We start from the raw sequence: 67,263 nt of genomic DNA, 5'->3' as shown, positions 1-67,263 counted from the left end.
ACCTGCTCCTCATCGTTATCAACCCCAGAACCACCAGGACGCTCCACATAGGTGGAACAGGAGCACTCGGAGGAGGCAACGTCCTCCCTCTGGGCAAAACTCGGGGAAGCCTAGGGCCCCACAGGGCTCTAGACCACCCTTTTGAGGGTATGGTCGAGGATGGATTGCCAGTTCGACCTTTGGATCCTTCCCATCTTACTTTCTCGTCCCGTCTATCCCCTTTCTACTGTGCCTGGTCTCAAATTACTTCGGACTGCTGGGTGCTCCACACGGTAGAGAGGAGATATTCCACCCAATTCTGTACCCTCCCGCCCCACCCCCTTCCCCATCCCTCTTCAGGGACCCCTCTCATGAGCAACTTCTGTGTCAAGAGGTGCAGTCCCTCCTCTCGGTAGGGGCAATGGAGGAGCTAAGGGGCAAGGGTTTTTACACCCGGTACTTCCTAATACCGAAGGCCAAGGGGGGCCTCAGACCCATACTGGACCTGCGACAACTCAACAAGTACGTAAAGAATCTCAAGTATCTTATGATCTCGCTAACCTCCATTAGCACCTCACTGGATCCAGGAGACTGGTACGCTGCCCTCGACTTGAAGGATGCGTATTTTCATATCGCAATAGTCCCACATCACAGACGCTACCTCAGATACGTGGTGAACACAGGCCACTACCAGTTTGCAGTCCTCTCATTCTGACTGTTGACTGCCCCATGATTATTCACAAAATGCATGGCAGACATTGTGGCGTTCCTGCGCAAACGCCAAATACAGGTTTTCCCATACCTCGACGACTGGCTGATCAAGGGTTGCTCGAGGGCCCAGGTGGAAGCTCAGGTCGAGTTTATAAGGAGGACCTTCCTTGACTTAGGTCTCCTCCTGAACAAGGAGACATCCACTCTGTCTCCAGTGCAGAGGATAGAGGTCATAGGCACGGTCCTGGACTCTATTCAAGCCAGAGCATACCTCCCGGAGGCCAGGTGTCGCTCACTTCAGGACATCATACAGAGCCTCAGACAGTTCCCCATGTGGTCGGCAAGAAACTGTCTAAAGCTGCTGGGACACATGGCCTCATGCACTTACATGGTGCAGCATGCCAGGCTCAGGCTGTGCCCACTCCAGTCTTGACTGGCGTTGATGTACTGACCAGCCTGAGATGCGTTGGACAGGGTCGTAACCCTGCCCCGCCTGGTACTGGACTCCCTCCTATGGTGGCTCAACCCTCGAATGGTTTCCGCAAGGGTGCCTTTTGCCAGCCCTCAGCCCTCGCTCACCTTGGTGTCAGACACCTCGGATCTGGGTTGGGTGGCTCACCTAGGGGACCTCAAGACCCAAGGCCTCTGGTCTCCGGTGGACCTCGCTGTTCACATCAATGTCAAAGAGCTGAGGGCAGTGCGTCTGGCCTGCTATGCTTTCAAAACGCACATAACGGGCAGATGTGTTTCAATCCTCATTGACAACACCTCGGCGATGTTTTATATCAACAAACGGGGGTGCACGCTCCTCTCCCCTGTGCCGAGAAGCCCTTGCACTGTGGGATTTCTGCATAGAGCACTCGATCTACCCACAGGCCTCATACCTTCCAGGGGTGGGAAACACACTGGCGGACAGCCTCAGCCGGACCTTCAACGGCCACGAGTGGTCCCTTCAGCCAGATGTGGTGAGCTCAATCTTCCGGTTCTGGGGCTCTCCCCAGATAGACCTGTTCGCCACTCCAGGCAACAGGAAATGCCAGACAGTCTGTTCTCTCAGGAACCACGGTGCAGGGTCCATCGGGGACGCCTTCCTCCTCTCGTGGGAGGGCTGCCTGCTGTACGCTTTCCCACCCATCCCCCTAGTCCACAGGGTGCTCCTCAAGATCCGCAGGGACCAGGCTCGAGTCATACTAATAGCGCTGCCATGGCCGCGTCAGCAGTGGTTCACCTCACTCCTGAAAATGTCCATAGCAGCCCCTCTCACCTCACCGCTGGTTCCCAACCTGATCGCGCAGGACTAGGGCCGTCTCCGGCACCCGAATCTGGAGTCGCTCTACCTTACAGCCTGGATGCTCCATGGCTAAGTGCCACAGAGCTCTCTTGTTCGGACCAGGTCAGACAAGTCCTCCTGGGTAGTAGAAAGCCCTCCACCAGGGCTACTTACCTGGCTAAGTGGAAAAGGTTCTCCATCTGGGCGGAGCAACGTAGTCAGCCACCGCTCCTCGCCCCTATGCCATTTATACTCGACTACCTCCTTCACCTAAAGCACCAGAACTTGTCCCGGTCATCAATAAGGGTCCACTTGGCCACTATCTCCGCCTTCCACCCAGGTTCAGACAGTCTCTCGGTCTTTGCAAACCCTATGGTCAGTCGTTTTCTCAAGGGTTTGGACAGGCTCTTCCCACATACACATCAGCCAGTCCTTGCCTGGGACTTCAATTTAGTCCTCTCCAGGCTTACAGGCCCACCATTTGAACCTCGTTCCTCGTGTTCCTCGTGGCAACTACCTCGGCCCGATGGGTCTCGGAGCTCAGGGCCCTCACGTCTGAGCCCCCTTACACAGTTTTTCATAAGGATAAGGTCCAGCTCAGGCCTCATCCAGCTTTTCTCCCAAAGGTTGTCTCCCATTTTCACATGACCCAGGACATCTTCCTCCCAGTGTTTTATCCCAAGCCACGATCCTCCAATAGGGAGCGCAGGCTGTACTCACTGGACGTGCGTAAGGCCTTAGCCTTCTACATAGAGAGAACTAAGTCGTTCCAGAAATCCGTCCAGTTCTTCGTAGCCGTGGCGGACAGAATGAAGGGCCTTCCGGTATCATCTCAATACATATCGTCATGGATAACGTCCTTCATTAGGGAGTGCTATACCCTGGCAAAGGAGCCCGCTCCGCAGATACCAGGGCCCAGGCCTCCTCTGAGGTGTTCCTGGCACAAGTCCCTATTCAGGAAATCTGCAGGGCAGCCACCTGGTCCTCAATACATACATTTACGTTGCACTGTGCAATTACACAACAGTCCAGGGACGATGCGGCTTTTGGGAGAACCGTGCCCTTTTCTGTGGATAACTCCGACCCCTCCTCCTGAGCTCTAGCTTGTGAATCACCTGCTTGGAATAGACATGAACAATCATTCGAAGGAGAAAAAACGGTGACTCACTTTCTCGTAACTGACAGGTTTCAGAGGAACAGCCGTGTTAGTCTGTATTCGCAAAAAGAAAAGGAGGACTTGTGGCACCTTAGAGACTAACCAATTTATTTGAGCATGAGCTTTCGTGAGCTACAGCTCACTTCATCAGATGTTTACCGTGGAAACTGCAGCAGACTTTATATACACACAGAAATCATGAAACAATACCTCCTCCCACCCCACTGTCCTGCTGGTAATAGCTTATCTAAAGTGATCAACAGGTGGGCCATTTCCAGCACAAATCCAGGTTTTCTCACCCTCCACCCCCCCACACAAATTCACTCTCCTGCTGGTGCTAGCCCATCCAAAGTGACAACTCTTTACATAATCAAGTCGGGCTATTTCCTGCATAGATCAAGGTTTTCTCACATCCCCCCCACCCCCATACACACACAAACTCACTCTCCTGCTGGTAATAGCTCATCTAAACTGACCATTCTCCAGGTTTAAATCCAAGTTAAACCAGAACATCTGGGGGGGGGGGTAGGAAAAAACAAGAGGAAACAGGCTACCTTGCATAATGACTTAGCCACTCCCAGTCTCTATTTAAGCCTAAATTAATAGTATCCAATTTGCAAATGAATTCCAATTCAGCAGTTTCTCGCTGGAGTCTGGATTTGACACCAACATTCCACACAAAGATGGACTACAAGCCGTCAAGAACACTATCCCCGATAATGTCACGGCTAACCTGGTGGCTGAACTTTGTGACTTTGTCCTTACCCATAACTATTTCACATTTGGGGACAATGTATACCTTCAGATCAGCGGCACTGCTATGGGTACCCGCATGGCCCCACAGTATGCCAACATTTTTATGGCTGATTTAGAACAACGCTTCCTCAGCTCTCGTCCCCTAAAGCCCCTACTCTACTTGCGCTATATTGATGACATCTTCATCATCTGGACCCATGGAAAAGAAGCCCTTGAGGAATTCCACCATGATTTCAACAATTTCCATCCCACCACCAACCTCAGCCTGGTCCAGTCCACACAAGAGATCCACTTCCTGGACACTACAGTGCTAATAAACAATGGCCACATAAACACCACCCTATACCGTAAACCTACTGACCGCTATTCCTACCTGCATGCCTCCAGCTTTCACCCTGACCACACCACACGATCCATCGTCTACAGCCAAGCTCTGCGATACAACCGCATTTGCTCCAACCCCTCAGACAGAGACAAACACCTACAAGATCTCTGTCAAGCTTTCTTACAACTACAATACCCACCTACAGAAGTAAAGAAACAGATTGATAGAGCCAGAAGAGTTCCCAGAAGTTACCTACTACAGGACAGGCCTAACAAAGAAAATAACAGAACGCCACTAGCCGTCACCTTCAGCCCCCAACTAAAACCCCTCCAACGCATTATTAAGGATCTACAACCTATCCTAAAGGATGACCCAACACTCTCACAAGTCTTGGGAGACAGGCCAGTCCTTGCCTACAGACAGCCCCGCAACCTGAAGCAAATACTCACCAACAACCACATACCACACAACAGAACCACTAACCCAGGAACTTATCCTTGCAACAAAGCCCGTTGCCAATTGTGCCCACATATCTATTCAGGGGACACCATCACAGGGCCTAATAACATCAGCCACACTATCAGAGGCTCGTTCACCTGCACATCCACCAATGTGATCTATGCCATCATGTGCCAGCAATGCCCCTCTGCCATGTACATTGGTCAAACTGGACAGTCTCTACGTAAAAGAATAAATGGACACAAATCAGATGTCAAGAATTATAACATTCATAAACCAGTCGGAGAACACTTCAATCTCTCTGGTCACGCAATCACAGACATGAAGGTCGCTATCTTAAAACAAAAAAACTTCAAATCCAGACTCCAGCGAGAAACTGCTGAATTGGAATTCATTTGCAAATTGGATACTATTAATTTAGGCTTAAATAGAGACTGGGAGTGGCTAAGTCATTATGCAAGGTAGCCTGTTTCCTCTTGTTTTTTCCTACCCCCCCCCCCCAGATGTTCTGGTTTAACTTGGATTTAAACCTGGAGAATGGTCAGTTTAGATGAGCTATTACCAGCAGGAGAGTGAGTTTGTGTGTGTATGGGGGTGGGGGGGATGTGAGAAAACCTTGATCTATGCAGGAAATAGCCCGACTTGATTATGTAAAGAGTTGTCACTTTGGATGGGCTAGCACCAGCAGGAGAGTGAATTTGTGTGGGGGGGTGGAGGGTGAGAAAACCTGGATTTGTGCTGGAAATGGCCCACCTGTTGATCACTTTAGATAAGCTATTACCAGCAGGACAGTGGGGTGGGAGGAGGTATTGTTTCATGATTTCTGTGTGTATATAAAGTCTGCTGCAGTTTCCACGGTAAACATCTGATGAAGTGAGCTGTAGCTCACGAAAGCTCATGCTCAAATAAATTGGTTAGTCTCTAAGGTGCCACAAGTCCTCCTTTTCTTTTCTCGTAACTGTTGTTCTTCGAGATGCGTTGTTCACGTCCATTCCAATACCCACCCTCCTGCCCCTCTGTCGGAAGGGTCGGCAAGAAGGAACTGAGGGGGTGGGGGGTCAGCAGGGCTCGATATTAGGCGCCATGAAGACACATCCCAGGGGCACCCAGGCCGACCCGACAGATGTTGCTGGGGGAAAAATCTCCCGGCTGGCATGCACGCGGCGCACACACACCTGCTTGGAATGGACGTGAACGACACATCTCGAAGAACAACAGTTACGAGAAAGTGAGTCACCGGTTTTTCATTATATAAAGTGCCCCCCTCGGCGTGGAGGAGAAGCTCCAGACCTCACGCCTCCCAAACACAGCCACGCCAGAATGCAAATGAATATTAAAATCTTGTGATTTTTTAAGCAAATCTCATGGTTTTGAGGCCTGACCAGTGACTTCTGAATGTTGGGGGACAAGAGGGGCACCAAAGCTGATGGGCCTGCTCGGCCTTCGTGCCATCTGGACAGAGGCACCTGTGTGGGAGCTGGGGTGGCTCGTGCCTCCCCACACTTGGGACAGACAATACTAAACATCTCATGGCTCCCCCTGGCAGTGCGTGGAGGGAAAGCCGCTCCCGAGCTATGACCACAGAGTCAAGGGAGGCAGTGTGGCCTAGTGGGTAAAGCACTGAACTGGGATGCAGCAGACTGGAGGTCTATGTCTGGCTCTGCCACTGGGTGACCTTGAGCAAATCCCTTCCCTGCCCTCTGCCTCAGTTTCCCCATGTGTACAGTGGGGATGATGACACTGACCTCCTTTGGGAAGTGTTTTGCTGGACAGTGCTGTGTAAGATGAATAATAATATTCTGGGCTGGTGGGGTAGGGGGCGTCTCTCCTCTCTGGGGCACGGGTTTGAATCTGTCCCCGGGGAGCAGTGTCTGACAGTGGGGGTGGCTGTGGAGAGGGGCTCAGTCCAGTTCCTGTTGGGACAGCACCCATGTTGCCTGCCGGCTGTGGGACCGGCACGCTGGGGCTACAGAGCCTGAGCTCCGCTCTGCCCCTAGATGGGTCCCTTCAGGGCAGGGCCGTTGGCGTGGGGGATGGGGGTGTGACGCAAGCCTTGGGCTCTGGGGCAGTCGAGCTGGCCCTTTCCCCAGTGCTGGAGTCCCCTCCACAAGGCCCAAAGCTCCCCAGGCCTGAATTCCGGCCCCACGGAGCCCGGCTTGGTGGGAGGGAGGCGGTTCCTGCAGCCGCACGGCCTCTCCGGTACAGCCAGTGGCCTTGGCACTCTGGGGCAAGGCAAGTCACTTTCCAGCCCCCACCCCTGGTGCCAGGGGGCACAGGCCAGCCCAGGGCTCTGAGGAAGATGGGGCGCGCCCTCCGCCCCTCTGGTTTAAACGTCTCTCTGTCCCTTCCCCCCACTCCATGGCCCCGTGCACAGCTCTCCTCTTTCTGCATCTTCCCCTCCTGTTCTTTAGGATCTGGCCCCCTGGGGTACCCAGGTGTCAAGGAAACCCGCTCCCGGCTGGGGAGCCATGGTTGGCTTTTGGGCCCCAGGCTTCTGCATGGCCCTGGCTAACGAGCCCCCTGGGAGGGCAGCGCTGCCCGGCCTGGGCCCTGGGGCCTCGGCAGGAGCTGCCACAGAGTGCCAGCGGGCAAAGCTGACAGTGGAGACTTCTCCAGTGCCCTGCAGAGTGGGGGAACTGGGCTGAACTGGGGCCAGCGTCAAAGCCGTGGGAGGGACCAGCCAGGTAAGGGGCTGGGTTCCCCACTGTTGGGCCTCATGGCGTTAGAGGGATCGCAGGGACAAGGCCCAGGGGGCTGCTGGGAGTTTGGAGAGGGGTCCGTGTTCAGCTCCTGTCTCCCCACACACGGTTCTGATCCAGAATGGCCTGGGTGCGAGACCTTCCCCTGGCTGGTGCCGAATGGCCAGTGTTTGCTGGGAGGCTTTGGACCCGGCAGCTGCTCCCTGCTTCTCAGGGAGGTTCATCACTGGGGCAGTGCTGCTAGCCCCAGAAATTTAGGGCCTGGGCCCCACAGCAGATCACTCTGCACCCCATCCCTTGCCCTGCCTGAGAAGTGGGGGGCACTCTTGGCCAGTCCTTGGCTGCTAGCTAATGCCCGTCAGAGCATGGACCCATCCCCCTAGGGACGGGGTTGAGACCCCCAACCTCATGTCACACATAGGCCTGCTGGGTGCTGGCAGTAGGGCAATCCCTTCCCTGCCAGGGACTGCGGGGGAGGCTCTTGGGGCAGAGATGGGACCAGCGGGGCATCCCTGGCACAGCAGGGGAGCAGGTCCGTAGTCCTGGCCTAGAGAATCCGTTATCCACCCCTTATTACCAGCTGCCCAGTCGAGGCACCAAAAAGAAACTGTGTGATTATAGGTGACCTATCAAGTGGCACATAGTGAGATTCAGAGCAACATGGCTGGCACAAAGGGCTTGGTGAATGGGGAGGGCTGGCTGGGAGCGGGGCACTGACTGAGTCACTGGGCTCCCACAGCCAGAGGAATCTCAGCCCTGGCCTTGCACCACCCCAGGGCCCCAATCTCTGATGAGGCCTTGCCCACCTCCCCGGCAAGAGGCCCAGCAGTCCTGGTCACTCCCAGGACTAGAGTCACTTGTATTCCAGTCACTCAGTTCATCCCTGGGGTTGCGATGTAGCCACCTCTGGGGTGGGATGCAGGGGCTATTTATACAGGGATCCTTTGCCCAGCACTGAGATGCAGCCACCTCTGGGGTGGGACGGAGCAGCTCTTTAACAGCCACACAGCACAGTAGATGAGAACAAGTGAAGAATCCCACACCTAGTTGCACTGCGCTGCACAGAGCGTGGGGAGCTGGGCCTGGCCCAGACACCAGGCTGCGCTGCACATGGGCTCCTTCGTGACAAGCGCTCAGGAGCTTAGATTTACAACCCCCAAAATAGCACAAATTGAGCACTATGCTGGGGCCAGCACAGACTATAAGGGGCGAGCGCCCCCTACTGGGTCCTCCCACCCCACTCACTGCAGCCCCGAGCACCACACTGGGGCCAGCAATGGCTGTGCAGGGAGAGCACCTCCTGCTGAGCCCCCAGCACAGCCTGTGGAACTGGGCTTCCTCTGAACATCCCCCATCCAAATCCTGAGCCGGTCTGGCCCCCATAAGCTCCATCCATGCAGAGTAAGGGGACTGGCACCTGGAATTGCAAGCTCAATAGCAAGGATTTCTGATGACTCTGTAAACTCGGGGGGGAGGGGGAGTGGAGAATTGCTAATATAGTTCCTATGTTTGAGAAACGGAAAAAAACGTGCTCCAGGTATCTACAGGCCTTTTAATTTGACCTCAACTGTCTGCCAGGTCTTGGGACAAATTTTGAGAGAGAAAGTAATAAAGGACATAGAGGTGAACGGTAATTGAGATAAAATACAACCTGGTTTTACAATCGGTCGGTCCCGCCAGGCCAACCTGATCTGTTTCTCTGCGAAGATAACTGAGGTTTTAGACAAAGGAAATGCAGTAGATCTAATCCAGCGATTTTTGATATTTAACACTATGCTAAATACTAAATTTAAACCCTATTGCCTAAAATGAATTTACCTTTTCTCACTGCTTTTAAATTAAGACTAAAACACAGCGGGTGGCAGGGCTCGGGGCTGACAACCCTGTGTGTGCTCCCGGCTGATAACCCTCAACATGGCTGAGCTCTGCCTGACAACCCCAGTACAGGGGTCGGGGCTCCCAGCGTCCTGGATGCCCCAGCTCAGGGCTCACAGCCCCACTCCTGGTTCGGGTCAGGACTCGCAACCACACATGGCAGTCAGACTCGGGGATCACAGGCATGATTCCCTGTCAGGGTTGGGGCTCACAGCCGCGCACCGGGGTCGGGGCTCACAGCTGCGTGCCAGGGTCGGGGCTCACAGCCACGCACAGGGGTCGGGTCGGGACTCACAGCCACGCGCCAGGGTCGGGGCTCGCATATGCGCACCGGGATCAGGGCTTGCAGCCTCGCGTCCCTGTCAGGGTCGGGGCTCACAGCCCGGCGCAGGGGTTGGGACTCACAGCTGCACGCCCGGGTTGGGGCTCGTAGCGCCGCAGCTCCACACAGGGGTTGGGTCTCACAGCCATGCGTCGTGGTCGGGGCTCACAGCCTGGCGCAGGGGTCAGGGCTCGCGACCCCCCCACATAACCGGGTTGTGACCCCCAGTTTGAGAACTAATGATCTAATCTATCTGGATGTCAGTGAGGCATTTGATACAATTGGGAAATTATTAGCTCAATAGGAGAAGATGGGGTTTAATATGGGAATTGAAAGGTGGATAAGGAACTGGTGAAAAGGACCTGGGGTTACAGCGGATGAGAAGCTGGATATGAGTCAGCAGTGTGCCCGTGTTGCCAAAAAGGCTAACAGCATATTGGGCTGCATTAGTAGGAGCATTACCCGCAGATTGAGGGAAGTGATTATTCCCCTCTATTCAGCACTGGTGAGGGCCTCATCTGGAGTATTGCGTCCAGTTTTGGGCCCCCCACTACAAGAAGGATGTGGTCAAATTGGAGAGAGTCCAGCGGAGGGCAACGAAAATGATTAGGGGGCTGTGGCACATGACTTACGAGGAGCGGCTGAGGGAACTCAGTTTATTTAGTCTGCAGAAGAGAAGAATGAGGGGGGATTTGGTAGCAGCCTTCAACTACCTGAAGGGGAGTCCAAAGAGGATGGAGCTCAGCTGTTCTCAGTGGTGGCAGATGACAGAACAAGAAGCAATGGTCTCAAGTTGCAGTGGGGGAGGTCTAGATTGGATATTAGGAAACGCTATTTCATTAGGAGGGTGATGAAGCACTGGAATGGGTTACCTAGGGTGGTGGTGGAAGGAAAAGTTCCACAGAACTGAAGAGAAAGCCAAAGCCTCCCCAGAGAGGACTTCCCTACTCAGTACACATGAGGGCAGACTCCAGGGCCCTCACTCCCCTTCCCCACAGCCCTTGGAGGGCTGGCAGCAACAGGACAATGGCAGCACGACCAGACATGCTAGGGCCGGAGGGACCATAGGTGGCGCCACTTTGGATTTGAATTGGTGGAGCCCCTGGGTCGTACTGGGAACGGGCTGGCTCAGGCACACAAGTGCTTATGGTCTCAAGCAAAGCTGTCTCCAAAGCACGTCCCCAGGCGATCACTGCCAGCTGCAGCTAGGCCCAGGGGAGGGGACGTGTCCTAGCCCACACTCCTGTCATTGGGTAACTAAGCCCACCGTTGGCACCACTCTAAGAGGGCAGCCCATGGAGTTCACAATACTCCCTGCTGGAAGGGCTTCATGTCCCAACATGCTGTGCTTCACCCCAAGACGGAGGTGGCTGAGGGAACCTGAGACAAGGTCCATTTCATGCAGGTTGGACATGGCTCTCGGCTCGGACAAGCCTGCAGCCCAGGGAAGGCAGCACTCCCCAGACTGACCTTGATGGTCTCATTGGAGCCGGTGATGAGTGCAATGAAGAGGCTGAGCACCATGTAGGTGAAGAGACTGATGAAGGTGTAGAGGTAGAGCTGGCTGAAGAGCCACACCAGGTAGCTGTTCTGTTGCATCTCAGCGAAGGTCACGAACATATCATCCCCATTGATGAGGGAGAAGAGGCATTCGGACACCATGGAGAGGGAGCGGAACTGCACATGGGACAGAGAGAGCCAAGCCCCTGAGTACAGTATGGCCAGGCAGACCCTGGAGCTAAGCCACATGGGGAGCTGGAGCAGCGCTGCGTGACCATCTAGGCTCAATGTATAAGTAGGGGCATAGCGAGCAGATCGAGGGACGTGATCGTTCCCCTCTATTCGACATTGGTGAGGCCTCATCTGGAGTACTGTGTCCAGTTTTGGGCCCCACACTTCAAGAAGGATGTGGATAAATTGGAGAGAGTCCAGCGAAGGGCAACAAAAATAATTAGGGGTCTGGAACACATGAGTTATGAGGAGAGGCTGAGGGAACTGGGATTGTTTAGCCTGCAGAAGAGAAGAATGAGGGGGGATTTGATAGCTGCTTTCAACTACCTGAAAGGGGGTTCCAAAGAGGATGGCTCTAGACTGTTCTCAATGGTAGCAGATGACAGAACGAGGAGTAATGGTCTCAAGTTGCAGTGGGGGAGGTTTAGATTGGATATTAGGAAAAACTTTTTCACTAAGAGGGTGGTGAAACACTGGAATGCGTTACCTAGGGAGGTGGTAGAATCTCCTTCCTTAGAGGTTTTTAAGGTCAGGCTTGACAAAGCCCTGGCTGGGATGATTTAACTGGGAATTGGTCCTGCTTTGAGCAGGGGGTTGGACTAGATGACCTTCTGGGGTCCCTTCCAACCCTGATATTCTATGATTCTATGATTCTATGGCAGCACAGCTACCAGCAACACAGATCTTCCCTCTTCATAGCAAAAGGCCCTAAGCTCTATCCGGCCATTAGCCCCCTTCCCCAAATGGGTGCAGAGAGGGGAAGGGACTAGCCAACATCCCCCAGCAGGGTAGCAACAGGAACAGGCCCCTGAGGGCTCCCATTTCCTGCTTGCCTCACTTTCTCCTGCCTCTCTCGCCACCCGCTGCTTAGCGCTGCCTGACCAGGAGCAGAGGCTCTGGCAGAGCCAAGCCAGGCCGAGCCGAGCCATGGGCCAGAGGTTCTGTTGTAGCAGCCTCACCTGGCTCCAGACCCTATGCTGCACTAAACAGGGCAATAGGACAGAGAGGGTGATTCCTCGCTGCTGCTACCCACTGGTTTTAAAAGCAGTGAGAAAAGGTAAATTCATTTCAAAAGGTTTTAGTTGGGGGCTGAAGGTGACGGCTAGTGGCGTTCTGTTACTCTCTTTGTTGGGCCTGTCCTGTAGCAGGTAACTTCTGGGTACTAAAACTAAAACCTCTCCAACGCATCATCAAGGATCTACAACCTATCCTGAAGGACGACCCACCACTCGCATAGATCTTGGGAGACAGGCCAGTCCTTGCCTACAGACAGCCCCCCAGCCTGAAGCAAATACTCACCAGCAACCACACACCACACAGCAGAACCACTAACCCAGGAACCTATCCTTGCAACAAAGCCCGTTGCCAACTGTGTCCACATATCTATTCAGGGGACACCATCATCGGGCCTAATCACATCAGCCACACTATCAGAGGCTCGTTCACCTGCCCATCTACCAATGTGATGTATGCCATCATGTGCCAGCAATGCCCCTCTGCCATGTACATTGGCCAAACCGGACAGTCTCTATGTAAAAGAATAAATGGACACATATCAGTGGTCAGTGGAAGCATGTGACTAAAAGAACTAGGCAGAGGAAAAGACGGGCTAGTGAAGGAGAAATAGAGCTTCAGAATAGGTTTGCAGAGTTGGAAAATGAAGAAGGGGCTCAGCAGGTAGTCACTGAAGGTGACAGGGCAAGGAAGAAGAGAAGAGCGGTTAGTCCTATAGGAAAAGGGGAAGAGTTAATGGAGATTACACCAAATATGAGCCCCAGGAGGATACAGGATGGGTTAAAAAGGATTACAAGGGAGAATGGGAATGGAAAAAACTTGCAGCCAGAGGGAACAGGGGATAGACTGGAGAATAGCACCGTCACTAGGAAAAGGCAGGTCTATGTGATTGGGGACTCTTTATTGAGAAGAATAGATAGGCCTGTAACCAGAGCTGATCCAGAAAATAGGAGGGTGTGCTGTCTTCCAGGTGCTAAGATACGGGATGTAGACCTGAGGTTAAAAAGGATTCTAAAGGGAGCGGGAAAGAATCCCCTAATTATCCTTCATGTGGGAACAAATGATACGGCTAGATTCTCACTGGAAAGTATTAAGGGAGACTATGTTAGGCTGGGGAGGACGCTTAAGGAAATTGAGGCTCAGGTGATCTTTAGTGGGATTTTGCCTGTTCCTAGAGAAGGGCAACAAAGGTGTGACAAGATTATGACTATCAATAGATGGCTTAGGCAGTGGTGCTATAAGGAGGGCTTTGGGATGTATGGCCATTGGGAGGCATTCATGGATAGAGGACAGTTCTCTCGGGATGGACTTCATCTGAGTAGGGAAGGAAATAGACTTCTAGGATGGAGGCTGGCACAACTGATTAAGAGAGCTTTAAACTAGGAATTTGGGGGAGATGGTTGGGAGATGTCCAGGTAATCTCCACGCCAGAATTTAGCATAGAGTGGAAAGAAAATGAAGTAAGAGTGGATACAGCTGTAGGTAGGAGGAAGGGCAGTGTAGATACAAGTCTAATAGGTTATACTGGTAGTAAAATAACCGTGCCTAATAGGGTACAGAATGTGAGTGAGGACAAACAGCAAAAATTAAGATGTTTGTACACTAATGCAAGGAGCCTAGGTAACAAAATGGAGGAACTAGAGTTACTGGTGCAGGAAGTGAAACCAGATATTATAGGTATAACAGAGACCTGGTGGAATAGTCGTCATGACTGGGCTACAGGTATTGAAGGGTATGTGCTGTTTAGGAAAGACCGAAATAAAGGTAAAGGTGGTGGAGTAGCACTGTATATCAATGATGAGATAGAATGTAAAGAAATAAGAAGCGATGAAATGGATATGACTGAGTCTGTCTGGGCAATAATTAAATTGGGGAAGAAAACTATTAGAGCCTCCCCTAGGATAGTGCTTGGGGTGTGCTATAGACCACCGGGATCTAATTTGGATATGGATAGAGCCCTTTTTAATGTTTTTAATAAAGTAAATACTAATGGAAACTGTGTGATCATGGGAGACTTTAACTTCCCAGATATAGACTGGAGGATGAGTGCTAGTAATAATAATAGGGCTCAGATTTTCCTAGATGCGATAGCTGATGGATTCCTTCAACAAGTAGTTGCTGAACCGACTAGAGGGGATGCCATTTTAGATCTGGTCTTGGCGAGTAATGAGGATCTCATAGAGGAAATGGTTGTAGGGGATAATCTTGGCTCAAGTGATCATGAGCTAATTCAGTTCAAACTGAATGGAAGGATTAACAAAAATAAATCTGCAACTAGGGTTTTTGATTTCAAAAGGGCTGACTTTCAAAAATTAAGGAAATTAGTTAGGGAAGTGGATTGGACTGAAGAATTTATGGGTTTAAAGGTAGAGGAGGCCTGGGATTATTTTAAATTAAAGCTGCAGAAGCTATCGGAAGCCTGCATCCCAAGAAAGGGGAAAAAATTCATAGGCAGGAGTTGTAGACCAAGCTGGATGAGCAAGCATCTTAGAGAGGTAATTAAGAAAAAGCAGAAAGCATATAGGGAGTGGAAGAAGGGAGGGATCAGTAAGGAAAGCTACCTTATTGAGGTCAGAATATGTAGGGATAAAGTGAGACAGGCTAAAAGTCAAGTAGAGTTGGACCTTGCAAAGGGAATTAAAACCAATAGTAAAAGGTTCTATAGTCATATAAATAGGAAAAAAACAAAGAAAGAAGAAGTGGGACCGCTAAAAACTGAGGATGGAGTGGAGGTCAAGGATAATCTAGGCATGGCCCAATATCTAAACAAATACTTTGCCTCAGTCTTTAATAAGACTAAAGAGGATCTTAGGGATAATGGTAGCATGATAAATGGGAATGAGGATATGGAGGTAGACATCACCATATCTGAGGTAGAAGCGAAACTCAAACAGCTTAATGGGGCTAAATCGGGGGGCCCAGATAATCTTCATCCAAGAATATTAAAAGAATTGGCACAAGAAATTGCAAGCCCATTAGCAAGAATTTTTAATGAATCTGTAAATTCAGGGGTTGTACCATATGATTGGAGAATTGCTAACATAGTTCCTATTTTTAAGAAAGGGAAAAAAAGTGATCCAAGTAATTATAGGCCTGTTAGTTTGACATCTGTAGTATGCAAGGTCTTGGAAAAAATTTTGAAGGAGAAGGTAGTTAAGGACATTGAAGTCAATGGTAAATGGGACAAAATACAACATGGTTTTACAAAAGGTAGATCGTGCCAAACCAACCTGATTTCCTTCTTTGAGAGAGTAACAGATTTTTTAGATAAAGGAAACGCAGTGGATCTAATTTATTTAGATTTTAGTAAGGCGTTTGATACTGTGCCACATGGGGAATTATTAGTTAAATTGGATAAGATGGGCATCAATAGGAAAATTGAAAGGTGGATAGGGAATTGGTTAAAGGGGAGACTACAACGGGTCCTACTGAAAGGTGAACTGTCAAGTTGGAGGGAGGTTACCAGTGGAGTTCCTCAAGGATCAGTTTTGGGACCAATCTTATTTAATCTTTTTATTACTGACCTGGGCACAAAAAGTGGGAGTGTGCTAATAAAGTTTGCAGATGATACAAAGCTGGGAGGTATTGCTAATTTAGAGAAGGACAGGGATACCCTACAGGAGGATCTGGATGACCTTGTAAACTGGAGTAATAGGAATAGGATGAAATTTAATAGTGAGAAGTGTAAGGTCATGCATTTAGGGATTAATAACAAGAATTTTAGTTATAAGCTAGGGACGCATCAACTAGAAGTAACGGAGGAGGAAAAGGACCTTGGAGTATTGGTTGATCATAGGTTGACTATGAGCTGCCAATGTGATATGGCTGTGAAAAAAGCTAATGTCGTCTTGGGATGCATCAGGAGAGGTATTTCCAGTAGGGATAAGGAGGTTTTAGTACCGTTATATAAGGCACTGGTGAGACCTCACCTGGAATACTGTGTGCAGTTCTGGTCTCCCATGTTTAAGAAGGATGAATTCAAACTGGAACAGGTACAGAGAAGGGCTACTAGGATGATCCGAGGAATGGAAAACTTGTCTTATGAAAGGAGACTCAGGGAGCTTGGCTTGTTTAGCCTAACTAAAAGAAGGTTGAGGGGAGATATGATTGCTCTCTATAAATATATCAGAGGGATAAATACCAGAGAGGGAGAGGAATTATTTAAACTCAATACCAATGTGGACACAAGAACAAATGGATATAAACTGGCCACTAGGAAATTTAGATTAGAAATTAGACGAAGGTTTCTAACCATCAGAGGAGTGAAGTTTTGGAATAGCCTTCCGAGGGAAGTAGTGGGGGCAAAAGATCTATCTTGCTTTAAGATTAAACTCGATAAGTTTATGGAGGAGATGGTATGATGGGATAACATGGTTTTGGTAATTAAATATTCATGGTAAATAGGCCCAATGGCCTGTGATGGGTTTTTAGATGGGGTAAGATCCAAGTTACCCGGGAAAGAATTTTCTGTAGTATCTGGCTGATGAATCTTGCCCATATGCTCAGGGTTTAGCTGATCGCCATATTTGGGGTCGGGAAGGAATTTTCCTCCAGGGCAGATTGGAAGGCCCTGGAGGTTTTTCGCCTTCCTCTGTAGCATGGGGCACGGGTCACTTGCTGGAGGATTCTCTGCTCCTTGAGGTCTTCAAACTACAATTTGAGGACTTCAATAGCACAGATATAGGTGTGAGGTCTTTTTTAGGAGTGGTGGGTGAAATTCTGTGGCCTGCATTGTGCAGGAGGTCAGACTAGATGATCATAATGGTCCCTTCTGACCTAAATATCTATGAATCTATGAATCTATGAATCAGACGTCAAGAATTATATGATTCAAAAACCAGTTGGAGAACACTTCAACCTCCCTGGTCACTCGATTACAGACCTAAGAGTTGCAATATTACAACAAAAAAACTTCAAAAACAGACTCCAGTGAGAGACTGCTGAATTGGAATTAATTTGCAAACTGGACACCATTAAAATAGGCTTGAATAAAGACTGGGAGTGGATGTGTCATTACACAAAGTAAAACTATTTCTCCATGTTTATTTTTCCCCCCAACTGTTTCTCACATGTTCTTGTCAACTGCTGGAAATGGCCCACCTTGATTATCACTACAAAAGGTTTTTTGTTTTGTTTTTTTTCTCTCCTGGTAATAGCTCACCTTACCTGATCACCCTCCTTACAATGTGTATGGTAACACCCATTGTTTCATGTTCTCTGTGTATATAAAATCTCCCCACTGTATTTTCCACTGCATGCATCCGATGAAGTGAGCTGTAGCTCACAAAAGCTTATGCTCAAATAAATATGTTAGTCTCTAAAGTGCCACAAGTCCTCCTGTTCTTTCAGCAGGCTTCAAAATGATTCTCAAAGGGAGCATTGGAAGCCCCATTCTTTCAGAGCACTAATGTGGAGTGGACAGAGCACTAGCTAACACAACAGGTTTACACTGAATTGTTCCAGTTTTGTTTGCTGAGAGAGCAGGGCTGGAATAGCGGAGGGTTGCAAGTCAGCTCTGAGGGGCACTGGCAGAGCTGGGGGGGGGTGAACCCCATCTGCAATCACAGGGGCACGGCTGCAAGTCAGGATTGAGGGGTATCGGCAGAGCTGTGAGAGAAGAGCCAGGGGTAGGGAGATGCAGTGGCATGCTGCAGGTCAGGATTGAGGGGGCAAAGTCTGCCCAGGCCTTCGCTTCGAGCAGAATACAGCACCTCGAGCAGCGTTGCCACTCACTGGGACAGAGCTCTCTCGCTACATGCTGCGTGCGTCTGCACGCAGGCATCACTCACATTGTATTTCTGGAAGAAGCTGAGATAGCGGATGACCCCGACCCAGACCAGGAGTGTGGAGGTGCCCAGAAGGATGCTGCACACGTTGTAGCTGGCCAAGTTCTGCAGACACAGACACAGACACATCAGGCGGCCCCGCCCTTCACAGCAAACGTGCCTCCCATCATTCACAGGAGCTGACGTGCTTAGTATCCCGGACTACCCAGCACTCACTACCATTCTGCCAAGGGCTGTGGTGGGTTCTCCATCACTGGCAATTTTTAATTCAAGATTGGAAGTTTTTCTAAGAGCTCTGCTCTGGGGAAGTTCTCTGGCCTGTGCCAGACCACATGATCCCAATGGTCCCTTCTGCCCTTGGAATCTATGAATCCATTACAGCCAGGGGAGCAGAATCCAGCTGACAGCTACCAGCAGGTGGACAGGAGAGCCCGAGGAGCAGCCATACAAGACAGTGAGGGCAGCCCTCAGCCCGTTATGCATTTGGAACATGATGGATTGGAAAAGATCTGCATCAGGAAAGGCCTTGCAGCCTCTGGAGTGGGGAGGCAAGCGAGGGGAGGGCAGGGCAGGTCAGCGAAAAGCAACAGGACCAATCAGAGGGGAGAGGAGGAGACTGATCACTCCCAAGCCTGGCTCCAGGACAACAGCAGAGTCTGACCATCCTAACCCGGCCAGGGGTCCCCTTTGGGATGGGCCAAGGGCCAGAACAGGTTGGGCTCAGGACAGGGTTGGCTCGGAACCTGGCATGGTTTCCCAAGGGAAGGGAGGAAGCCACTCGGGCCCTTTTAAACTAGGCAAAGACCTGGCACAAGTACCTAGTGACTTGGGTCCCCTACGTTACCGTCTGTGGCGGGGAGGGGCTGTACACTGGAGGGGGATCGTCACTCAGGGCCCTGTATGGACCTGCGCAGACCAGGACTTCACTAAACACTCAGATGTGCTCAGTAGGCATGATTGTTCCCTCACTCCAGAGCATGGGGACAGCAGCAATCCGGCACCCATATGGAGCTGTCGGGCCACCCAGTCTCAGAGTGGGTCCTTCCCTGTCCCTCTCTCCCTGCTGGGAACAGAACAGGCAAATGGTGCCTCAAGCTCTGCAGGAGCCTACAGAGCCACAGGATTACTGCACTGATCTTACAAACAGCCCTGAGTTAGGAGGGAACATGACCCCAAGGCAGGAGGTTTGGCAGTGCCCACATCTGCACCTAGGCTGGGATCTCCATGCCCAGCAAGCTGCCAGCTCTACAGCCAAAGTCACTTGTCAGTGAGGCTATTGGCTGCCTCTCTGTTTTGTGAAAAGAAAAGGAGTACTTGTGGCACCTTAGAGACTAACCAATTTATTTGAGCATGAGCTTTCCCATTGAGCGCCCTGGCCTGGGGCCGCTAGGGAGCTGGTTCCTCTAGTTCCTCCATGAAAATCCCCTCAGGCTGCAGCTATTAACAGCTCTGGCAGGGGGCAAATGGTGCATTCCCAGAGGACCAGCATCTTCCTCTTCTCCTCTGGCCTGACTGAGCAGGGTCCTTGCCCCTAACCCTATCAGGGAGGCACAAGGAGGAATCCCAGCGCCCCAGCCACAAGAGAGCAGCCGCCACCTGCTGGGAGCGAAGGTGTGGCCTTCCAGTGGCTCTGCACACCCTGCCAGTGCCCCTGCCCTGGCAGCATTCCCAGGGTGCAGAGGAGATGTTTTATCAGAGAGATTCTCTGGGAGGGTTCCCCGGCACAGCCCCATGGGGGAGAGGGGGAAGAGCACACACAGGAATGGATGCTTGGCCATCCCTTCACCTTTGACTCAATTCTGATCTTCATGATGGTCCCAGACACTGTCAGGACATCACTCACCACCAGCAGGATGTACCAGCCATTCACAAACTCCATGCGGTCTGACAGGGAGACATCCTGGTTGTAGCGTCTCTGAAAGAAATGGCCCAGCTCCTGCAAGCAGGATGGAGAGCGGTGATGGACCCACAGCAGGGACAACGCTCCCCAGACAGGTGGCTGAGGTGGACTCCCAAGAGTCCCTTGGGGATGTTTGGTTTGGAACATGGCTGCTGGGCAGAGAAGGCCCAGGTGGGAGCAGCAGGGCCCCATCTCCCAGAATCCTCACCTTGCAGAGGGAGAAATAGACAAAGCAAAACTCCCAGCTCTGCCCAGTGCTCCAGGAGAGAGAGATTTTCACCTGGCTCAAAATAAAATTCATATGTGCCCTTTTCACCAGGTCAGAACATCACGTTCTCTCACTTCACTGGTCTCATGCTCTGCTCACCTCCAGGGCAACTCAGCTGGGAGCAGCAGGTTCCAGCCTCTGACAGCTCCATCTCAGACTGACTGAGGCATTCCACCCCCAGAGATGCCCACGGCCCTCAGCCTTATTCAGTAGATGTGTGCCTCAAGGGATTCATAGGAGATGCCCTGGGAACCCTACCTCCTGCCAGAGAGACCCAGCCTCAAAGGGGATCGCTGCAGCAGGCACAGCCTTACACCCAAGTGGAGGCCCATCATTCCTGAGAGGCTGCAGGAGTGCAAGGGGCTGTGCTGTCAGAGCTTGATGTTTGCCTAGTGGCACTCGAAGGGTTCATGCTGGTCAGCCCAGCAGGCCAGGCCAGTACTCACATGCTGCAGCATCAAGCCCCGGATGATGGAGCGGGCACACAGGATGAAGGACAGCACACAAACAAGGATCACAGCCACGTCAAAGAACACGCGGAAGGTGTTGTCTCCTGGAAGAGGCAGTGGATCTCCTCAGCAAGGGAACACCAAGGTGGCCAAGCGGAGCCCAGAGTACGGTGTAGGACAGCCCCGGTGGAGGAGAAGCAGCGAAGGAGACAGGCTCCTCCACAAGAACGGAGTGCTCAGGGGTCTGAGAATGGAGACAGCAGCGCCCGGAGCCCACATGCCACACCGGCCAAGAACGCCCAGCAGAGAGCAGCCACCACCATCAGCCTGCTAGACAGCAGGGGTGACACCCAGTGCCCATCCTGAAGCCAGGATTTTAGTTACGTGGGAGTGAGGAAGTAAGGAGTAGGCGTGTCTGCTCCGATCACAGGAGCGGTGCATGGTCTTCCATGGACACCTGCCCTGAGTCATTCAGAGATCACTCCAACGCTGCTGAACAGATCCCTCCACCTGCCCAAATCATCCCCCGGCACAGATCTAGCTGAGGAAGGCTCAGCCCAGAGGCGAGGTCACATTTGCTGTGAAAGGGGGCGTCTAGAATGGACAGGCCTGAATGGTTCACAGCAATGCTAGCGCAGCCAAACCAATGGCCCTTCCAGTTAGCAGTGGTGGGGGGGGGGGAGGAAGACTGCCCCCCATTCTGTCTGCCCTTCCCACCCCCTACCTCGGCCATACACGCTGGGGTCCTTGCACTCTTTGATGTCAGCTTTGTTGTCCAGGCTGATCTTCACCCGGCCACTGTGAGCCTTGTTGTCAAACGTGATCTGGTGAAGGAAGAGGAAGACTGCTACTGCACAGCGAGGAGGGAATGGGATGGCCAGGAACCTCTCTGGCTGGATAGTCCTCACCAGCCCTGCTCCTGCCGCAGGACTCTCAGTCCCTTATTATAGTCCTGCTCTGCCAGGCAGCATGTGCCAGCAGCACAGCTGGGTCTCACACTGACCCTCTGACGGAGAACCTGCTCAGCGAGCAGCCATGCAGAGAGGGTGCACCTGGCAGCCCCGCAGGCTCAGGGAGCCCAGCTGGGCTCCTCCTGGCTCTCTGGGAAGAGTTCTTGGCTCAGACGCATGAGCCAGTTGGAATCCAGCTCCTGAGCTGGTTCTGCAGGGGCAAGAGGAATGAGCAGCAGCAGACTTCGTTGCTTGAGTCAGCAGGTGGCACTGTGGAGCAAGGGCAATTTCACAGTGTCTTTCCAGCTGAGAGCCCCACTAGAACTGCACCACAGCCAGAAACCTTGGCCTCCTCCCTGGCTCCCTCCTCCTATGTCACGGCTGCTCACCACCCCAGGGACTCAGCCCAAAGAGCTACCTGCCCTCGCTTGCTGGCCCAGGGGCACATCGCTCGGAGGAATTCAGCCTGACCACTCCTTTGCTCAAGAGCGAGCGTTCCCTGACAGCGAGAGCGACCAGGCTGTGGGGTGGTCTCCCAGGAAGAAGGTTGTACAGGCTAACGGCTTGTCCATCTCTAACTCATCCCAAACTCCCATGCTTCCCTCAGGCAGCTGCAGACCTAGGGGAGTGCTGGCTATGTATTTCTCTGGCGCAAGCAGGTGCAGCTCAGAGCTGGGCCAGGGTTACTCACAGTGATGGTGAAGGTGTAGCAGTCCGGGATCTCATTGTTAATGATCGTCTGGATGTTGATGGCCTTCAGTTTAAACTGGATGGTGACGTTAATGAGCCTGCAGGAGACAGTGATCAGACTAACAGGACATCTTCGGAATGGAATGGACCATACCATTCAATCACTCCACGAGGGAGCTGCTCTTCACAGCTAGAAACTCAGCACCATACTGCCCTTTTCGGCCCAAAGCTACACAGGCCACCCCCCCTTAAGAAGCTGGTGTTGGCCCAATTTACAGATGGGGAAATAGCAACTTAGCTGAAATCACGGGAGCAGTGGCAGAGCCAGGAGCAGAACCCAGAATTCTGACTCACTGCTCCATCCCAACCACTTGATAACACAGCCTAAAGGGAAACCAAGGTAATGTCTTTACACTGCAGCTGAACATGAGCGCCTAGCACAATGCTGTAGCCAGAAGGGCTAATGCAATCCTGAGATGCATAAGCAGGAGAATCTCAAGTAGGAGGAGGGAGGTTTAACCTCGTATCTGGCACTGGTTCAGCTGCTACAGGAATCCCGTGTCCAGCTCTGCAGCCTGCAATTCAGGAAGAATGTGGGTAAATTGGAGAGGGGTCAGAGAAGAGCCATGAGATTAAAAGATTAGAAACCTACCTTAGAGTCAGACTCACGGGGCTCTATCTAGTTAGTATAACAAAGAGAGGGTTAGGGGGTGACTAGATCTCAGTTCCTACCTGGGGAACAGATATTTGATACTGGGATCATCAGTCTAGCTGACGAAGGTCTAACGTGATCCAGTCACTGATAGTTAAAGCTACAGCCCTGCACAGATACAAAAATATATATCCGCATCCGATCCGTGATCCGCAAAAATTGTCCGTGGATCTCTGCATCCCTGAATGGGGATATCTGCAGATACCCACGGATATCCAGGGCTCTACTAACAGCGTCACAGGTCACCGTGCAGCAGTGACACAGGGCTGTGCCAAGTCCCCGACCCCCAACTGTGACAAAGTGGGACTGTTCTTAATGTTTCCTCTGAATAGTGTGGGGGTGCCTCAGTTTCCCCTATGCAGTTCTTAAGTATCTAGGGGGTGGTGTAAGGGTGTATAATCACTGCAGAGCCCTAGAGGGCATGTGTGTGCAGGAGTCTGGACTCAGAGGATGGCCGACACCCTGTTTTCTGGCCACTGATGGCCTGGGCTCTTCCCCCCTGCAAGGTGAGAGCTAAAGGGTTGGAGAACAAAGGAATCAGGTGACCTCCTGGCCCGGGGAAAGGGACAAAGCCCAGAGGAGGAGGGGCTGGAGGGAGTTTCAGTTTGGGGCTGGCTGGGGACAGACGTGGTTGTCTGGCTCACTGCTCCCCAAAATGGACCCAGCTGAGGGGTCCGGTTCTCTGCACCTACAAGCTCTGTGTTAGACCATGTTCCTGTCGTCTAATAAACCTTCTGTTTTACTGGCTGGCTGAGAGTCACGTCTGACTGCGGAGTTGGGGTGCAGGACCCTCTGGCTTCCCCAGGAGCCCCGCCTGAGCGGACTCGCTGTGGGAAGCGCACGGAGGGGCAGAGGATGCTGAATGCTCCGAGGTCAGACCCAGGAAGGTGGAAGCTGTGTGAGCTGTGTGTCCTAAAGACAGGCTGCTCATAGGAAGGGGACTGCCCCAGAGTCCTGCCTGGCGTCATGGGGAGCAGTTCCAGAGCATCGCCCAGGGACTCCGTGACACCAACTGCCCCCCGATGGCTCTGTCCCTCCTGCCTAGGGTTGCCAATTTTGGTTGGATGTATTCCTGGAGATTTCATCACATCACATAACCTTTAATTAAAGATTAATCTTTAATTCCTGGAGACTCCGGGCCAATCCTGGAGGGTTGGCAACCCTACATCCTGCCCCACTCCAGAGAGGGAGGCTACAATCCTGAGCCCTCATGTGCAGCGCCACCCTCCCAGTGGCTCGGACAGCCCTATGCAGCCGCGGCGGGTCCAGCGCACGCAGACCCGGCCGGGACAGACAGGCTGCTCTCCTCACAGCACCGCAGTTGCCACTTGCTAATGTAAAATACAACCGCACCTCTTTCAAATGGCACTTGGCTCACTCCCTTCTGGGAGCTGTAGTTTATCTCCTCTGTCCAAGCAAGCTGGGGACTACAACTCCCAGGATGCTCAGCGGGCTAGGCCTATATGATTGAGAGAGCTGAGCTGGAGCCTGAGGGCTGATGACAGCCGCTCCCTTTGGCTTAGCATGTTCTGCAGAGCCCTGCACGGAAACAACATCTGTATGTGCATCTGAGTCGCAAGCCGGAAAATGGTCCCCGGATAGCCACATCCCCAGATATAAAGCGGATATCCGCGGTTTTGCAGGGCTCTTCTTAAAGCTAGACAAAGTCAGAGAGGAGACAGACAGAGTGATTAACCATTGGAACAACTGACCAGCGGTGGCAGTGGATTCTCCCTCGCTCGACATTTTAAATTCAAGATGGGATGTTGTCTAAAACAGTGGTTCTCAACCAGGGGTACGTGCATAGGCACCAACTTCCCCTCTTTCCCTTGGATGCTCCACCCCTTCCATGAGGCCCCACCCCTGCCCTGCCCCCATTCCAACTCCTTCTCCAAATCCCCGCCTCTTCCCCGCCTCCTCCCCTGAGCGCGTCGTGTTCCCGCTCCTCCCCCTCCTCCCACAGCGTTCTAACGCCGCCAAACAGCTCTTTGGTGGCGGCCAGGTGGGAAGCGCTGGGAGGTAGGTGGAGGAGCAGGGATGTGGCAGGGACGCTCAGGGAGGGGGCGAATGAGGAGGAGGTGGGGCAGGGGGTGAGGGGAGCTCGGCTGCCAGTGGGTGCAGAGCACCCACTAATATTTCCCTGTGGGTGCTCCAACCTCGGAACACCCACGGAGTCAGCGCCTATGGATACGTGTACCCCTGGGGGTCCACAGGGGTCTTCCCAGGGTACATCAACTCATCTAGCTATTTGCCTAGTTTTACAACAGGCTACATAAAAAGCGCTGGCGAAGTCAGTACAAACTAAAATTTCATACTGACAATGACTTGCTTATACTGCTCTGTACACTCCACACTGACATGTAAGCACAGTATTTATATTCCAATTGATTTATTTGATAATTATATGGTAAAGATGAGAAAGGAAGCCATTTTTCAGTAATAGTGTGGCTGTGACACTTCTGTATTTTTATGTCTGATTTTGTAAGGAAGTAGATTTGAAGTGAGGTGAAACCTGGGGTACACAAGACAAATCAGACTCCTGAATGGGGTACAGTAGTCTGGAAAGGTTGAGAGTCACTGGTCTAAAAGATCTGCTCTAGGAATCCTTGGGGGCAGTCCTCTAACCTGCATCAGGCGGAGGTCAGACTTGATGATCACAGTGGTCCTCTCTGGTGTGGGAATCTGTGACCAGCTTCCAAGTCCCTTCTGCAACTTCCCTCCAGACTCCTGCTGGAAAGGGCTGTGCGTGCCATACAGGGGTGGGGGGCTCATCCTGGGGGGGGCTATGAGCTGGGCTGGGCTGCAGCAGACTCATGCTGGGAGGGGGGAGGGGGAACTGCCTGCTGAGGGGGCTGTGCAGAGGCTGTATATGTCGTGCAGGGATGGAGGCTTGTGCGGGGCGGGCATCTGTGCATTGGGATGGGGCTGTGTGTGCTGTGCTGGGGCGGGGATCATTCCACCGGGGAGGTGACTCATTCTAGGGGCCCCTGTTCTGCCCTTGCAGCTGGAGCAGATGCTGGAGAACACAGCCGTGCGTGCCCTGAAGCAGCTGATTCTGCTGCACCGGGAGGACGGCCCCAGCCCCTCCCGCACCGTTGAGTGGCTCAACATGTGCAGCTGGTGCTCAGGACACCTTCATATCAAGTGCCCACGCCGTGTCTTCTCCCGCCGGAGCCCCAACAAGCTGGTACTCATCCCCAGGATGTCCCTCTCGTCCCCAGGACCCTTTGGGCTGGTGTAGCATGGTGCCAGACGGCGAAGCTGTCTGTGCTAAGGAAGACAAAACCCCATGGGGGTGGGCACAGAGCTGCTGGGGCACTGAATTCCCATGGTACTCCTTTGCACCCAGGCGCAAACCTGCCCCCAAAGGGGGGCCGTAGGCATCCACAACCCCAGCTTTACAGTGGGCCGGGGGGACAAACCCGGGGATAGAACCCAGGAGTCCTCGTTCCCAGCCCCATGTCCCTAGTGGTACATGAACACTCCCTCTCAATAAGAGTCGTGGGAGTGGGGCTGGGACAGTGACCCTGCTGCCCACCACCCTGCCCAGAGCAGTGCATGCTGGGAGCACCATTGCATACCGCCTGGCCTGTTGGAGGCATGGCAGCTGTGTGGCAGGTTGCAGAGTTTGGGGCCGTGTGATGGGCCCTGGGACAGGCTCCCTGCCTGCCACTGGTCTCTGAGCCCCCCCTCTCCCCCAGGGGCTGCTCCCACATCCGGGTGATCACGGCCATGGAGGAGGCCGGGATCCCTATTGACCTGATCGGGGGCACATCCATTGGCTCCTTCATCGGGGCTCTCTATGCTGAAGAGCGCAGTGCTGTGCGCACCAAGCAGCGTGCCCGTGAATGGGCCAAGGTGAGGGGCAAGGCCTGCTGTGGGGTGGGGCAGACACAGGGTGGGTGTGCCGTGGGCAGGGCCAGACTTGGGAGGGTGGGAGCAGGAGAACTCCCCAAACCAGCCCCTCCCAGAGCTGCCATCCCGTGACCCAGCCTTCCCCACAGCCGCTGGCAGCAGGCCCAGGGCTGCACTGGGAGCTGGGCGTCACGGCCAGCAAGTGCAATACAGAGGTCCCAGCATGCACTGGGGCCTGATCGCTCTGCCTGAGGGGGCCTAGAGACCCTCCAGGCTCTCTCTGCTGCAGGCGTCTCTGCCCCCTGCTCATGCTGTGCAGCTCTGCCCTGTGAGTTCAGAGGCAAGCCTGCAGGCTATGGGGGTTTGTCCTCCCTTTGGCCCTGGGACGTCTGCTTGGCTTGGAGCGGAGAGCCCCATGGCGCGCTGCAGCATTGTGCTGCTAGGCACGGCAGCCTCTGCTGCGCATGCAGCAGGCTCGGGCAGCAGGGGGGTTCCGGTGGGAACCGCAGCATCCCCAGTAACAAGCCGTCATGCTAGTTGGCACACAGTGCTTTGGCTGGAGGACATGCCACCCCCCACCAGCAGTTCCGGGGCTAGCATGCCAAGTGGAGGGGCTGCACCAGAGCACCGCCTGCTTCACAGCCACATGCAGTGAGTGAGTGTCCTGTGAGCTTCAGGCTCGCTGCCGGCTCCCCGACAATCCTCCCTGCCTGTCCCCATGAGCCTGGACTCCGAACACTGCTTGTGCTGGGCTGTGCCCCCCGCGGAGTGACCCCCCGCCCTCCTCCTGCAGAGCATGAACTCCGTGTTTGAGACGGTTCTGGACCTCACCTACCCCATCACCTCCATGTTCTCCGGCTCAGCCTTCAACACCAGTGTTAGGGACACTGGGGCATGGCCACTAGGTAACTCGAGGGGATGGCAGACCACGAGTATCGATGAAGCCCCCTCGCACCAGGCCAGGTGTCCTTGGCCCCCCCTCCTGCCTGGAGGCACTCGCAGCAGCTCTGCGTACTAGGCCCAAGTGTCCTTGGCCCCCCTGCCTGGAGGCACACACAGCAGTTATGCTGAGAATCTGCAACAGTATGTTGCAGAGTCAGACTGCCTGAAACTAAGCAAGGCCAAACAGGGGAGATATGGAAGAACAATGCTGACTAAAGCAGCTTTATGTATGGTTTAACAAATGATACAGAGAATCAGGGAACTAGCTGGGAACTGGATTGGCTGGCTATATGGATACTTGGGGCAGCTTGCTATTGGATAGGTATGCTGGGAAAAAGGATGTATAAAAGCCTGTGTAACTTCCTGCTCTGTGTGCAGGATTTGAGATTTTATTCTCCCTGTACCTTTTTGCAGCTGCAAATAAACTTTTCTGCTTCTCCACCCCGTTGTGATTATTGGGTGTAGCACACCGGGTAACGAACCACTCAAGCTGTTGTTCAGCCTCTCGGCACTGGGTGCCGGCAACACCAGCATCAACAAGGTCTTCCAGGACAAGCAGATTGAGGTAGGGAGATCCAGGAAGCTGGGCGGGGGTCCTGGTGCAGAACACTCAAAGTAGCCTCTTGCTGGGCAGCCCTGAGCAACGCCCCCTGCCGGCAGCGGTGTTCCCTGGAGCCCGGCCTTGCCCAAGGAGCGTGGTGCCTTGCACAGCCCCCACGTCTCTGATTAGCCCTTTGTGCCCCTGCAGGATCTGTGGCTCCCCTACTTCAACGTGACGACAGACATCACAGCCTCGGCCATGCGGGTCCACAAGGACGGTAAGCGCCTGCGCCCCACACCCGTGGCGTGTCCCAGGCTGCACGAGGTGCATGGCGCCCTGGCTGTTGGGGCCCAAGTCCTCAGCATCCTGCTCATGTGAGGGCCCAGAGCCAGAGGCCTCTCCCTGCCCCCCACCCTGAGCCAGGAGCGCAGCCTGTGGGGTGGAGCCTGGTTGGTTGCTGAGAGTAATGGGCCTCACTGGCCTGTCTCGGCCCCTGCTGGCTCTCTCCAAAGAGCCCTGCTGTGTGTGTGCTCGATGGGTCCACGTGGCCAGGCCAGGCCTGGGCTCAGTTTAGGGAGGCCTACTCTGACTGAAGCTATTTCAGGAGATTTTTTTTTTCCAACATGACATAATGTCGTTTCCTTAAAATAGCCTATCAAAATCTCCTGGATGGCTTTCAGTAGACGCCGGGGGATCGATGCTGGTTCCGGGAGACTCCAGGCCAAACCTGGAGGGTTGGCAACCCTAGCTGAGCATTGCCGCCCCTCAGGTGCCGAACCGATGTTTCTAAGGATGGGAGCAGGTTATCGCCTGCTCTAGAGAGTGCCCCCTGCCCCCCAGGAAGCAGTGCTTGTAACCCCTAGCCCACATCAGCTGGCATGGGCCACCCGACTGCCAAGCCATCTACTAACACAGTGAGGGACTGGGCTGGGCATGGCCATCTCAATGTCTTTGCCCCCACACCTGTCAGGGCCCCTCGGCGCCCTGCCCTGCAGAGAAGGATAATGTTACAGGAAAGGGCTGAAAGGAGGGCAGGGGCTGTCAGGGCAGGGCTCCAGAGGTCTAATTAGGAGTGATGGGCTGAAATAAAGGAGAGACGCCCCCACCCCTGCGAGAGAGCCAGGGCAGAAGCTGCTGTTGGTGGCACAGGGAGCGCTAGCTCTGCTGCCAGGGCTGGGCTACAGGCGAAGCCAGGCTCTGGGCCACCCCCTCCTTCCGCAGCAGCCCTGGCTGCTCTCCCAGGGGCTGGGGCACCCCTTATAGGGAGCACTCAGCCCAAATTGACTGGGGCCAAACACCAGAGCCTGGGGGCTTCCCCCACCCAGGGCTCTGCCCGTGGCAGCAGGAGCTGCTGGCTCCCCCTGATCACCTGGCCTCAGGGCCCAGAATCCCCAAGCAGCCAAACACCATTCCTATCTTTCTGGGGGCAGCAAGGGCCAGCCTGGGCCAGCAGAACCCAGGCCCAAGAGCTGCTGACGCTGCTCCTGGTCAGAGCTGGACCCTCCCTTCCCCCTTGCCCATTCCCACACTCTGCTGCCCACTTGGTCCCTGTCTGGCTCTTCCCCTGTTCCCTGATTGTAACAATTCTGCTACTCACTAACCCCTGGTAACACCCTCCACCCCTGACTGTGTGGAGAGAACACAAGATGGGGCTATGGGACACACTAACCTTGCTGCCCCCTGCCCCTCACGTCTGGCCTGAGCGGCCCTCCTGTCATCTGACACCCCCATTGGGCCAGCTGGATGGCGTGTTAGCAGCAGCAGCAGGGGCAGCTCTGGGTGAGTGGGGGGAGCTGTGGCAGCATTCTGTCCTTGCACTTGGGTGGTGGTGGTTGGGAGCCCTGGGTGGAGCGAGGGCCTGCTATGGGGGTGCGTGTGTGTGTGGTGAGGCTGGGGCTGAGGCAGACAAGGGGCAGCGTTCTGTTCTTGCACTCAGGCGGTGGTGGTTGGAGGCTCTTGGGGGAGGCAGGTGGAGGGGGGTGCGTGTGGCGGGGCTGGGGCGGACAAGGGGCAGCGTTCCGTCCTTGCACTTAGGTGCTGGTGCTGGTTGAGGGCTCCCTGGAGAGGTAGGAGGGGGGAGCTGCTGGTTCAAACTCAGTCTCTGCCCTCGGTCCTCATCTTGTGCCTTGTCTGTCACAGGCGCCTGATCTCACCTGGGACATTGATCCATCCATGCCTGTCCACGGGGTGCCCCGGCAGCTGTAACTGCCTGGCTCTCACTCTGCCTGCTTGTCTGTCCTAACGCCAACTAACCCCACTCACCCCTAACTCACTGCGTCCATGGGCCAGGGGCCAGGGAGATGGGTCAGGGAGGGGCAGGGCTGGCTCTGCTGCGTGTCTGTGTGCGTGTGAGTGCTCTCTTCCTGGGCAGATGCCAGGGGAAGGCCTTCTCCCTACCAGGACCCTGCTGTCCTACCCAGGGGTCCTCAGCTGGCATCCAGAGGCATCAGCTGAAGCCCTTCCCCCAAAGCCCATGGAATGGGGCCTCTGCCTCCTGCAGTGATTGGGGACCCCCTGAACCCCCATCTCAGCGTGTGCCTCCATCTCCTCCTGGGCCAGCAGTGCCCAGCCTGTGCTGCTGCCTCCGGGCCTGGACAGTCCTGTCCTGGCGTCTGAGCCCTGGGCGCTGAAGAGCTCTGTCTAAGGTGGAGGCTGCAGGCTGAGGCAAAGTCCTGCAAAGAGCTCCTGACAGCCAACTGAAGTCATAGCCTGCGCAGCCTCATTCCCGAGCTGGCCTGGCCCCCAGGGTCCCGCAGCCCCTTGAGTGCTGGTCCCAACATGCCCGTGTGCGTGTTGCCGGGCAGCCTTCTGCCAGCAAGCACACAGCAGCGTCTCGTTGGGCCAGGGCCTGGCACTGCCCCATGGCAGGGAGAGCGAGCAGGGCGTTGGGGTAGGTAGAATAGCCCAGCCCAGTTGTCAGTGTAGCCACCACTAGCTGGAGTGGGCTGAGGGGGACGGGTGTTCAGGGAATTGGTCCCTCCTCTGGTGGGGGGCAGATTTCTGGGTATGTCACAAGGGTCTGTCCCTCTATTAGGCTGGGGGTGGCACCTGTTCCCACACCCAGCCTGACTCCTAGCACAGACCGCCCCTTGTCTGAGCCGGTGTGCCCTCTCCCTGCCAGGCTGGGGAGACCTCCCAGTACCCCTACTCCAAAGAAGGCATCTGGATTTCTGAAGCTTCTGTCCTGTCGTTTCCTGTCTTCTCTCCGTCTGTGCTGTCCCCGTGCCCTGTGACTGTCTCCTCTCCCTCCAGCAGGCAGTGTATGGCGCAACGTCAGAGCCAGTGCATCTTACCCCCCCTACCTGCCTCCTCTCTGCGACCCCAAGGACAGCCACCTGCTTGTGGACGGCTGCTATGTTAACAATGTCCCAGGTCAGCATCATGCGCTCCTCGGGCCCTGGGCCACGGGGATGACCTGCGTGGCTTGGAAGGGAGGGCCAGGCTGGGCCGGGGTGGCAACTGGCTGCAACCCCTGCCCACCATACTCTGCCACGGCCGCCCCAAGTTGGGCTGCAGCCACTGCCTCCTTCCATGCCATAGCTTGTCCTTCCCTGGCGAGGGCTGGTTCTGACAGGCCTGAGGGCACAGGCTGGATCCCAGCACCCCGGCCAGATGTGTGCTGCTCAAGCTGAGAAATCTGCACCTCATGGGGGCCGGTGCTGGGAGCCTCGGCCACGAGGCCAGGTGCTCGGTCTCTCCTGAGGCCTTTGGGAGTCAATCCAAGGCACCAGCTCTTCCAGAGCAAGGGGCAAGGACGGGACCCAACCCCTGGCTGAGTTCTAGGCAGTTGGCTAGTCTCTCGCTGGCTCCAAGGACTGTGCAGATTCCCCAGCCTGGGTGCCGGGGCGCCCTCCCTTCCCCGGGGCTCCGGGCCTGCAAGAGGCCGTCTCCTGACTGTGTCTGTTCCTGCCGGTTAGGCTCACTGTGGCGGTATGTGCGAGCGAGCATGACCCTTTCCGGGTACCTGCCACCACTCTGTGACCCAAAGGATGGCAACTTACTGATGGACGGTGGCTACACCAACAACCTGCCAGGCAAGTACCTGCCGCTGATGGAGACGCTGCTCACAGACCGCGAAGCAGGCCACCGGGGGAGGCACCACTGCTGCCAGAGTTCCCTGCCCCCGTCGCCTGGCTCTGCCCTGGCGCGTCTCCATCGCCCCCCTCTGGTGTCTCCGCAGCACTAGAGCCTCCTCACGGCTGAGCTGGGGCCCGGGCCTCTTGCCCTTCTGTGGGGCTGGAGGAATGTTATCGTTAAAACCAGCAACTCACCCGAAGTGGGGATCCTGCTCAGGGAGTGGGGCTTCCCTCCCACCACCCTGCGGGGCTGGTGCAGCACCTGGGCCCATGGCCAGCTGGGCAGGCTCATGTTATATGTGTGTGTAGGGGAGCAGCTCTTCCCCAATGGCTCCTTTGCGTTCTTGCTGTCTGCTGTCCCTGGCATCCCAAGTGGGGAATGGGTTTGGGGGGTCGGGGGGTCCCTGCTTTGCCTCCCCCTTGGAGTCAGGCTGAGGGCTGGACATTATGGAACCGCAGTGCTGGGCCCCGGCCTGGGTGAGGGCTTCTTAAACTGGAGCAAAGGCCACAGAAGAACCCCAGGCTGCTCCCCAACTGGAACCATGCCCAGCTCTTTACCCATGGAGGTTTTGAGCTTTTCCCTCAGCCCCTGGCCCCACAAGCCCCCGAGCAGGGACGGGGGAGGCTTGTACCTGAGGCTCCAGAGCAAACAGCCTCAGGTCCCAAGGAACCAGGTTCCCTTTGCAGCTGCGTGGAGTCGCACTGAGCTCAGCCTCGTGCATCAGCACCTGCCGATCCGTGCTGCAGCCAAATGGTACCAGCGCAGGCAGGCAGCCCCGGGGAGGGGCGGGGTCTGGCTGCTTGGAACGGAGCACCAGCCTTGTTGCTGATGCCCTGGGCCGAGCGGGCTCCACGAGTGGCGGTTCCCATCGCTACATGCAGGAGCTGGGCTGAGCGTGGGCCTGTCAGGCCCTGGAATGTCCCTGTTCCCCTTCAGCCCCAGTGAAGTGAGGCCTTGCCGGGGCCTCCTCCTACAGGGAGAACCAGGTGGTTCTGTCTGTGGACTGAGAACGCCCCCAGCCGCCTTCACATGGGAGCAGCAGGAGCAAACAGCAGCAGGCACGTTCCTTGGTCCCGATTTCCCAGCTGCCTGTCCTGTCCCCCCAGAGCTCTGTCTCTGTCCCCGTCATGGCCGCCCCCACCATTACTACTGCCGCTGGCTGCTCAGTTCAGGTCCTCACAGCTTCAACCAGTCCCCCCTCTGTCCTGGTGTCCCAGGGTGCCCATCATGCTCAGGATGCCCCTATGGTTGTGCTAGGCCTCAGGCCTCCTCTTTGCAAGGGCGAGCCCCACGACTCTGAGACTTCAGGCTCCAGCCCCCCTGCTTCTCGCCGGGGCTCCCCAGTGAGTCCAGCTGAGTGTAGACCCCGTGGGAGACTCGACCCTTTTGGCAACAATGCAGCCAGCAGGGAGTGGCAGTGACGCTGCACAGCCTGTTCAGACCACGGCCCCGTCATTAGTCACCTGGACTCCAGGACCGAGGGGCTCAAGTCTGTCTGAACTCAGAGCCTTTGTTAGCAGTAGCCTCTGCTCCAATCCGCCTGCATTCTCAATCTTCTGGCTGGGCAGCAGCCATCTTAACCCCCTCCACACACATACACCTGCTCTCTTTGTCTCCGCGGCTGTCCTGCAGGGCTCCCCTCAGCTCCCAGTCTGTGACAGTCACTGTCCGCTCAGGGTGTCTCCGAGGCAACTTTGTCCATGTGGGGACAGTTCTTGATAGTTCATTCAAACCACCGCAGACCTGCCTCTGTAACACCCACAGCTCATCTCCCTGTCCCTGAGGAGTGATTAGCCCCTTCATACCCAGGAGGTAGCATTACACAATAGGGAAACTGAGTCACACACTTTCAAAAAAATGTTACAAAAACTTACAGGGAAGCCTTCAGCTCACACAGTTCAGCTGATGGTTGGCCTTGCCATGTGACACACCCAGGGCCTTGGGCAATGGCTTCTGTTTAGTTACCTCACTCCATAAAGGGGCTTAATTGCTCCTTCCATGGAGCCTAACAGAAGAGACTGCACCCATTGGCAGTCACGGGCTTGGGTGAAGCCTTCAGCAGGTCTTTGGCAGACAGCCATTTACACACTGCCCCTGGAGCTGCACTGGGCCCTCCCCAGCACTGCGATGGGCTGTCCCTGTCGCAGCTTGGAGTCCAGAGTTCAGCGTGGGACAGTCCTGCTGCAGCTTGTCTGGCCAGGGGTCCTTGCCTGGGACGAGTTGCGGGTTCCTACTGCCCTCTGAATGTGCCATGGAGGGGGAGCTCCCAGGCACAACAGAGCCAGCCGGGGGAGGCTGGGTGAGCTGGACCTGCACTTCACACAGAGAAAGTCAGAGGGGGGATGGGGAAGATCTAGCCATGCTGGACCCTGCACTGGGAAGCACCACGCCTGGCCAGTTGGGCAGTGCTAGTGGGAAGGGGTCCCTGGACTCCCTGGTGCTGCGGAGCCACCCCCACCTACCCCGCCTGCTCTCATGCTGGTCATGCCTCCCACGCAAATGGGGGTGAGGGGAGAAAAGTGGTTGCTGCAAACCTGGCTTTGCTCCCCACCTCCTGCTTGTGGCTGGGGTTCTGCCCTGCTCCCCAGCTGTGGTTGGGGCATGGGGCGGGGAGCTGCCCTAATGGCAACAGGCAGGAGCATGGGGAGCCGGCAGTGCCACTCCCTGCCGGGCCGCCGCCCCTGACACGCTCTCTCTGACGCCAGCGGACATTGCCCGGACCATGGGCGCCAAAACAGTGGTCGCCATCGACGTGGGCAGCCAGGACGAGACTGACCTCTGCAACTACGGCGACAGCCTCTCAGGCTGGTGGCTGCTGTGGAAACGCCTCAATCCCTGGACCCAGAAGGTCAAGGTGAGCCCTGCCCTGCCCTGCCCTGCCCTGGGGGCTTCCGTGCCCGAGCCCCCTCCAAGGGGAATCTGCCCCATCTCTCCTGCTGCCTGCAGGCACGTCCCCCCAGCCACCTGGGCCGCACCTGACACATGCTGCAGGCCGGGGGGGCATGTGAGGGGAGGCAGGCGGGCCCCACCCACCCAGGGCTGGGGCTTTTCACCATCCCTCTCCCCTTCTGTGACTCTGCCCTCTACCCCAAGGGCAGCGACAGCCCTTGGTGCTGGCAGGGTCCCTTCCACCACAGCCCCTGCCTCCCAGGGCTGCTCCTGCCTGAGCATGCGGGCCTGCCTTGGCAGCCAGGTGGCTTCCCTCAGGCTGGCTGGGCACAGTCACTCCTGATGCCCCAGGAGCAGTTGCTGGGATCCGGCTCCAGCCACTCAGCTGGACTGAGCCAGCTGGAGGGGAGTCAGACCTGCAGAAAGTAGGAGAGACTGTCCCTTGCAGCCTCCTGCCCCAGGATGCTGTCCCAGGTGGGGCTGATCCAGCCCCTTGCAGGACACTCCTGTTTTTCCCCACACACATACAGGTGCCCGACATGGCGGAGATCCAGTCACATCTGGCCTATGTGTTGTGTGTGCGCCAGCTGGAGGTAGTAAAGTTGAGCTCCTACTGCGAATACATTCGCCCGCCCATCGACCACTTCAAAACCATGGACTTTGGCAAGTTCAACGAGATCTACGTGAGTCCAGATGGCCTGGGCCGTGAGGGTGGGGAGTGTGGGAGGCCCTGATTGGGGGGGTGTCTGTGCTCAGCTGGGGGCGGGGAGGTGGGAGGCCCTGATTTGGACCCTGGGCTGCACTGGCCTGGGGGTGAGAGGCCCTGATCTGGTGGGGGGGGTGTCTGTGCTCGGGCAGGGGTGGAGAGGGTGGGAGGCCCCAATCTGGGGTGCCAGGGGAGGGTCTGTGCTCGGCCGGGGGTGGGGCAGGTGGGAGGTCCTGATCTGGGGGGAGGGTGGGGTCTGTGCTCAGCAGGGTATGGGAGGCTGGGGGCTGCGCTTGGCCGGGGTGGGTGGGAGGCCCCAATCTGGGCCATGGGCTGTGCCCAGGTAGGGAGAGGCCCTGTGTGTGTTCTCCGCTCAGCCACTGACTGGGCTGTAGTCTGAGTTCACACTTGTCCTGCTGGTCCTTCTTGGCCCTGAGCTCTCTGGCCTGAGGGCAAGGGCCCACCATGACAGCAGCACTGCTGCCCCCTCCTGCCCCTTGGTGGCTGGCTGGGCCCCATTCTCCCCGGGGGCTGGGGCTGTGCCATCACACGGTGTCTTCTCCTTCCAGGATGAGGAGAAGAGTCTGCGGCACCGCAACTCCCCGCCCCAGGAGTGAGCCCAGCCGCCTGCTCCCGCACTGGGACAGATGGAGCCTGCAGGCCCAGGGCTGGCACTTGGAGACTGCGGCCTGCATGTAGCTGGGGCACTGGAGCCTATCCTGCGCTAGATCCCCCCGGCCTGCATCTGCTGCTGGAGTCCTGAGGCCAGCCTGGTTCCACTCAGTTAATGGCCAGGGTTCTGCTGGGGTCAGCAGCCCTTCTGCATCTTCCAGTATGCAGTGGGACCTGGCCTGGACGCACCGCAGGGTGGAGGGGCGGCCACTAGGCCCAGCACTCTCCATCAGCTAGTACTTGACCCAGGCCAGCGCTGCTGCAGTTCCAGGGGGGCCCTCAGCTAACCGCTGTATCAGTTGCAGGCCTATTGTTGGATTATATTGAAGTTCTGTATTAAAATCACAAATGAGTTTGATTCCCCATAGTTTAAATTCCAGGGTATTACTAATTAAGAGGTCTCTTGGTTTTGGTTTTGTTTCCCTCTCTGGGTAAAACTTGCAAGCTGCTAATTGTGTTAGTACATTCTAAGACAGAGTCCGTTCTCAAAGCAATTCTTTGTAACAACTACTCACACGGAGGGAGACTCAAAGCAATACTCTGTAACAACAGAAACAGCACCCAGAGACTCCCCGCCCTTTTGTTGTATTCATCTCGCTTTGTTAACAATTGTGATTAAAATAGAGATAGGATGTGGATGGATGCTTGGTGTGGATAATAACTGAATGATCAGGGAGGTGCCAGCCTAAGAATCCAGTGTCCATCGGCTGAAGAAGGCGCCAAGTGGAAATAACCAGAGGACCCCCGGAGGGCAGACTGGAATCCACCCAACAGCCTCAAGAATGGGAGAACCAAAGAACAAGATAACATCTGGCAGCACGGAGCCGTCAGGAATGTGCCATCTGCTGATTGATTCAGCAATAGCATGATGAAGCAATTCCCACAGACTGGCCTAAGAAGAAATTCCTATAAAAATGGACTCTAGAAAGTGAGAACTTTGGGGTCTGCTTCTGCAAACCACCTTCCAGGAGCGTCAGATGTGCATCTGACAAGGCCCTGCTCCCTCCTCATATCCAGGCCACCTGGCCAGTGGCTTGGCATGAGCAACTCTAAGGCTGGTAACTATGATAACAACCTTGCAGAACCTCTGTGTGTGTGTGTGTATAAATATGAAATTGAATGGAATGTTATAGCTATAACTAACTGCTTACTGTGATTCTTTCTGTATTCACAATAAATGTGGCATTTTGCCTTTTCCCCTTTAATAAGATCCTGCTGGTTTTTATTATATTGGTATAACACTATGCTGCTCGGTCCAAGGCCCTGCATCGCTTCAGGGACAGCAGGGCCCAGTCCAGCAGCCTCTGCTGGTAGGGGGTGGGGATGAGGGCAGGATGCTGGGGCAGGCCTACCCCAGCCCCTCCCCGCCACACACACGAGGGCCCATAGCCCTTCCTTGCTGCTCCCTTCACCTGCCCTCTGCCTGCCTCATGGAGGGCCATGGGGTGCAGCTGGCAGCCAGGGCCATGCACACTTCCCCCATGGCCCTATGCCTGCACACTCCTTGCTGGGTGCCAGGGCTCAGCTCCTGGCCGCGTGCTGCTGCATGACCTACTCAAGTGAGGGGGGGTTTGCAAGATGGGGTGAGGCAGATGCCCCCAGCTTCTGCCGGCTTCTCTTCCCCTGGATTGCCACCTGGGGTCCTGAACACCACACTGAGTCCAGAACCTGGGAGTCCTACGTCTCCCTACCCAGGCTGAGTGCTTTGGTGAAAACACTGCCTCTCCCTCCTCCCCTACATGCACTGTGTATGGGGCAGTGTCATTTCCCTCTTGCCCTCCTCCGCATTGCTTCTTTGGGACATGCCCCTCAGCATCTCTCCTGCAGCTGCTTCTCCTTCCCAGCCCCACCTGACACCCCTAGAGAGGGCCTGGGCTTTCTGGGGGGCAGAGCTGGGCCCTGCACTCAGTATCAGGGATCAGCAGGGCCTGCTATAGCCCCAGCTTGCCTGGCTTGTAGGGGAAGCCAGGGGACCCATGGCCAGGGGGTGGTGGGTGATTTAGGCCAGAGCCTTGCTCCCTGGCTGTGTGTAACTCTGCCAGGTCAGGCTGCTATTCCTGGGCTCAGCAGACATGCCCCCCCCCTGGCTCCTGGGTACCCCCACATTCCTGGCTGAGCTGCTGGGATGCTGTTTGCACCTCCCTCCAGGCACCCCATCACTGTCATGGAGCCCCCAACCCAAGGACCAGGACCCATGTAGCCCCAGCTTCTGCAATTAACCTTGGTCTAGTAGCAGCAAGGAGAAATTGCAGCCACCTGGTGGGCAGTTGGCCATGGCTGAGCAGGCCCCATGCCCCTGTCAGCTGCTTGGCCCGGCTCTCCTCTCAGCTACTCCCCGGTTACTGCCCTTGGATCACTGCACGGGTGGCCTCCCACCTGCCCTAGGGGCCTCCCTCTGGCTCAGGAGATGCGGCCCAATCTGGCTCCCAGCAGGGCCCAGTGGGAGTCCAGGAGCTGTGTGACGAAGTGGGACTCTTCTTAATGTTTCCTCTGAATAGTATGGGGGTGCCTCAGTTTCCCCTAGGCAGTCCTTAAGTATCTAGGTGGTGGGGTAAGGGTGTATGATCATTGCAGAGCCCTAGAGGGCCGGTGTGTGCAGGAGTCTGGACACAGAGAATGGCCGACACCCTGTTTCCTGGCAACTGATGGCCTGGGCCCTTCCCCCCTGGGAGGTGAGAGCTAAAGGGTTGGAGAACAAAGGAATCAGGTGACCACCTGGCCCGGGGAAAGGAACAAAGCCCAGAGGAGGAGGGGCTGGAGGGAGTGTCAGTTTGGGGCTGGCTGGGACATGGAGTGAAGTGCAGACGTGGTTGTCTGGCTCACGGCCCCCCAAAATGGACCCAGCTGAGGGGTCCCGTTCTCTGCACCTGCAAGCTCTGTTTTAGACCATGTTCCTGTCGTCTAATAAACCTTCTGTTTTACTGGCTGGCTGAGAGTCACGTCTGACTGCGAAGTTGGGGTGCAGGACCCTCTGGCTTCCCCAGGAGCCCCGCCTGAGCGGACTCACTGGGGGGAAGCACACGGAGGGGCAGAGGATGCTGAATGCTCCGAGGTCAGACCCAGGAAGGTGGAAGCTGTGTGAGCTGTGTGTCCTGAAGACAGGCTGCTCACAGAAAGGCGACTACCCCAGAGTCCTGACTGGCTTCATGGGGAGCAGTTCCAGAGCATCGCCCAGGGACTCCGTGACAACTGGTGCCAGCGGTGGGATGTACTGCACCCCGTGGATGGCGCTTCCTGCAGTAAGTGACTGGGGAGCAGTAACACGAAGGGGGATCGCCGAGGACCAGGCCTGCTGAAGGCTCAGAGAGGAGCGGTTTCGGGGGGCGGTTAACCCCTGGGAGTGTGTGACCAGCGAGAAGGACTGTGCAGTAATGGGGTCCCCCTGGGGACTGCAGTGAGCAGTCTCAGGGGCGGAGGAGCCTGCAGCTTGGCCCGGGGAGAGAGAAGGACTTTTGCAGTAACAGGGTTCCCCTGGGGATTGCAGTGAGCAGTCCAAGGGGCGGAGGAGTCTGAAGCTCGACCCTGGCAAAGAGGTGGTGACCTCGAGAAGGGCTGGCACACTAGGGGTTCTCCCTGGAAACCGTGGGGAGCTGAGAACACACGGGCCTGTGAGTCCACAACAACTTGGGAGGAGCGGAGTGATGGTCTGTCACCGTCTCCTTAAGAAGGACATTGTAACCCTGTGCAAAAAGAGAGGGTTGAGCGTTGGAAAGTTCACCAAAGCACAGTTAATCGTGCAGCTGGAGGAGGATGACCGCTCTAAGGAACAGATTCCTGACCCCCAGTGGGGCTATAGCAGGATCTGGGAGCAGCTGGAGTGGTAGCCAGGCATCCCCAAGACTCCTGTCCCCGACCAGACGAGGGTCTTCACGATCGGGTTCCCCATCGGGGGATCGGAGATGGACGGGATTGGAGCTGAGTCCGAGGGAGCAAGAGGACTGTGGGAGACAGCGAGAGCCCGAGAAAGAGCTGCAGAAGCAGCAGCAGCATGAACTGGTGGTGGTGGGGCGGAGAGGCCTAGGGGACCTCCCCGGGGTGAGTGGGGATAGACCCCAGGGGGCCAGTTCCGCAGGGAACCTCGAGACTAAATTGCTGCCCCTGGTTAAGGAGGGGGGGATGTGGATGCCACCTCACTGCCTTTGAGCAGGCTGGCGATTTGAACCAAGGGGACCCTGCGGAAAAGCCCCGGTGTCTAGCTCCCTTGCTGGGTCCCAAGGCCATAGACTCCGTCATCCAGATGGGTGGGGATGTGGACAGGCTCCCACTCCTGGTCCCAACCTATATGTCTGTGTGGAGTTTCCTGGGGCCAGGCCCCTCGGATCTCCAGTGGGAGCAGAAGGTGATGGTCAATGGGGAGACATTCTTGGGGTGGCCAAAGGGCATGGGCTGCATAAACCTTCCCACATGCGGCCTGCGAGTGCTATCGACCACCCCCGACCTAAGGGAGGGCGTGAAACTGGAAGGGCCTGGTGTAACTCCTACCAAGGAAGGCTGGGGCATCCATGGGAACGTTGGTGGCTTCGAACTTCCCCAGGTCACCAGCTAAAGTGACCCCGCTCAGTTCGATCTCGAAGGGGGGAGAGATGTGACGAAGTGGGACTCTTCTTAATGTTTCCTCTGAATAGTATGGGGGTGCCTCAGTTTCCCCTAGGCAGTTCTTAAGTATCTAGGTGGTGGGGTAAGGGTGTATGATCATTGCAGAGCCCTAGAGGGCCGGTGTGTGCAGGAGTCTGGACACAGAGAATGGCCGACACCCTGTTTCCTGGCCACTGATGGCCTGGGCCCTTCCCCCCTGGGAGGTGAGAGCTAAAGGATTGGAGAACAAAGGAATCAGGTGACCTCCTGGCCCGGGAAAGGAACAAAGCCCAGAGGAGGAGGGGCTGGAGGGAGTGTCAGTTTGGGGCTGGCTGGGACATGGAGTGAAGTGCAGACGTGGTTGTCTGGCTCACGGCCCCCCAAAATGGACCCAGCTGAGGGGTCCCGTTCTCTGCACCTGCAAGCTCTGTTTTAGACCATGTTCCTGTCGTCTAATAAACCTTCTGTTTTACTGGCTGGCTGAGAGTCACGTCTGACTGCGAAGTTGGGGTGCAGGACCCTCTGGCTTCCCCAGGAGCCCCGCCTGAGCGGACTCGCTGGGGGGAAGCACACGGAGGGGCAGAGGATGCTGAATGCTCCGAGATCAGACCCAGGAAGGTGGAAGCTGTGTGAGCTGTGTGTCCTGAAGACAGGCTGCTCACAGAAAGGCGACTACCCCAGAGTCCTGACTGGCTTCATGGGGAGCAGTTCCAGAGCATTGCCCAGGGACTCCGTGACAAGCTGTCCCCCAGCTTTGCTCTAGGAAGCCTCCACTATATGGAAAAGCTTAGGCCTGCCCAGAGACCCAAACTGCAGGGTCCCCCCGTTACTGCAACCCCCAAGAGCCCCCTCCCCCAGGCACTAGGCCCCTAGCACAGAGACACCCCTCAGCTGGGCACCTGTGATGCTCACACTAAATCCAGGGCCAAGGCACCCATGCAGCATGCAGGCCCCATCACCGGGAATCGATGCTCCAGGGGTTAACGGCCAGGGTGCCTGCTGCCAGTGACCAGGCCCACAGTAGCATGCAGCAGAGCTGGTGCCCCTCAGCCTGCTGCCTAGCGGGGAGTGTTCAGGTCTAGGGAGCTGGAACTATGAGGAGCTGCGGCTCCTAGGAAAGCCAAGACCCAATCGCTGCCCCTTTCCACCAGACCTGGGCACAGACCCCCTGGCCTGAAGCCATCTCCCCTCTGCTCATTGTCAGCCCGCCTTGCTGACACCAGGCAGTGGCTGCCTGGCCGTGCTGCTGCAGCCATGTCCCACCCCACAGGTGGCAGATGAGGCATAAAGCTGATCTGGGGCTCTGGGCCCATAAGCAAGGCCCCGAGTACCCAGGCCTGCCGCAGGCCGTTCTGCAGCAGCTTTAGACACTTCCAGGCAGAGGAAATGCAGAGCCCGCGCAGGGCCACAGCGGGCTGGTGATTTCCACAGGCAGCTGACGGCAGTGTCCTCATGCAGACTGGTCTCGCAGCGCAGCAGGATTGTGGCCAGAGCCAACAGAGCCCCGTCCCACCTGGCGGCCGGAGAAACTGGGATGGAAGAGAGGGCATGCTGCGGGGCTGCAAGCTGAACAGAACCCTCCCGCTGCGGTGCTAAGAGCTGGGAAGCAAAACAGTCACTGACAGTGCAAAGGATCATGCCCTGCTGAGACGAGGGAGACAGCTAGCTCCTCTCAGAGTGACTGGCGCGGAGCAGGGAGGTGGCACTGCCCACGTTCACACACAATGTGGTGACAACAAAAGCCCCCAGAGAGACATTTCTCCAAAACGGAGCCAGGATGTGGCAGCACCAATGAAGACCTAGCAACACCGGGTGCCTGTGCCCAGCTGGCATTCCCCTCGGGAGCGCTTGGTGCAGTCAGGCCATGGGGCCCAGCCTGCCCGCTGCAGACATGACACAGGGCCCCTGGGAATTTCACAGGTTTATTTTCACTTTGTAACAAAACATTTTAGAAAATTCATTAGAAGCTGCTCCCGCAGCCAGCCCCCCCATCCCTCCACCCAGCCCCTCCCGTTTCCCACAAGCCTGCATTGAGTGCTGGCGTCCCCCTGCTTCTGTTCCCCAGCCCCGCACACGTCTGGGCAGCTGCAGGGCGGGCTTTGGCTTGGCTGGGCCACACCGCAGGGCCCAGGGTGCTGGAGCAGCAGCCCGGGCAGCACCAGCCAGCAAGAGGGGAGAAAAATGGGGTCAGGCACTGCCTGGGCACAGCCCCCATTCCCTGAGCCCCACCCCTGAGCAGGGCCCCACCTGCAGGAAGCTCTGCCCCCATGTTTGCTACCTGGGCTGGAGAAACCATGACTGGTGGCAGCAGCTTCACTCGCTCTCAGTACCTGGACAGGCAACGCAGGCCTGGCCCAGCCAGCCCCATTCCTGGCAGTGGGCGGGGGAGTGGCCACGCACAAGTATGGACTCTGGTCAGGGCCAGACCAGGCCAGGACCATCCCAGCATGAGGGGGGTGGGAGTCACCGGCTGCCAGTGATGTCCCGGGGGCTGGGATGTCACTCAGCAGCGTGCACCCGCTGGTGCAGCAGGAGGTTGGAGCTGCGGGTGTAGCCGCGCCCGCACTGCCCGCAGCGGAAGGGGCAGGCTCCGGCATGGGAGCGCTGGTGGCGAAGCAGGGCCGAGCGGTGGCGGAAGCGGCGCCCGCAGCGGGGGCAGGCGTGCGGTTTCTCACCCGTGTGCCGCCGGCGGTGCTCCACCAGGCTGGCCAGCTGGGCAAAGTGGCACCCGCACTGGGCACAGGGGTAGGGGCGCTCCCCGCTGTGTGCCCGCTGGTGCGCTGCCAGGGCTGAACGGTGCCCAAAGGCTCGGCCGCACTGGCTGCAGCCGAACGGCTGCTCCCCGCTGTGTGTGCGCCCGTGCTCCCGGAGGTGTGCCAGCTGGGCAAAGCACCGCCCGCACTCGGCACAGGCGTGGGGTCGGGCGCCTGCGTGGCCCCGCTGGTGCCGCAGGAGGTTGGCACGGTCGGCGAAGGCGCGGCCGCAGTCCGGGCAGGCGTGGGGGCGCTGGCCAGCGTGGGCACTGCGCTGGTGCTGCCGCAGGTAGGAGCTCTGGGTGTAGCCGCGCCCGCACTCCCCGCAGCGGAAGGGGCGCTCGCCCGTGTGCACCAGCTGGTGCCGCAGCAACGTGGCGCTCAGGGCAAAGGCCTTGCCGCAGACCGGGCAGGGGAAGGGGCGCTCGCCCGTGTGCGCTAGCCGGTGCCGGAGCAGGTGGGCTCGCTGGCGGAAGCGGCGAGGGCAGTCAGGGCAGGCGTGGGGGCGTTCGACGCTGTGGGTCTGCAGGTGCCGTGCCAGCGTGGAGCGCAGCCCGAAGCTCTTGCCGCAGCGACCGCAGGTGTGAGGGCGCTGGCTGGCGTGGGCGCCCTGCTGGTGCTGCGTCAGGTGGGCGCTCTGCCGGAAGCTCTGCCCGCACTCCCCGCAGCGGTAGGGGCGCTCGCCGGTGTGCACGCGCTGATGCACCAGCAGCGCCGAGCTGCCCGCGAAGGCCTTGCCGCACACCGGGCAGGGGAAGGGGCGCTCGCCCGTGTGCGCCCGCTGGTGCGTGGCCAGCGCCGCGCGGTCGCAAAAGCCTTTGCTGCAGGTGGTGCAGACGTAGGGCCTCTCGCTCGCATGGAGGAGCTGGTGCCTTGTCAGCGTGGCGCTCTGCCGGAAGCTCTTCCCACACTCGCTGCATTTAAAGGGCCACCTGGCTGCGGGGTCTCTGTGCCGCGCCGGCTCTGCAGCAGCGCTACCTCCCGGCACAGCCTCCTCCGCCCTGGCCCTGCCTCCTCGCACAGCTGCCTCTGCCCCCGCAGCCGGGTCTTCGTGCCACGCTCCCCTCACCAGCTCCACACCAGTGCTGCTGCTGCCCCTTCCCGGAGCAGCATCCTCTGCCCCAGCCACGCTCGCCAGCCTCTCACCTGCAGGAACAAATGGGCAATCGGGCATGAGCCGTCCCCACAGGAGGCCAGCTAGGACAGGGCCCCTGAGGCACCACCCACGTGGCCCCCGCCCCCCCGGAGCCGGTTTCCACACACCTCTTGCAGCTTTTTCAGGCGGCTGCAGACTCAGGCAGGCGTCAGCACCACCCAGCTCAGGTTCACAAGCCTTTCTTTGCCTCTGTGTAGGCTGGAATTATTATTTGCATTTTCAGGGAGAGCCAAGACACGGCTCTCATCTGGTTCTGGGGGCCGTGGTGCACACAGATCAGGGAGAGGGTGGTGACAACCTCTGAGAGGAGCTGGGCCAGGAGGGCTTGCAGGGGTGGCTTTGGGGGGGTCCCATCTGCCCCCATCCCTCTCAGCTGGGCTTATTGATCCCCCACCTGTTTGGGAGCCGGGCCAGCTCTCATCGTCCTCGCCTTTGCTGAGATCTGGGACTTGCAGCTCTTCCCCTAGCTCCATCCAGTATTGGGATTGGGGCCCTGCTGGGAGAGAACGGAGCAGGTGGGATCCAGCTAAATACCCACCCAGCTCAGCGTTCATCTGCCACTCTGGGCTGGCATGGACAGAACAGCCAGGAAACACCTGTGGAAACACAGGAGGGTCAATTCAGACACAAACAATCAGAGTGGAGGGGAGACGACCCCACGGACTCCCCGAGCCATGGTGCCAGCGAGGCCCCACAGCCGTTCACTAACACAGGGGTATAAAAGTCCCCTGCCAGCTTCAGACTTGAACCAAACTGGCTCCGTGCAGCGCCAGGACTGAGCCTCTGAACGGAACTGGTAGGAAACAGTTGGCCTGGCTAATGCCACCCTGTGTGGTGAACACCAACTCCGTGCAAAAGAGCAAGCCAGGGAAGCGCCCATGTCCTGTGAGCCAACAGCCCCCCCGGGGACCCCACTGCATGGAGCAGAGAGCCAGCAATCCCCTCGGTCACAAGAGGGTGGCAGAGACTCCTGCACTTTCCAGAGCAGACCGCGTACTCAGGCCCTGCAGGGGAAACAGACCACGGCCCTCCAGAAAGAGCCCCAAACCAGCCTCAGAGCGCACAGCCTGGCCATCAGAGCTCTACAGGGAACAGCTCTGTGGTCTTCTGAGCCACAGAGCCCTGAGCGCGCTCGTGCTGGAGACATCTGACAGCATCACACCACTGGATTCGACCTAGGGAGGAAGTGCCTCACACTAATGAGGAAACCCCCCTCGCTCCACAGCACACCCAGGGACCCCTGCCGCTAGGACAGCACCCCAGCTCCTTGGCACAAGGAGCGTCTTCGTTCTGGGCTTGTGCAGGGCCCGGTGCCATAAGGCCTGATCTCCAAATGGCTCCGAGTACTACCATGGGCCAAAGAGCAATCACCAGCTGGTGCTGCCATTGCAAAGCAGCACCTCTCCCGATACCCCCAATCATAGAACTGGAAGGGACCTCGGGAGGTCATCTAGTCCAGTCCCCTGCACTCATAGCAGGAGTGAGCATTATCCCTGACGGGTTTGTCTAACCTGCTCCTAAAAATCTCCAGTGATGGAGATTCCACAGCCTCCCTAGGCAATTGATTCCACTGCTTAACTACTCTGACAGGTAGGAAGTTTTTCCTAATGTCCAACCTAAACTGCCCTTGCTGCAATTTAAGCCCATTGCTGCTTTATCCTCAGGGTTAAGGAGAACAATTTACCTCCCTCCTCCTGGTAACAGCCTTTTATGTACTCGAAAATGGGGAGCATGTCCCCCCTCAGTCTTTTCTTTTCCAGACTAAACGAACCCAGTTTTTTCAATCTTCCCTCATAAATCATGTTTTTTAGACCTTTAATCATTTTTGTTGCTTTTCTCCAATTTGTCCACATCTTTCCTGAAAGGTGGTGCTCAGAACTGGACACAATACTCAGCTGAGGGCATATCAATGTGGAGTAGAGTGTAAGAACTACTTCTTGAGTCTTGCTTACAACACTCCTGCGAATACATCCCGGAACGACGTTTGCTTTTTTTGAAACAGTGTTACATTGTTGATTCATATTTAGCTTGTGATCCACTCTGACCCCCAAATCCCTTTCCGCAATACTCCTTCCTAGGCAGTCATTTCCCAGTTTGTATGCGCGCAACTGATTGTTCCTTCCTAAGGGGAGTACTTTGCATTTGTTCGTATTGAATTTCATCGTATTTACTTTAGACCATTTTTCCAGATCATTTTCAATTTTAATCCTATCTTCCAAAGCACTTGCAACCCCTCTCTGCTTGGTATCGTCCACAAACATTATTAGTGCACTCTCTGCGCCATCATCTAAGTCACTGAAGATATTGAACAGAACCAGACAGAACTGTAACCCTAACCCAGAACTGATCCTCCCCACCCCCCAAACACACACACAGGTCACACCGCCTCCCCCCATACCCCTGCACAGACACCAGTCACAGGCACCCCTCACACGTACACACAGAGCTCTGCACAGAGAGCAGCCAACCCCCCCCCATACACACTCCTGCACAGACACAGATCACCCCCCCACACACACACACCCCGAGCCCTGCACAGACAGGGGTCACCCCCCCACACACACACACACCCCCTACACACACAGAGCTCTGCACAGAGAGCAGCCAACCCCCCCCCCATACACACTCCTGCACAGACACAGATCACCCCCCCACACACACACACCCTGCACAGACACCGATCACACACACACACACCCTTCACACACAGAGCCCTGCACAGAGAGCAGCCAACCCCCCATACACACTCCTGCACAGACACAGATCACCCCCCCACACACACACACCCCGAGCCCTGCACAGACAGGGGTCACCCCCCCACACACACACACACCCCCTACACACACAGAGCTCTGCACAGAGAGCAGCCAACCCCCCCCCCATACACACTCCTGCACAGACACAGATCACCCCCCCACACACACACAGTCCTGCACAAAGAGCAGCCAACCCCCACACACACCCCTGCACAGACACCGATCACACACACACACCCCGAGCCCTGCACAGACAGGGGTCACCCCCACACACACACACACACCCCCTACACACACAGAGCCCTGCACAGAGAGCAGCCAACCCCCCCCCCTACACACTCCTGCACAGACACAGATCACCCCCCCACACACACACACCCCGAGCCCTGCACAGACAGGGGTCACCCCCCACACACACACACACCCCCTACACACACAGAGCCCTGCACAGAGAGCAGCCAACCCCCCCCCATACACACTCCTGCACAGACACAGATCACCCCCCCACACACACACAGTCCTGCACAAAGAGCAGCCAACCCCCACACACACCCCTGCACAGACACCGATCACACACACACACCCCGAGCCCTGCACAGACAGGGGTCACCCCCCCCCCCCCCACACACACACACCCTGCACAGACACCGATCACACACACACACACCCTTCACACACAGAGCCCTGCACAGAGAGCAGCCAACCCCCCATACACACTCCTGCACAGACACAGATCACCCCCCCACACACACACACAGTCCTGCACAAAGAGCAGCCAACCCCCACCCCTGCACAGACACCGATCACACACACACACACACCCCGAGCCCTGCACGGACAGGGGTCACCCCCCCACACACACACCCCGAGCCCTGCACAGACAGGGGTCACCCCCCCACACACACACACACCCCCTACACACACAGAGCCCTGCACAGAGAGCAGCCAACCCCCCCCCCTACACACTCCTGCACAGACACAGATCACCCCCACACACACACACAGTCCTGCACAAAGAGCAGCCAACCCCCACCCCTGCACAGACACAGATCACCCCCCCACACACACACACCCCGAGCCCTGCACGGACAGGGGTCACCCCCCCCAGCGCACCGTACCAGCTGTCCCGGAGCCGGCGGGGCAGATCCGCGGGCTGCAGCCGTGCACCCCACCGTGGAGCGGCCTGGCTGCTGGAGGGCGCCTGCCCGCCCCACACGCTGAGCCAGCTGCGGGCGGGGGAGCGGACCGGGCTGCCCGCGGCGTGCCCAGAGCTGCCCGGGAGCAGCCCGGCCCCGCTTCCGCCCCCTCCGCCCGGCCCCGCGCCGCGGGGGCTCAGCCGCCCGGCCCCTCCCGCCCCAGCGCGAGCACTTCCAATGCCCGCCCCGCCGCCGAAGGACCCGGCCTCCCCGAGCTCCGGCCGCAGCCCGCGCCCTCCGCCCCGCTCGGCTCCAGCCTGGCCTCGGCTGTTTACCAGGGGCCTCGCCCGCCGGCGGCCGGGGCTCCGTGCAGCGCGGGGACGCCGAGCGGCCGCACGAAGCAGCAATGCCGGGGAAGGGCTCCCTGCCTGTCCCCGCCGGGCTGCCCCGCTCCTGACACCCGCTTCCCCCCCCCAGGCCCGGCTCCCGTGGAAATCACCGCTCCTTACTGCTAGCTCCGGACAAGAGCCCGTGTCCCGCAAGGCCACCAGCGTCCCGGGCCGGCCTGCGACTCATCAACTGCCCGTGAATGCCACACGGAGCAGCCCGCCGGGATGTGACACGCTGGCCCCCCCACCTGACCCTTCTTGTGCTATGGAGAGAGGCGGCTACGCCCCTCCCAGAGCCCACAGAGGGGTTTCTGGCCTGACAGATGCCTTACCCCGTTTTTATTTTGGGTTTACTTTGTCCCTTCACACCCAATACCTACATACAAATCAACAACAAGCCATAGTCCGTGGGTTTCAAATCCAGCGATCATTTTTTCCACTCGCTGTAGAGGAGGAGTGCGCTCATGTCTCCCCAGTCCCCCGGGCTTGAGCGCCTGCAGGGCCTCCCCCTAAAGCCCTTCTTGGGCTTAGGTCCTTATCCGTAATTAGTCCCATAGTCTAGTAGTGGTTTCAGCTCTGACAGCAGGCCTTACTCCAGGGCTTCCCCCTGAGGCCATGTCCTCAGAGGGCATCTCAGGCCCCAGCTCTCCTACTGGGCCACTAAAGAATTCAAGTTCCCCTTCTGGGGTATCTCAAAATCCAGGCCACTTCCCACAGTGGTTAATGGCAGGTGAGGAAGACCCTGGTCCACTCGCTACCCCTGCGGATAGCAGTTGTCCATCATGCCCCTTTATCTACACCACCGCTCTAATTCCCAGGGCCGCTTCCCAGTAGCCCTACACCTTCATAGAATCATAGAATACCAGGGTTGGAAGGGACCCCAGAAGGTCATCTAGTCCAACCCCCTGCTCGAAGCAGGACCAATTCCCAGTTAAATCATCCCAGCCAGGGCTTTGTCAAGCCTGACCTTAAAAACCTCTAAGGAAGGAGATTCTACCACCTCCCTAGGTAACGCATTCCAGTGTTTCACCACCCTCTTAGTGAAAAAGTTTTTCCTAATATCCAATCTAAACCTCCCCCACTGCAACTTCCTCAGCAGCAATCAGCCCAGAGCTTCTTCTTTCCACCAGCATTGCTCTGTCTGAGGTCCAATTACTCCCTCACCCCACCACATTCCTCAAACTCTAGCAAGGACCTGATTTTATAATGGCCCTGCATTTCTTCTTATACTAAGCTGCTGGGGCCTGATTAGCTGCTCCCTTCAGCCCCTTTCTGATTGGCTGTGTCCCAAGCACCCACTCTAGGCAATTTGGAGGACCCTCTCCACTGCCCTTTTCTGGGGCAGGGAGTGGCAAGGCACAAGACCTCCAGCAGAGGGTCTGGTACACCCCTTCTGGGGACATTATACACTAGTTACAAAGGAAGGAGTTTGTTGTTTGGTGAATTAAGAACAGGAAAATGGCAACATTTATCTAAATTTGTTTCATTGTGTTAATCAAAATAATAAAACACATTATTAAAGTTGTGTGTTTTGCATGTTACACAGCAAAATTCATATGAAGACACTGCTCGGGCATAGCTGGCTCTCAAATAACCATGTTTATTAACTATGTGCAAAAATCCAAGGTCTAGCTTAACCTATCCTGAAGTTGTGAGTGATTTCTGATGGCTTCTAAAATATAGACAACAGTGAATAGCACTACAGTTCTCACAAACTCTTTGTCTTCTAGCCCTAATCCCATCACTATGGGGTCCGATCTCTGAGTCCTTCTTCAACTTCAAGTCTGTCTCAAAGCAGTAGAGTGTACGCAAACTATTTAAAGAAGTACTCTCCTAGTCCTAGATACTACACTAAGTTAAACCCGCTAGCATCCTTAGTGTTTTCGGGAGACTCGTACAGCAGCAATGTGGCTTGGTATGCGTTAATAGAGTTTGGAAACTCTATCGTATTGCTAGAATACCTATACCTCCTTTCCTCTTACATTCCCCAAACTCCATCATAGAAATGCCAGCTCTCAGTTTTCAGAGTAGCAGCCGTGTTAGTCTGTATTCGCAAAAAGAAAAGGGTACTTGTGGCACCTTAGAGTCTAACAAACATGAACATAAGCTTTCGTGAGCTACAGCTTCATCCGATGAAGTGAGCTCACGAAAGCTTATGCTCAAATAAATTTGTTAGTCTCTAAGGTGCCACAAGTACTCCAGTTCTCCGTTTGACCATGTTTGTGGAAATATATAAATATATGTACAAAGTGGTTCTCACTGTCGTATGTTATCCCGACAGCTTTGAAGCTATCATGACACCTTTGCTTTAATACATGCTACTGTTTATGCAAATAATTTTGATGATTTCTATTGAACTGATCAATAGTTGAAACATTATTTTAAATATTAATGCTACATTCAAGTTACATGGAAAAGTGCTACAGAGAGGGCAGACGAAGAATTTTGTGGGACAGTGGTGTAATCATGCAGGATTTACATACTGCTTGCTATTTTAACAGATTTACAGCTCAAGCACTGGGGTAACAGTTTAAGTCAGTGGCTCTCAACCTTTCCAGACTAATGAACCCCTTTCAGGAGTCTGATTTGTCTTGCGCACCCCAAGTTTCACCTCACTTAAAAACTACTTGCTTACAAAATCAGACATAAAAATACAAAAGTGTCATAGCCACACTATTACTGAAAAATTGCTGACTGTCTCATTTTTGCCATATAATTATAAAATAAATCAACTGGAATGGAAATATTGTACTTACTTGTCAGTGTACGACATATAGAGCAGTCTAAACAAGCCATTGTATGAAATTTTAGTTTGTACTGACTTCACTAGTGCTTTTTATGTAGCCTGTGGTAAAACTAGGCAAATATCTAGATGAGTTGATGTACCCTGGGGACACCTCTGCGTACCTCCAGTACACACATACCCCTGGGTGAGAACCACTTATGTGATTCTCAAGTGTAGGGACTGAAAACAGCCAAAGGAAAGGTTACAATTTTATTATTTTCTGTTTGTTTATTTTGGGTAAAGGAAACAGAACAAAAGTAAAGCAAAAACAGGAGAATCAGCAGAGCAACTGCAAAGCTAGAGCTGGCCAAATTGGAGAGTGACAAATCAAGACAGAAGCATGAACGCCAGAACTGTTTAGCTGAGCAGGAAGCCAAAGAGTGTGAACACCAAAACTGGGAAGCAGGAGCCCAGGAGCGGGAGGCAGAAAAGCAGCAGCAAGAAGAAGCATACTGATGGGCTGTGGAAGCAGAAGCAGCTGCACACCAATGATCCATGGCCCTTCCTTCACCACCAGGCTCAGCATCACCTTTCTCACAGCTTGACTAAATGTTGAGGTGTAACCTTCAGAAGGAGCCATTGCAAAGGTTCCCTGGACTATAAAAGAGAAGGCCAAAGACCCCCAAATGATCTCTTTCACCTAAGAAGACAAAGGAGCCAGCACTTTGGCTTCTAGAGGAGATTCTGACCGAAGGTGGGAGGGACAGCCGCCATCCTGCTGGAAGACTTTGGGTGAGAAAAGCCATCTTGAACAAAGGCTGTATCTTGCTAGGTTCAGTTTTAGTCACTGGAAAGCGTTTCACTTTTATCTGTTTGAAACCACTTCTGCCTTTATCTCTTATACCTGAACTCACATCAAATCCTATCTTCTTTTGTTACTAAACTTGTTTTACTTTTGAGCTAAACCAACAGTGCTGTATTTGAATAAAAAGTGTAGCTAACTCCACTGAATGTGGCAAGCTGTGCATTTTGTCTCTTTAGAGGAGGAAACAGACCTTATTTTCCTCTGAATGCTGCAGGAGAGGGCTGGACATCGCAGAGCACATAGGTTTGAGACGGGAGGTGTGCTGGGGTCACCTGCTAACATCAGCCAAGTCAGGAAGCCAAGAGTATGTCTGTGAAAAGTGGTGGCAGGCTGTTGGATACAAAATGGCTGAATCAGAGCTATACATGAATGAGAGAGGTAAATAGTGGTGTCCCCCCACCGCAGGGTTCTGTACTGGGCCCAGTCCTATTTGACATATTCATAAATGATCTGGAAAAAGGGGTAAACAGTGAAGTGGCAAAATTTGCAGATGATACAAAACTACTCAAGACAGTTTGGTCCCAGGCAGACTGCAAAGAGCTACAAAAGGATCTCTCAAAACTGGGTGACTGGGCAAGAAAATGGCAGATCAAATTTAATGTTTATAAATGCAAAGTAATACACACTGGAAAACATAATCCCAACTATACATATAAAATGATGGGGTATAAATTAGCTGTTACCACTCAGATCTTGGAGTCATTGTGGATAGTTCTCTGAAAACATCCACTCAATGTGCAGTGGCAATTGAAAAAATGAACAGAATGTTGGGAATCGTTAAGAAAGGGACAGATAATAAGACAGAAAATATCATATTGCTTCTATATGAATCCATGGTACGGCCACATCTTGAATACTGCATGCAGATGTGGTTGTCCCATCTCAAAAAAGATATATTGGAATTGGAAAAGGTTCAGAAAAGGGCAACAGAAATGATTAGGGGTATAGAATGGCTGCCATATGAGGAGCGATTAATAAGATTGGGAATTTTCAGCTTGGAAAAGAGAGGACTAAGGGGGGGATATGACAGAGGTCTATAAAATCATAACTGGTGTGGAGAAAGTAAATAAGGAAGTGTTATTTACTCCTTCTCATAACACAAGAACTAGGGGTCACCAAATGAAATTAATAGGCAGCAGATTTAAAACAAACAAAAAGAAGTATTTTTTCACATAATACACAGTCAACCTGTGGAACTCCTTGCCGGAGGATGTTGTGAAGGCCAAGGCTATAACAGGATTAAAAAAAGAACTAGATAAGTTCATGGAAGATAGGTCCATCAATTGCTATTAGCCAGGATAGGCAGGGATGGTGTCCCTAGCCTCTGATTGTCAGAAGCTCTCTGGGGCACCTGGCATTGGCCACTCTCAGAAGACAGGATACTGGGCCAGATAGACATTTGGTCTGACCCAGTATGGCTGTTCACATGTTTTTATGTTCTCATGTACAGTACACATGTCACGGAGTCCCTGGGCGATGCTCTGGAACTGCTCCCCATGAAGCCAGTCAGGACTCTGGGGCAGTCGCCTTTCTGTGAGCAGCCTGTCTTCAGGACACACAGCTCACACTGCTTCCACCTCCCTGGGTCTGACCTTGGAGCATTCAGCATCCTCTGCCCCTCCATGTGCTTCCCCCAGCGAGTCCGCTCAGGCAGGGCTCCTGGGGAAGCCAGAGGGTCCTGCACCCCAACTTCACAGTCAGACGTGACTCTCAGCTAGCCAGTAAAACAGAGATTTATTAGATGACAGGAACATGGTCTAACACAGAGCTGGTAGGTGCAGAGAACAGGACCCCTCAGCTGGGTCCATTTTGGGGGGCAGTGAGCCAGACAACCACGTTTGCCCTTCACTCCATGTCCCAGCCAGCCCCAAACTGAAACTCCCTCCAGCCCCTCCTCCTCTGGGCTTTGTTTCTTTCCTGGGCCAGGTGGTCACCTGATTCCGTTGTTCTCCAACCCTTCAGCTTTCACCTTGCAGGGGGGGAAGGGCCCAGGCCATCAGTGGCCAGGAAACAGGGTGTTGGCCATTCTCTGTATCCAGACCCCTGCACACACCTGCCCTCTAGGGCTCTGCAGTGATCATACACCCTTACCCCACCACCTAGATACTTAAGAACTGCATAGGGGAAACTGAGGCACCCCACAATATTTGGAGGAAACATTAAGAACAGTCCCACTTCGTCACAACACAGAACACAGTGCATGCTGGTTGAAGGCTGTGTACCCCCAGGCAGGCAGCCACAGGAGCAGAAGCATTTTGGGGCACGTAGGGTTATAATACCAGCAGTGACACAACATCTCACTGAGCTGAAATGCACTCCAGAACGTGGCACTAATCCTTATTTGAAACTGCATTGTAAATATGAATGCCATATTCAGGTTACATGAAAAATGCTCCAGAGAGGTCAAATGAAGCATTTTTGTGGGGTAGGGGCATTTCATTTTTGTCTGTATGGCCAGTGAATGGTATTTGAAAAGAGGCAGGTCACTACTTTGAGATGCATTAACCAAGACACATCTTGTTTTCTTTCAATTTACTTGCCATCATGCACAGAATTCTCCAATGGAAATAGTTAAGGGCCAAAGACTTTAATCTTTCTGTGATCAGACTTAACTGCAAGTGAAACAAGTGATATGCATGGCTCACCAGTAATGTAATGATGTGCACATTCTTGACCTAATCTATTAAACTTGTTCACTTTGACTCAAGAAATTGCTACTTTCAAAATATTTGAAATAAATGAGCAATTGTTGCTGTTAGTGCTGACCACCGGTAACCCCTATATTTAAGCGTTAGTGAGGATTTGTACAATAAGCCCCTGTTTTGCACAAAAGGAAAGGTTCTTCGTGAATTTCTGCATGGACTTGCTGCATCATTTGGTGTTCTCTGCCTCTGCATAAAGAGCTTTTCTGGTCTGTAATCCTCGCACAAGCAAACACTGCATTAAACTTCCACATGGAGGAGGAAACATTGCCCCCCTCTTTTATGGCCCAGTGAACTTTTGAAATGCATTGTCAAAGTTCAGTGCACTGTGGTGAGGAGAGGTTCCAGGGAGTCTGATGATGAAGATTCCTGCTGTTTCCTTCCCGCTGCGTTCCTCTATGCAAATTACTCTGTTTACCCACATCCCAGCCTTGTCTGGTTCAAACACATTTTAGTAACTTCATAGAGAGGGAGTATGATGAAATGGGGTTTTTCTTGGTTTTTTCAATGGTTTGTATGCAGAGAGGGTGGGACGGTTTCCTTGGGTGTTACTGGTTTAATGAGGTGATGGGAGAGGGAGTTTGTTGTTACAAAGGACCAGTGACAGAACTTGAGACCCCAGCCTATGGCCTGGAGAATGGATACCCCAGCAACTGGTGACCTGGTGACTGGGAGGCCCAGCTTGGGAGTCACAGCCAGTTCTTCCAGTGGGAGGACAATGGGCTGTGGAGAGAGGACCCCGGTGACCTGACCAGCTGGTTCCAACCAGAGGGGAACAAAGGACGGAAGAGAAGAGAGGAGGCCCAGGCGACCCTGTTTACCTGGACAGAAGACAATGGACAGAGGTGGGGCTTGGGGGAGCTGATATCGGATGCCCAGACACCTGGATGCGGGGGAGACTTGAATTTGCTGTGCTGAGGGAGGCCAGGCCTGAGGGCCCTGAGAGTTTCCTATGTTGTGTTCAGACGCTCAATATACCCTCCTGCTTTATGCTGGCTGAGAGTCACTCCAGTCTAGAGAACAGGGTTGCATTATTTCCTCTGGGAGTGGAGGCCCCTGGGGTCCAGAGAGAGTGGGGCCCACGGCGAGAGACAGGCCTGCTAAGGCTCAGAGAGTTGCGATTCCAGGAGGCAGAGGGGCTTAACCCCCAGGGACCGCACAGGGCCAAGAGAGGGCATGACCTGTGAGTCCATAACAACGTGGTAGCAGAGGATGATTGGCAGATGCACCCTGTAGACGGCTGGCTGTGAGCGCAGGCACTTTGCAGGGAGTGGCTGCCAGCGATAAAACGAGGGAATTGAATGAACCAGCGCAGGAATGGCCTATACCCCGCTCCGTAAGAAAGACCTGGCACGTCTGTGCAGAGAGAGAGGGCTAAGCGTGGGGAGGCTCTCTAAGGAGCAGCTGATGGCTCAGCTTGTAGAGAATGACCAGTCTGAGGAACAGGCTCCAGACCCCAGGGGGGCTCCCGGGGTGTCCAGAGAGCCAGGGAGTAGTCGTGGGAGCAGTCCGTGTAGCAGCCGAGAGTCCATCAGACCCAACTCCCCAGTCAGCACAGGGGGACCCCAGTCAGGTTTCTCCCTGGAGGAGCTGTGGAGACGGGAGCTGGAGGAGCGGAGGCTGGTGGACTGTGCAGAACAGCAGAAGCACGAGTTGGAGTTGGAGGAGCAGCGGGCCAAGAGGGCCTGCCGGGGGGTAAGTGGGGAAGGGCCCCGAGGCGCCAGTGTTGTGGGGAATCTAGACACCAAACTGCTGCCACAGTTTAAGGAGCGGGGGAAGGGGGGGAATATTGATGCATATCTCACAGCCTTTGAGAAGGCTTGTGATCTGAACCAGATTGACCCCGCAGACAGGCTTTGCTGTCTGACTCCCCTGCTGGGTCCCAAGGCCATAGAGCCACTCAGCCAAATAGATGGTATTGAGACGGGGGACTATGACCTGTTCAAACAGGCTTTACTGCTGAAGTTTAAACTGACCCCCGAGGCGTACAGGAAACGATTCCGGGGTGTACGCAAGACCCCAGGTGTCACTTACAAGGAGGTCACCAATCTGCTGGGGGAATATCTCCGTAGGTGGGGGAAGGGCACAGGGGCCACTACCGCAGAGGAGGTGTGTAACCTGGTGGGGTTGGGGCAGCTGTATGACATCTGCCCTCCAGACCTTAAGATGTGGTTAGTGGACCAGAAGCCTAAAGATCTGCGCAGTGCAGGGGCACTAGTGGATGAGTTTGTGAACAGCAGATCAGGGACAGGAGGGAGACCCACATCAGGGATTCAGAAGGGGAGTCACACAGAGACCTCTCAAAGGTGGGATTCCAGGAAGCCCAACTCATGGGTGCCCGTGAAGGCCGGGGCAGGCCAACCCCCCGAGGGACTTGAGGGACCTGAAATGTAATTACTGTGGCCAAAAAGGACACAAGGTAGCTCAATGCCTGAAGATGGAGGAAATGGCAGCCAATGGCAGAACCCACGGGGAGTCAACTGGGTGGAAGCCCACTGAGAGGGGGCACCGTGGGTCCAGGGGGCCGCAGTTGATAGGGCTATGCCAGGGGCAGGGGGGACACCGAAGCACGAGGGTAGGGCTTGACAGTGCTGGGCAGGAGCCTCCGTCCCAAGGTGGGGAAACTGAGGCACCTCCAACCAGGGCTGTCCCCTCAAATCCAGCAGCCGAATTCCAGATGGAGCTGCAGGAGGATCCCTGCTTAGAGAAGCTGAGGGCCCTGGCTGGCCATAGTGGTGCAGTATCCCAGGGGGAGGACCGCCAGGAGAGATTCCTGTGGGAGAAGGGATTCCTCTACTGGGAATGGGCTGATTCAGGGCAAACTGAACCTTGGAAAGCCAGGAGGCAATTGGTGGTCCTCCCCCAGAGGTACCACCACAGACTGTTGTACTTGGCCCACAATATTCCCCTTTCAGGGCATCTGGCGCACCAGGCAGAGGCTGCAACAGAATTTTACTGGTCTTTGATGCCGTCCAACAGTATTGCAGGTCCTGGGACTCCTGCCAGAGGGAGGGGAAGGCCCAGGAGAAGTGTAAAGCAGCTCTGAGACCTCTGCCCATCATAGAGGAGCCTTTCCAGAGGGTGGCCATGGACATAGTGGGGCCCCTCAGCAGAGCAATGCGGTCAGGGAAGAAATACATTCTGGTGGTGGTAGATTTCGCTGTGCGCTACCCCGAGGCAGTGGCCACAGAATCATAGAATATCAGGGTTGGAAGGGACCCCTGAAGGTCATCTAGTCCAACCCCCTGCTCGAAGCAGGACCAATTCCCAGTTAAATCATCCCAGCCAGGGCTTTGTCAAGCCTGACCTTAAAAACCTCTAAGGAAGGAGATTCTACCACCTCCCTAGGTAACGCATTCCAGTGTTTCACCACCCTCATAGTGAAAAAGTTTTTCCTAATATCCAATCTAAACCTCCCCCACTGCAACTTGAGACCATTACTCCTCGTTCTGTCATCTGCTACCATTGAGAACAGTCTAGAGCCATGTCCTCTATGGAGGCAGACACCGTGGCAGACGCGCTGCTCACCATTTTCAGCAGAGTGGGGTTCCCCAAGGAGGTCCTTACAGACCAGAGGTCCAACTTCATGTCAACCCTGCTCCAGTGCTTGTGGGAGAAGTGTGGGGTCTGACACACCTGGGCCTCGGCGTGTCACCCTCAGTCCAACAGGCTGGGGGAGAGGTTCAATGGGACCCTAAAGATGAAAACCTTTATGGACCAGCACCCACAGGACTGAGAGAAGTATTTACCCCACCTCCTGTTCACATACAGGGAAGTGCCCCAGGAATCCAAAGGATTTTCCCCTTTTGAGTTGCTGTATGGGAGAAGAGTGAGGGGACCCCTTGACTTGATGAGGGACGAGTGCGGGGGGAAGGCCTCCCCCAATGGAGTATGTACTGACCTTCCGGGAAAACCTCGTGGAGCTCATGGGCTTGGCCTGGGGAAACCTAGCCAGGGCACAGAGGAAGCAGAAGGTCTGGTACGACCGCTCAGCACGTGCCTACTTCTATGCTACCGGGGACCAGGGGATGCTTCTCATCCCCATGAGGAAGCACAAGCTGCAAGCTGCCTGGGACGGCCCCTTCAAGGTCATCAGGCAGGTAAATGAGGTGAAATATGTCGTGGAACTGTCCAACCGGGCACACCGCCACTGGGTGCACCATGTCAACATGATGAAGCCATACTGGGCCAGGGAGAAGTTGGGGCTGGCTGGGTGTGGGCAGTGGGAGGAGAAGGGAGAGGATCCCCTGGTGGGACTCCTCCCTGAGGTGGGGCTGACCCCTCGCTGGAATCAATTCTCCTCTCAGACCAGCTAACCCCTGCCCAGCAGGCAGAGATCAGAGAGGTGCTGCCTTCACACCTGCAGCTGTTCTCCAGCCGGCCTGGGCTCACTAACCTGGCTGTTCACCGGGTGGAGACGGGAGCCAACCTTCCCATCAGGTGTTCCCCATTCAGAGTCACTGGGAAAACAGCCCAGGACCTGGAGAGAGAGGTTGGAGACATGCTGGCTTTAGGGGTGATCCAGCCGTCCTCCAGCCCCTGGGCCTCTCCCATGGTGCTGGTCCCCAAGAAGGACGGGTCGATCCGGTTCTGTGTGGATATCGGAAGCTCAATGCCATCATGGTGTCCGATGCTACCCCATCCCTAGGACCGATAAAAATCCTAGACAAGTTGGGGGGCGCCCGGTACCCCACTACCATGGGTCTCACCAAAGGCTACTGGCAGATGCCTTTGGACCCAGAGGCCAGGGCGAAGTCTGCCTTCAACACCCCAATAGGGCTCTTCAAGTTCCTGGTCCTGCCTTTCGGCCTCAAGGGGGCACCTGCCACCTTCCAGCCCCGGGTGGACCAGTTACTAAGAGGGATGGAGGACTTTGCTCTAGTGTATATTGATGATATCTGTGTCTTTAGCCAGACCTGGGAAGAACATGTGTCCCAGGTGAAGAGGGTGCTGGGTCACCTCCAGGATGCAGGACTGACCATAAAAGCTGGAAAGTGCAAGGTGGGAATGGCAGAGGTGTCATCCCTGGGCCACAAGGTGGGGAGCGGCCACCTGAAGCCGGAGCTGGCCAAAGTGGAGGCAATCAAGGACTGGCCCCCTCCCCAGACTAAGAAGCAGGTCCAGGCTTTCATTGGGATGTTGGGGTCCTACCGGAGGTTTGTGCCACACTTTAGCTCCCTGGCAGCTCCCCTCACGGAGCTTTGCAGGAAGGGAAAGTGGGAGTGTCCCAGGGGTCCAGAGAGAGTGGACTCCCTGTGGGAGCCCATGACAAGAGACAGGCATGCTAAGGCTCAGAGAGGTGCGGTTCCAGGAGGCAGAGGGGCTTAACCCCTGAGAGAGAGTGGACACCCTAGAAGGGCTGTGGCACTGAAGGGGGTTCTCCCCAGGGACCACATGGAGCCAAGAGTGGGTATGACCTGTGAGTCTGTGACAGGGAGTTAATAATTGCACATATAACATTATACAAATATATTAATAACCAGCGTGTTATTAGCTTTCATACAATACTGCACAAGGCATATTGTGTACAAATATTATTGCAATGGTGTGTTGGGTGTGAATGCTGGGGTGCTTGGGGTCATAGCAGTAATGCTGCTTGAAAGGATCTGGGGGTGTAGGCCTTGCTGGAGCCCGAAGCATAAGTAACAGTGTGAACTAAAGGCTGTGAACCAGGGCAGGCCTGGCTTTTGCAAAATAGCAACACACCAGGTGTCAGGTAACCAAGTCAGCACATTCCTGACTGGAGAGGACAGTACAAAAACATACAGATCTCTCAAGTAATGATGTAAACATGTTCTTAAGAGATGGTACCAGAACTTGTCGACCCCTCGTAAGATAAGGAGGGGAAGATAAGGTAATGGATGAGGGTGTTTTGTTTGAACTAGCAGGTCCAAGGATATGGGTGGTAACTAACAATATCTGGTGTAATACGTAACTTGTTTGTATCTAGGTAGAAAAGGAGAAGTCATAGACAGGGTATCTTTGCCTGGACTGAGGGGACAGGATCCCGGTGTCCCGACTGAGCCTTTACCTTGTCACAGGCATACATGTGGCCATGTGTCAGTAACCAGTAAGCCAGGGCACTAATACCGCGCTTCGTCAACAATAAACTTGACCGAGGGGCTTCGCCCCCCGAACTGAGCCTGTGGTCTTCCTTTCTGAGCAATGTGGAGGTCTGCTGAATCCGCTAATGCCGGAGCTCCAAGAACAGCCACGCTAGCCGCCGTAACAAGTCTCTGCAACACAAACAGCAGCGGTTATGGCACCTCACAAACTGAATATGAATCAACACAGCAGCTGCAAGAAGGGTTATTGTCATTCTGAGGTGTATGAACGGAAGTGTGGGCTGGAAGATGCAGGAGGTCATTGTCCTGCTCTTCTCGGCACTGGTTATAATTCACCATCCTACATGCAAGGAAAGTGCAGGACACAAATGTTACTCTGCAGTGTTGTCACAGCCGAGTTGGTCCCAGGATATTAGAAAGATAAGGTGCACAAGGTAATATTTTTTTATTTGACTAACTTTCAAATAACTTCCCACTTCCAACTTGGTCCAATAAAAGCTATGATCTCACCCAACTTGTCTCTTTAATAAATGTTAATAGGCAGCTATTCAGAGTTGTGGCTTGTGAGCTCAGAGGGCTGTATTCTCTGGCCCACCAAGTTCATTTTGCACCATGTAAGTAGCACTAAGTGAACTTAAACTAGCTGCAGCTTGATGTTAGAGAATTCCTCCTGTCTGAGGGAAGCACGGCAGGTATGTGGCTGGTGATGGCAGTATAGCGGCCTCCCATGCCAGTGTAGATCCTGGAGCACTGTTGTAATCTACATTGTTTTATATGTAAATTGCAGCTAATTACACTCACATTCAAACAAACTGTCTCTCTCTTTGGATTAATCGCTGTCTCTCATTATTTTAGTGCTGTGTTGTAAATCAGCGGTTCTCAACTGCGGGCCCACTGGATCCCGATCCCCCTGCTCTGTGGGGCAAGTCTTGAGCCCCCACATCCCGTGGAGCTCCCGAGCCCCCCAGTCCCAGCCCCATAGGGCAGAATCCTGCCCACGGCTGAAGCCCAGAGCCCGCCCCAGTCTGAATCCTGGAGGGCCCTCCCTCGCTGGGTCATGGAGTTTCTACAGCATGTTAGGGGGGCCTTCAAAAGAAAAAGATTGAGAACCCTCATTGTAAATAACACTCTAAAAAGTCCATCTGGGCACAACAAAATAGTTATTAGCACTTCTGTGATGTGCAGCAGCCAATCTCAATCTGTAACATCAATCAACATCTTGCCCCAGTGAGGATAGATTTGGGATTTAATTTAATAGCATCTCTGATGAAATATGGCATTTCATGATCACGTCAGTAGACATTGTCAAGTGCATGCCACCCCCAACACAAGACAAGCTCTCAGAGATTTATTACTACTGTGGCTTACTCTCCTTTTTCTTCTTTCATAGCCACTGCAGATCTCTCTCTGGGTTCAGTCTGTATTCCGACACAACAAAATGCCAACTGGAGCCGGAGCAAGATTTGAGGATACCAAGGGGTGCATGGAATGCAGGACAGACCCTTCAATCCTCATTCAGCTAAATTCCTTCTGATTTCTGTTTTGCTTAATGAAGGACTGCAGACATTAGTTCATTGGACTGGGTCCCTCTGCCCTTACTCACATTGAACAATAATTTACTCTATGAGTAGTCCCATTAACGTGACTGGGACTAAAGTTTGGTGCTGCTCGGTGAGAGTAATGCTATCAGAATCTGGCCCACAGGGTGAGATTTTCAGAAGCACCTAAGTGATATCAGAATCTGGTCAAATTTCAACCCATTTCATTAATGTGTTGCGCGTGTGTGCTCGTACCCACACATGGAAATTCCTCTCTATTTCCACTGACAATAATAGGACTGGGGAGCTTTTGTGATTTCTTCACCGCTTTGTGCAATGCTTTTACTTCTTCCACTTTCTCAGCAGTCTTAGCTTGTTTACATTTTACCTGTAATATTCTTCTTTCACTGACTTGACCAGCTTCCCCATTTGCTTACAATTTCCAGTTACAGTTGCTCAAGTGACCTGGGCCCCCCGCTGCAGAGGAAGGCAAAGCCCCCCCAGGGTCTCTGCCAGTCTGACCCGGGGGGGAAATTCCTTCCCAACCTCAAATCTGGCGAATTAGACTCTGAGCACATGGGCAAGACCCAGCAGCCAGGCCCCTGGCAAAGAATTCTCAGTACTAACTCAGAGCCCCAACCCCCACATCTAGTGCTCCACCTCTGGCCGTTGGAGATATTTGCTGGTAGCAGTTGCAGAGCAGTGGGGTGACCATATGTCCCGTTTTGGCCAGGACAGGCCCCTTTTTAAGCTCTGTCCTGGCTGTCCTGACTCTTTTTTTACAAAAATGGGCATTTATCCCATTGCAGGGAGGGGGGAGGGTGCGAAGGGGGTGGCAGCGGGTGGGGGGCAGTGGGGCTCAGGGATCAGCCCCAGCCCCAGGCAGTGGGGTGTGTGGGCTCTGGTGAGCCCTGCAGGTGGGTGGGGGCAGCTTGGGCTCAGCGAGCCCCGGCCAGCCCATTTTTACTTCAGGAAACATGGTCGCCCTACCGATAGGCTCCATGTTATCATAGGCAAACTCCTCATCCCATCCCCTCCAGAAACGTCTCAAGCTCAGTCTTAAAGCCAGTTAGGATTTTTGCCCCCACAACTCCCCGTGGGAGGCTGCTCCAAATTTTCACTCCTCTGATGGTTAGAAACCTTCATCTAATTCAACGTAAAATTATTGATGGGCTGTTTATATCCATTTGTTCTTGGGTCCACATTGGCCCTGTCGCGGAGTGTGGGGGAGTCCAGGCCCTGCACCCCTCTTCCTGGGATCCACTGAGACTCTCAGCCAGCCAGTAAAACAGAAGGTTTATTGGACAACAGGAACACAGTCCAAAACAGAGCTTGTGGGTACAACCAGGACCACTCAGTCACGTCCTTCTGGGGGAGCAGGGAGCTTAGACCCCAGCCCTGGGGTTCCCTGTGTTCCTCTCCCCAGCCCCAAACTGAACTAAACCCACCCAGCAGGTTCCCTGCTGCAGCCTCTGTTCACATTCCTGGGCAGAGGTGTCACCTCCCCCTCCCCCTCCTGGCTCAGGTGACAGGCTCTCAGGTCTCCCATCCCCAGGGCACATTCCCAGGTCAACACTTCCCCCTCCCTGCTGAGTCACATCGTCACAGGCCCTAAATAACTCCTCCCCCTCCCCAGTATTTATCCCTCTAATGTATTCATAGAGAGCAATCAGATCTCCCTTCAGCCTTCGTGTGGTTAGGCTGCACAAGCCAAGCTCTTTGAGTCTCCTCTCACAAGGTCGGTTTTCCATTCCTCGGATCATCCTACTCACCCTTCTCTGCACCTGTTCCAGTTTGAATTCCTCCCAATTTTTGTGCCAAGGTCAGTAATAAAAATGTTAAATGAGATTGGTCCCAAGACTGATCCCTGAGGAACTTGCTAGTAACCTCCCTTTAGCCTGAAAGTTCACCTTTCATTATGACCTGTTGCAGTCTCCCCTTTCCTTGAATCATAGAATCATAGAAGATTAGGGTTGGAAGAGACCCTAGAAGGTCATCTAGTCCAACCCCCTGCTCAAAGCAGGACCAACCCCAACTAAATCATCCCAGCCAGGGCTTTGTCAAGCTGGGCCCTAAAAACCTCTTAGGGTGGAGATTCCACCGCCTCCCTTGGTAACCCATTCCAGTGCTTCACCACCCTCCTAATGAAATAGTGGTTCCTAATATCCAACCTAGACCTCCCTCACTGCAACTTGAGACCATTGCTCCTTGTTCTGTCATCTGCCACCACAGAGAACAGTCTAGAGTCATCCTCTTTGGAACCCCCCTTTCAGGTAGTTGAAAGCAGCTATCAAATCCCCCCTCACTCTTCTCTTCTGCAGACTAAATAACCACAGTTCCCTCAGCCTCTCCCCATAAGTCATGTGCCCCAGCTCCCTAATCATTTTCGTTGCCCTCCGCTGGACTCTCTCCAATTTGTCCACATCCTTTCTGTAGTGGGGGCCCAAAACTGGACGCAATACTCCAGATGAGGCCCTCACCAGTGCTGAATAGAGGGGAATAATCACTTCCCTCGATCTGTGGGCAATGCTCCTACTAATGCAGCCCAATATGCTGTTAGCCTTTTTGGCAACACGGGCACACTGCTGACTCACCTCCAGCTTCTCATCTGCTGTAACCCCAGGTCCTTTTCTGCACGTCCTTTTCACCAGTTCCTTATCCACCTTTCAATTCTCAGATTAAAGCCCATCTTCTCCAATTGAACTAATAATTTCCCAATTGTATCAAATGCCTCACTGACATCCAGGTAGATTAGATCATTGGTTCTCAAACTGGGGGTGGTGATCATTAAAACACATGCAGCTGGTGGAGAAAAAAAAAGGGACAGCGGTATTTAAAAAGACACATTTTATAAAACAGTGGCTACACTCTTTCAGAGTAAACCTTGCTGTTAACATTACATACATAGCACATGTGCTTTTGTTACAAGGTCGCATTTTGCCTCCCCCCACCGTGTGGCTAGCCCCTCCCCCTCCCCGTGGCTAACAGCGGGGAACATTTCTGTTCAGCCATAGGCAAACAGCCCAGCAGGAACAGGCACCTCTGAATGTCCCCTTAAGAAAAGCACCCTATTTCAACCAGGTGACCATGAATGATATCACTCTCCTGAGGATAACACAGAGAGATAAAGAACGGATGTTGTTTGAATGCCAGCAAACATACACTGCAATGCTTTGTTGTACAATGATTCCCGAGTACGTGCTACTGGCCTGGCGTGGTAAAGTGTCCTACCATGGTGGACAGAATAAGGTTGCCCTCCCCAGAAACCTTTTGATAAGGCTTTGGGAGTACATCCAGGAGAGCTTTGTGGAGATGTCCCTGGAGGATTTTCGCTCCATCCCCACACACATTAACAGACTTTTCCAGTAGCTGTACTGGCTGTGAATGCAAGGGCAAATTAATCATTAAACATGCTTGCTTTTAAACCATGTATACTATTTAAAAAGGTACACTCACCAAGGGTCCCTTCTCCACCTGGCGGGTCCAGGAGGCAGCCTTGGGTGGGTTCGGGGTGTACTGGCTCCAGGTCCAGGGTGAGAAACAGTTCCTGGCTGTCGGGAAAACTGGTTTCTCTTGCTTGCTGTGAGTTATCTACAACTTCATCATCATCATCTTCCTTGGCCCCAAAACCTGCTTCTGTGTTGCTTCCATCTCCATTGAAGGAGTCAAACAACACGGCTGGGGTAGTGGTGGCTGAACCCCCTAAAATGGCATGCAGCTCATCATAGAAGCAGCATGTTGGGGCTCTGACCCAGAGCGGCCGTTTGCCTCTCTGGTTTTCTGGTAGGCTTGCCTTAGCTCCTTAAGTTTCATGCGGCACTGCTTCGGGTCACTGTCCTTCATGCCCTGGGAGATTTTGACAAATGTTT

The 67,263-nt window shown here is 54.8% G+C and overlaps 3 protein-coding genes across 7 annotated transcripts; 1 reads left to right on the top strand and 2 right to left on the bottom strand.

The window, feature by feature from the left end:
• Positions 1 to 10,531: 10,531 nt before the first annotated feature.
• MCOLN1 (mucolipin TRP cation channel 1) lies at positions 10,532 to 22,702 on the bottom strand. The gene is made up of 8 exons (XM_073319216.1): positions 22,695 to 22,702; positions 22,342 to 22,438; positions 21,425 to 21,524; positions 20,698 to 20,804; positions 19,870 to 20,019; positions 18,087 to 18,188; positions 11,023 to 11,229; positions 10,532 to 10,561 (listed from the first exon to the last, which is right to left on the bottom strand). The coding sequence occupies exons 1-8, from the start codon at positions 22,700 to 22,702 to the stop codon at positions 10,532 to 10,534; spliced, it is 801 nt and encodes a 266-aa protein (XP_073175317.1).
• Positions 22,703 to 22,931: 229 nt separating this feature from the next.
• LOC140901046 (patatin-like phospholipase domain-containing protein 6) lies at positions 22,932 to 36,679 on the top strand. The gene is made up of 11 exons (XM_073319215.2): positions 22,932 to 22,937; positions 25,016 to 25,054; positions 26,057 to 26,289; positions 26,754 to 26,910; positions 27,701 to 27,789; positions 28,387 to 28,414; positions 28,598 to 28,667; positions 32,308 to 32,424; positions 35,173 to 35,321; positions 35,887 to 36,039; positions 36,632 to 36,679. The coding sequence occupies exons 1-11, from the start codon at positions 22,932 to 22,934 to the stop codon at positions 36,677 to 36,679; spliced, it is 1,089 nt and encodes a 362-aa protein (XP_073175316.1).
• Positions 36,680 to 43,284: 6,605 nt separating this feature from the next.
• On the bottom strand, positions 43,285 to 49,766 carry LOC140901086 (uncharacterized). 5 transcript variants are annotated; one of them, XM_073319293.2, is made up of 3 exons: positions 49,620 to 49,766; positions 45,613 to 45,714; positions 43,286 to 45,208 (listed from the first exon to the last, which is right to left on the bottom strand). In XM_073319293.2, exons 1-3 carry the CDS (start codon positions 49,684 to 49,686, stop codon positions 43,809 to 43,811), a joined length of 1,569 nt encoding a protein of 522 aa, XP_073175394.1. In that variant the 5' UTR covers positions 49,687 to 49,766; the 3' UTR covers positions 43,286 to 43,808. The 5 variants fall into 5 exon arrangements, with proteins under 5 accessions (XP_073175398.1, XP_073175394.1, XP_073175396.1 ...); XM_073319295.2 differs by having other exon boundaries at positions 43,288 to 45,208; positions 45,613 to 45,814; positions 49,620 to 49,704; XM_073319298.2 differs by lacking the exon at positions 49,620 to 49,766 and adding an exon at positions 49,093 to 49,290 and having other exon boundaries at positions 43,288 to 45,208.
• Between the last annotated feature and the right edge of the window lie 17,497 nt (positions 49,767 to 67,263).

This window comes from Lepidochelys kempii, chromosome 20 (assembly GCF_965140285.1).
Source record: "Lepidochelys kempii isolate rLepKem1 chromosome 20, rLepKem1.hap1, whole genome shotgun sequence".
In the NCBI taxonomy this organism is placed as follows: Eukaryota; Metazoa; Chordata; order Testudines; family Cheloniidae; genus Lepidochelys; species Lepidochelys kempii.
This window is presented reverse-complemented; position numbering and strand designations above follow the sequence as displayed.

Coding starts and splice junctions, on each gene's coding strand:
- MCOLN1 (XM_073319216.1), bottom strand. Junction 20,805..21,424: donor CCCCAGCGTGTATGGCCGAG/GTAGGGGGTGGG, acceptor TGCCTCTTCCAG/GAGACAACACCTTCCGCGTG. Junction 20,020..20,697: donor GGGGCTTGATGCTGCAGCAT/GTGAGTACTGGC, acceptor TCCTGCTTGCAG/GAGCTGGGCCATTTCTTTCA.
- LOC140901046 (XM_073319215.2), top strand. Junction 25,055..26,056: donor AGCTCTTTGGTGGCGGCCAG/GTGGGAAGCGCT, acceptor CTGCCCTTGCAG/CTGGAGCAGATGCTGGAGAA. Junction 35,322..35,886: donor CCTGGACCCAGAAGGTCAAG/GTGAGCCCTGCC, acceptor ACACACATACAG/GTGCCCGACATGGCGGAGAT.
- LOC140901086 (XM_073319293.2), bottom strand. CDS start 49,686: ATGAGTCGCAGGCCGGCCCGGGACGCTGGTGGCCTTGCGGGACACGGG. Junction 45,715..49,619: donor GCTCTTGTCCGGAGCTAGCA/GTAAGGAGCGGT, acceptor GTTCTCTCCCAG/CAGGGCCCCAATCCCAATAC. Junction 45,209..45,612: donor CTGGCCCGGCTCCCAAACAG/GTGGGGGATCAA, acceptor TTGTTCCTGCAG/GTGAGAGGCTGGCGAGCGTG.